Genomic DNA, 67,805 nt, shown 5'->3' with positions numbered 1-67,805 from the left:
AATAATGTTGAAACTGAAAAGACAGTCTCTAAAAAAAAAAAAAAAAAGAAAGAAAGAAAAGACAGTCTCTAGTCCTATGTCTTTTCCTCTACTCTCACAGTCATCAGTATGCTAATCATATGCTAATCCATGTTATCTTCCCCGGTACACCTGTGGGCAGCACCACACTGTATCTCCCCAGGTATTGAATAATGGAAACACAGAACATTAAAGCTAGAAAGGACATTAGACATGTGACCCAAGCTAATGAAAAATCCAAGGCAAAAGCAGAATTTGAACCTTGATCTCCCATCCTCCCCATCCAGAGTTGTCTTCTGTTGTGCCACTAAGCCCTACTTCAAGCATAGAGGTGCTCAATAAACATGTAAAAAGACTATGTACTTTCCATTCTGCCTTTATGCTTTTGTCGTTTAGCACTGTGGTGCATAGAATTGTCGCTAGAAGCATGGTTGTGGAATCAGACAAATTTAGATTGGAATAATGGGTCCGTCACTCACGAGCTGTGTGAGCGCCACCTTCAACACATAACCTCATCCCTGGCCGCACCACCACAAACATGCATGAAATCATCCTGATACAAACTGAATTTGACTCTTCTCACCACCTCCACTGTTATCTGCCTAGGCTCGGACACCATCATCTCTTCCCTGGGCCCCGGCCATAGGCTCTTGACACGTCACCCAACTTCTAGTCTTGTTCCTCTACAGTCTATTTTCCACACAGTAAGTCGGCTTTTAAAACTTTAAATCAGATCATGTCACTGTCCTGTTCAATTCCTCCAATGGCTTCCCATCACACTTAGAAAAAGAGCCCAGAGGGTCACCTGGGTGGTGCAGTTGGTTAAGCTTCCCACTCTTGGTTTTTAGGCTCAGGGTCCTGCTCTTGGGATTGTGAGCTCAAGCCCTGCATCAGTCTTCACACTTCGCACAGAGTCTGCTTAAGACTGTCTCTCTTCCTCTTCCTTTGGCCCTCTCCCCTGCACTCTCTCTCTAAAATAAATAAATCTTTAAAAAGGAAAGAAGGGAGGAACAGAGCCCAGAGTTTTCCTTCGCTCTTCTGCTCCAACTACACTAGCCTCCTTGCTTTGCTTTTCCTCCTTTGCACTTCCTGCTTCTGCAGCTGAGAATGCATTCCCACCACTGTCTTTCCTTTATCCTACTTTTCTTCCTAACACTTGAATGCATCAGACATTATGTTGTATACATATTTGTTTGTTTATGACACCCCTCAACTTGCAGGTTGTAAGCTCCACGTTTTATTGTTTTGTTCCCTGCTGTATTCCTAGTTCTTAAAACATCACATGCTCAATAAATACCCATTGAATGAATGAAATTACTTACCATCTCTGATTATGGATTTCCTAATATGAAAAACAGGGATATTTACCACAATGGTATTGTAGAAGTTAAATAAAAATGGGGGAAGCTTCCAGCTGGGGCTCAGTCAGTGGAGCAGGTAACTCTTGATCTCACAGTTGTGACATCAGCCCCCACACTGTGTGTAGAGAGTACTTGAAAATAAAATCTTTTTTTTTTTAGATTTTGTTTATTTATTTGACAGAGAGAGACACAGCGAGAGAGGGAACACAAGCAGGGGGAGTGGGAAAGGGATAAGCAGACTCCCCACTGAGCAGGGAGCCCAATGTGGGGCTCAATCCCAGGATCCTGGGATCATGACCTGAACCAAAGGCAGATGCTCAACGATGAGCCACCGAGGCACCCTGAAAATAAAATCTTTTAAAACAGAAAAGTTAAATGAAAAGGAAATAATGTATATAAATGGTGTAGTGTAATAAATTCTCACTAAGCATAGCTGTTATGATTGCTCATGTTTTTGTATTTTGCTACATACTATTATTATTTTTAAAGTAAAGGAAAATAGTCTTCTTATCCTATTTCCGAAGGTTATGCATTTTTAAAAATTATGAGACAGTCCTTACTTTTGAAAGTTAGTTTGCATTACACATTTTTTTAACTTGCATAAGCAAGTTTTTAAATTATTTATTGCATAAGCTGTATTTAAATTATTTATTGTCGGTATTAAGAATAGATTTTTGCCTGTATGTTCCTAATGTATTAAACAGTATCATACTGGTTTTATATTAAATCCTTTTTTAAATTAAAAAAATTTATTAATTTTTTTTAAGATTTTATTTATTTATTTGACAGATAGAGATCACAAGTAGGAAGAGAGGCAGGCAGAGGGGGCGGGCAGGGTTGGGGGGGCAGGCTCCCTGCTGAGCAGAGAGCCCAATGCGGGGCTCGATCCCAGGACTCTGGGACCATGGCTTGAGCCGAAGGCAGAGGATTTAACCCACTGAGCCACCCAGGTGTCCCTAAATTTTAAAAAATATTTTATGTATTTATTTATTTGTCAGAGAGAGAGGACAAGCTGGGGAAGCAGCAGGCAGAAGGAGAAGCAGACTCTCCTCTGAGCAGGGATTCCCATGCAGGACTTGATCCCAGGCCCCAAGGATCATGACCCAAGCCGAAGGCAGGTGCTTAACTGACTGAGCCACACAGGCATTCATCATATTAAACCTTTCTTTAAAAAAGATTTTATTTATTTATTTGACAGAGGGAGAGAGAGAGAGAGTGCACAGGCAGGGTGAGCAGTAGGCAGAGGGAGAAGGGGGAGAAGCAGGGAGCGGAGCCCAATGCAGGACTTGATCCCAGGACCCTGGGACTATGACCTGAGCCGAAGGCAGACACTAATCCGACTGAGCCGCTCATATTAACTCTTAATTGTAATGCCCTATTTATGATAGCTAAGGCTTTCATGATTACATAAAATGCTAACAGGAGGCAGAACAAAAGACATAATAGGGAACAAGCAAAGCTTATGAGCAGAGATGAAAAGTTATGTGGCAGAAGCATCCAAGGATGCAAAATTTAATTTTGATATTTATCTTCAGTAAATCTGGAATACAAATTGTGTAAAAATTCAAATAACGCAGAAATACATATGAAGTCGAAAGTAAAAGTCCACTATAAATCTGTTTTCTAAGCCCCCAAAAAATCATTATTAATAGCCTATCATATATTCTTATTGATTTTCTATGCACTTAACATACGTGTGTGTGTGTGTGTGTGTGTGTGTGTGTATATTTTTTTTTATCAGAAATGGTGTTGGGACATGGATGGAACTAGAGGGTATTATGTTAAGTGAAAAGTCAATCAGAGAAAGACAATTATCATATGATCTCACTGATAGGAATTTGAGAAGCAGGGCGGGGTCGTGGGGAGAAGGGAGGAGAAAAAAATGAAACAAGGTGGGATCCAGAGGGAGACAAACCATAAGAGACTCTTAATCTCAAGAAACAAACTGAGGGTGGCTGGGGGTGGGGAGGGATAGGGTGGCTGGGTTATGGACATTGGGGAGAGTATGTGCTATGGTGAGTCCTGTGTACTGCGCAAGACTGATGATTCACAGATCTGTATCCCTGAGGCAAATAATACATTATATGTTAATAAATAATTTAAAAATATGTTAATAAATATGTCAATATGTTATATATTAACATATATAATTATATATTTAATATATGTAATATATGTAATATATGTAATATATGTAATATATGTAATATATGTAATATATTAAATATATAATTAATATATAATAATATATAAAATATGTTAATAATTTAAAAATAATAAAGAAAAAAGAACGGTGTTAGACTATACATGCCCTTCTGCCACTTTTTTCAAATAACAGTATGTTTCCATGTCCGTGTGCCTCATTTCCTTGCAGTTCCTCAAACATGCCGCACTGAGCTTACCTCAAGGCCTTCCACACAACCCTAGAATATTATTTCCCACACTTTTCAAATCTAGTTCCTGGTTTCCCTTTAATTCATTGCATAAATGCTATTTATCTGGATAGATTTTTCCTGATGAATTAATAGAATTCTCCCCACCATTATTCTCTGTAACTACACAATCTCTTTGTCTCTTGCAGCTTGTACCACAGCTTGTAATCGTGTTTGTTCACCTGTTTCCTTGCCTATTTTTTCTCTCTAAACTGTGACTCTCACAAGAACAGGGCCTAAACCTGTTTTATTCCTTACTGGATATGCAGTGCCTAACACGGTGCCAGGCACATAGTAAGCTCTCAATAAATACATGTTGGAAGAGTAAATAAACATACAAGTAATGCATCAAAAAAAGTGTATTTGATCTTTCATCTCCTATACATGATGGATAGAGCATTGCCTCTTTTTTTTTTTTTTTTTTCCATTTCTTTATTTAGTCTTAGTTCAGGAGCAATACCACAGTTGTCCCTGATTTGTACCCGAGGTTTGTTTTAATTGGGTATGGTAAGATGACAGACCTAGGGACAACTGCTTTTGAAAGGAATTTATTATTACAGCTTCCACTGGGAGGGGGCATGTCACACTATGCAGGGCCACATGGGGAAGTTCCAGCCAGTTAGGAGGCAGAGAGAGTGAAAGAGAAAGCAAGGCCCAGAGCATGTATTGTGGTTTCTGCAGGAAGGAATGGAAAAGGCAGTACAAGAAAGTTTGAGCAAATTTGGTATTGGATGGTTAGAATAACTTTGGTAGGCTCTTGTCGATAATGGTAATCTCTATTTGTCCAATGCCTGGGCCTGGAGTAGTTTAGAGCAGGGGAAATAGTGGCTTGAATATGAGTGTAATAAAGGAGGTAGTTGGGGATACAGACTGGGGGGTTCATTTGCATATGAAAGGCACCGTCACAGGGGTGTTATCTTCTATCTCTAGGAATTAGCTAGCCCTGGGAGGGCTCCTCTGTCACTAAGGCCACCAAGATGGCAAAGCCTCACAAAACACACAAAATAAAAAGCCTGATTAATTCATTTCCAATCTAGGTGTTATGAAATTCATTCCCTGATCAAAGTCTTCAGATTAACTATAAACCATGATTACTATGTGGTATTTTAAATACACTTACATATTTATGCAAAGCATGGTATGATATATATTGATTTCAGAATAATTTCTGTTATGATGATTTAATACATATAGTTTATTCAAATAATTTGTGTAATATTGACATATTACTTTGAGTATGGTTGGGTTATTTATTTGAGATAGTTTTATGAAAATAAGTTAAAACTTTTAAAAGCGAATAAATTTCTCTTAGCCAATACTATACTATTTAATCTACAAATAAATGACCTCTACCTCAATATAGTATGTAAGAGCCCAGAAGCAGTCTATTCTTCACAAGAGGTATGGAACATTTTGTAGGAAATAAAATATTTGTGTGTCTGTCTGTCCGTCTGTAAGAGTCTTTGTCTAGTTCAATGCAGGAAGATAGGCAGATCCTAGCTGCTTAAGTCTAAACAGTGGTCTGGGTGCTCTTAGGCAATTCATGTAACCTCTCTGCACACCAGGTTCATCAACAGTAAAGCACAGATAACAGTAATCGTAATAGTAATCTCTACCAGATGGGCTTGTTGCAAGACATCATTAATGTACATGTGATTGTATTTGTAAAAGTGTTTAGTAACTGTAGTGTACCATGCACACGTGTTTAGAATTTACTCTTACCAAAATATGCCACAGGAATTTTTTCAGAGGTTTTTTTTGTTGTCGTTGTAATTGTAGAAATGTTCAAGGTCAAGATTATGGAACACTAAAAATTGATTCAGGAAAAGAATAATAATTCACTGTCTATTTATATAGTAAATTTCAGATTTGAAGGGTACTTTCCATCAATGAACTTCAAAGAGCTTTGCAATGTTTATTTATTTTCATAATATTTTTGAAGTCAGTCAGGCTAAAGTTGTCATCCTCTAGTCTCTGAAAGGGAAATAAACTCACAGCAAGTTACATAACCTGCTTGAGTCAAAAATTAGAGCCAAGTCTTTCAATTTTGCCATGGAGTGCTCAGGCTGGGGACTGTAGCTTCCCACAATAAACACCTTTTTTGCTGGAATCATCTAACATTTGGTTTCATCAAAATACTTAACTGAAATGAACAATTAAAATATAGAAAATCTGTCATCAAGGGGCACCTCGGTGACTTACTTGGTTAAGCCGCTGGACTTTTGGTTTTCAGGTCAGGTCATAATCTCCCTGTCATCGGGGAAATCGGGCTCACATCATCAGACCTGCTCAGCGGGGAGTCAGTTTCCCCTCTCCCTCTAACTCTGCCTCCCCCACCCCATGCTTGCACTGTTTCTCTGAAATAGATATTTTTTTAAAAAAAGAAAATCTGGGCGCCCGGGTGGCTCAGTTGGTTAGGCAACTGCCTTCGGCTCAGGTCATGATCCCAGAGTCCCGGGATCGAGTCCCGCATCGGGGTCCCAGCTCTTGGGGAGTCTGCTTCTCCCTCTGACCTTCTACCCTCTCGTGCTCTCTCTCACTCTCTCTCTCTCTCAAAAAAATAAAAAAAAATCTTTAAAAAAAAAGAATGCGTAACTTCTAAAAAAGAAGAAAGAAAATCTGACATCAAATAATTATTAACAATTCATCAGCAAACAGGCCACATCAAGTGCCTCTAATAGCCAGGCATTTGGTTTACACTTAATGAAGTTAAAAGCCTACATCCTCTCCTAAGTTTCCAGAGCGACCATTTTTTTTTTTTAAGGTTTTATTCATTTATTTGTCAGAGAGACTGAGAGAGCACAGGTAGGCAGAGTGGCAGGCAGAGGCAGAGGGACAAGCAGGCTCCCTGCAGAGCAAGGAGCCTGATGTGGGACTCAGATACCAGGACACTGGGATCATGACCTGAGCCAAAGGCAGCCACTTAACCGATTGAGCCACCCAGGCACCCCCAGAGCGACCATTCTTACCTACTCTGGGCCACCCCTCCCTTTGCTCTAATCTAAAGAACCAACATCTTCACATTCTTCTCTAAAACGTCTGCAGATTAAGATCTCAATCATAGGACCAAGTTCAAAGCTCCTTCTTTGGCTTACAGAGTCTCTATTTTCTGACTCAAAAATGCCTTGCTCTGCTTCCAACTCCCTTTATACCTAAGCTTCATTGAACTTCCTGCCATTCAGACACAAGTAAGGCCTTTACGCTGCTCTGCCTTTACACTCAACATTAATTCCATCTAAAATACCGATAAGAGGTTGAGGTGAGAAAGACATTATTGAGTACTTACCAAGTGCCCTGCATATAATATCCCATCTAATTTGCACAGCAAATCCATGAAATAGGTTCCTCCCTTTTGCTGACAAGGATATTCATTTTAGCAGCATTAAGTAACCTCGTTCAAGCTGACTCTGCTAGCGTATGGCCATATTAGCTTTGGAGCCAAAGTCCAGCTCCAAGATGCATGTCCTGGCCTTTTCTATATGGCTGACTCTTTCCAACCACTGTTGTCATCTGGCATTATCCTTCACATTCCGATCGTTTTCTTCCTTTGGCCTACACAGCCTCTCTCAGATGTAGTTAGCTGCATAGTACTCTGTTTATACTCCTCTCTGAGTACTTATATTTTTGAGATAAAATTTACATGATATAAAATCCATCTGTTTAAAGTTACAACTCATGGGGCCCCTGGCAGGCTCTGTTGGTAGAGCATGGGACTCTTGGATCTTGAGGTCATGAGTTCAAGCCCCATGGTGGGGGTAGAGTTTACTTGAAAAAATAAAATAATTAAAGTGTAAAACTTTAATGTATATTCATGTTGTATAACTATCACCACTATCTAATTTAAGAACATTTTCATCACTCTAAAAGAAACTCCATGATCATTAAACAATCATTCTTCATTACACCTTCTTTGCAACCTCTGGCAACCACTAATCTGCTTTTTGTTTCTTTGGATTTGCCTATTCTGGACATTTACTATAAGTGGAATCATACAGAGGTGCCTGTGGCAGACTCTTGATTTTGGCTCAGGTCATGATCTCAGGGTCTTGTGATTAAGCCCCACATCAGGTTCCCTGCTCATCCTGGAGTCTACTTGAAGATTCGCTCCCTCTGCCCCTCCCCCCACTCATACACCCCCCCGACCCCCGCTCTCTCAAATAAATGAATCCTTAAAAAATAAAATAAGATAAGGAGTGCCTGGGTGGCTCAGTGGATTAAGCCTCTGCCTTTGGCTCAGGTCATGATCTCAGGATCCTCAGATTGAGCCCCGCATCGGGCTCTCTGCTCGAAGTGAGCCTGCTTCCCCCTCTCTCTCTGCCTGCCTCTCTGCCTACTTGTGATCTCTATCTCTCTGTCAAATAAATAAATAAAATCTTTAAAAAATAAAATAAAATAAAATAAATTGAATCATACAGTGTGTGACTTTTTGTGTCTGGCTTCTTTTACTTAGCTTAATGTTTTCAACATTCACTCACATTGTAATATCTTTCAGGACCTCATTCCTTTTTACAGATAAACAGAAACCTATTTTATGGAAACACCACATTTTGTTTATCCATTCTTCAACCGATAGACATTTGGTTTAATTTCACTTTTTAGGCATCAGGAATAACACTTCCTTTTTTTTTTTTTTAACCTTCACATACTTTTTATGAATAACACGTCCATGTACTAGTTTTTGTGCAGACATACATCTTTAATTCTCGGTTATATATAACTGGGAGTGTGATTACTAGGTCATACTCTCTGTTTTACATTTTAAGGAACAATTAGACTGTTTCCAAAGCAGCTGCAGCCCTTAGATTCCCACCAGCCATGTATGAGGGTTCCAGCTTCGGCTCATCTTTGCCAACACTTGTTATTATCCACCGTTTGATTATAGTCAAACTAGAGGGTGTGAAGTAGAATCTCATTGTGATTTAGAGCTGCATTTCCCTGAGGACTAACAATTTTTTTCTCATGTTTTTATTGGTCATCATATGTTGTCTTCAGGGAAATATTTATTCAAATTCTTTACCCACAAAGAAATTGAGTTAGGTGTCTTCTTATGGTTTAGTTCTAAGAGTTACTTGTATATCTGAATACTTGTACCTTATCAGGTACATGATTTGCAAATATATTCTCACGTTCTGTGGAATGATTTTTCACTTTCTTGATGGTGTCTTTTGAAATACCAGTATTTTGGGGGGCACCTGAGTGGCTCAGTCAGTTAAGCCTCTGACTCTTGATTTCAGTTTAGGTCATGATCTCAGGGTTGTGAGATCGAGCTCCACATCAGGCTTTGTTCTGGGCATGAAGCCTGCTTAAGATTCTCTCTCCCCCCTCTCTAAGCCTGCTCCCCGCCACCAACCTCATCCCTTGTGTGCTCTAAAAAAAGAAAGAAAATCAGTGTTTTTAATTTTTTTAAAAGATTTTATTTATTTGACAGAGAGAGAGATCACAAGTAGGTAGAGAGGCAGGCAGAGAGAGAGAGAGTAGGAAGCAGGCTCCCCACTGAGCAGAGAGCCCAATGCGGGGCTCCATCCCAGAGGCCTGAGATCATGACCTGAGCCAAAGGCAGAGGCTCAACCCACTGAGCCACCCAGGCACCCCTGGGCTTTTAATTTTAATGAAGTTCAATTTATTTTTTTCTTTTGTTATTTCTGTTTCTGGTGTCAATCTAAGAAACCATTGCCTAAACTTAGGTCATAAAGATGTACTATGTTTTCTTCTAAGGGTTTTATAATTTTAGCTCTTACATTTAGATCTTTAATCCTTTTTTTTTTTTTTTTAGATTTTATTTATTTGAGAGAGAGAGAGAGAAAGCATGAGAGGGGAGGGGTCAGAGGGAGACATAGTCTCCCCATGGAGCAGGGAGCCCGATGTGGGACTCAATCCAGGGACTCCAAGATCATGACCTGAGCCGAAGGCAGTTGCTTAACCAACTGAGCCACCCAGGCGCCCCGATCTCTAATCCATTTTGAATTAATTTTTGTAAATGGTTTGGGTAGGGGTCCAACATCATTTTTTTTGTACATGGGTATCCAACTGTTCTGGCATCATTTGCTACAAACCCAAACAACCACAATTATTTCCAATATTTAATTATGCTTGGCTCTTACCACATTTTTTTAAAAAGATTTTACTTATTTGAGAGACAGAGAGAGAACACAAGTGGGAGGAGGAGGGATGGTGGAAGAGGGAGAAACAGACTCTCAGCTGAGCAGGGAGCCTGATGTGGGTCTCAATCCCAGGATCCCGAGATCATGGCCTGAACCACCCAGGAATCCCCCTTACCACAGGTTTTTAAATAAATGTTGACACATATCTACTACTGTGAACTTGGGGCAAGTTTTTTTGTATTCCTACTTCCATGTCCAGCATGGGACTATGATATAGTAAACCCTCAACAATGAATCAATGAATGAAAAAAGCTGGCTGGAGATTCCTAGTGTCAACCAACAAATACCAAGTGCCATAGACTTTGCTGGATGCTGGGGAAATTTTATACATAAAGAAAGTTCACAGTCCAGTGATTTTTTTCAAACCCAAAAGGGTCCAAGAGGTCCCAGAATCCTACGATTCTAGACTGGAATTGGTCTTGGAGATCATGGACTTCATTTTCCTGTAAGAAAAAGCAGACCTTGAAAGGCTGCTTAGCAACTTGTGGCCTATCTCATGTAAATTTGCCAAGGGACTCCAGTCTCTGGGAAATTACATTCTATTACAAGCTAACAAAGGATTTTTTCAGTAAGTCCTTGATAAAGCATTTTTTCAGTTAGTCCTTGATAAAGTCCCTTCCAGATGAAAGACAACTGCTTCTGTTTTATACCACACTTATCTTCTGAGATAACTGCTATCAGAGATTGAAAACAAAATTCCTCCACCCTCACTGTACATAATTACTCCTTTTTCTGAATTTCTATGGATCAGACTTGCTTTTCCACAAGATTAGCAATTTCTTCTGCACTGCCCTATTGCTTTCGATTGTTATATAATCTTGAATTGTTGCTAATCACGGGTTTATGTGTGACCCTCCTAAGTAGACTGCTCCAACTAGGTTTAGGAGCAAAAACTGGATTTTATGTGTTATTGTATGAAATGTAGAGCCTTGTATCCAGGGGACATATGGTACATGTTTCTTGATAATATTTGTGTTTTTAAATATATCATGTTTAAAATAAGAAGCTAGTTGGCCTAAGTGTCATTCCGTTTTCCCCCTTTCACAGATAATAACGCAGCTTAGATGCTCAGGATGACAGGGTCTAAGAGAAAAGCACCTTCTCTCATTTGGGATTTTCTAGTGCCTCTCTACTTGCTTTCCTGGAGGAATGGAGAGAGGGAGACTCAGTAATTAGTGCATAAATATATTTAAATATTTCTTAATATTACTCTTAAAACTTTAAAATTCTATTAAAAGGGTAAAAAAGACAGAATTCCCCCAAGAACTGAGTAAATTAAACTAACTCTCAATGGAACTCTGAGTGGTAGTTTCAAATTACTGAGTCATAAAGTAGAGAAAGACATCCTGTTTCTCTTGGTATCTCAAGCTTGCTTTCTACTTATGAGTTGGAGAGAAAAGATGGAATAATCTAGTCTCATACTGAATAGTGTCTTGCAGGACATAACCAAAATCTTTGGAATTGTTTGAATTAAAATTTTACTTTAATTTGTTTTTTTACGTTTTTTTTTTTTTTTAAGTAACGTTTATACCCAATGTGGGGCTCAAACTCACAACCCCGAGATCAGTGGTTGTATGCTCTACTGACTGAGCTAGCCACGCATCCCAATTTAAAACTTTATTTTATTTTCTAAGATTTTATTGGTTTGTTTGAGAGAAAGAGGGAGAGAGAGGGAGAGCACAAGAAGGGGGAGGGGCAGAGAGAGGAAAAGCAGACATCCTCCCCTCCCCCTCTCCCCCGTTGAGCAGGGGGCCCTATGCAGGACTCCATCCCAAGACCGAAGGATCATGACCTGAGCCAAAGGCAAACACTCGACTGATGGAGCCACCCAGGCGTCCCCCTGACTTAAAATTTTAAAATTAAGACTAAATAAAAGGGGACACCTGGGTGGCTCAATGTGTTAGCATCTGCCTTTGGCTCAGGTCATGATCCCAGGCTCTGCGGGGGGGCCTGTTTCCCCCTTCTGCCTCTGCCTCTCTCTCTGTCTCTCATGAATAAATAAATAAAATCTTTGAAAAAAAAAAAGACTAAATATAAAAGGTTGCTAAATGAGAAAGAATGAGTATGTCAGATGATACTCAGTATACTGTCATTTATCTACGGGAATACAGTGAGCCTATTAATTGATTGTGATGAGAACAAACTATGTGTGGGTTAAAGTGATTCTCTAATTACAACAAATCCAGACAGCATTTACATATGTGGTTAGATCATGGAAAACAAACAAATAAAAATACAAATCTAAGAATTTGGGGATGTTAATTTTTTTCTTCATCTGCCAGAAATCAGTTTCCCTGTTTCAAATTCATGGTATTTAAAAATTATGCTAATGAATGAAAAGCTTTGAAGCAATGATAAAAATCATTGTCATTTCACTTCTCTGGACTTCATTTGTAAAATGGGCCCCAGATTTTTTGCTCCTCAAACTCACCATTGGACCAGGAGCACAAGTATCCCATAAAAGCTGGTCTGAAATGCAGAATCTGGGTCCCATTCTATACCTTTTAAAATCAGAATCTGCACTGTAATAAAATCTCCACTTAATCTGTATGCATATTAAAGTTTCAGGAATGCCTGTATGGCCCAGTTGGTTAAGTGTCTGTCTTCGGCTCAGGTCATGATCCTAGGGTCCTAGGATCGAGTCCTGCATCAGGCTCCTTGCTCAGCAGGAAGCCTGCTTCTCCCTCCGCCTCCTGCTCCCCCGGTTTGTGCATGCTCTCTCCCTCTGACGAATAAATAGAAATCTTAAAAAAAAGAAAATGAATTAAAAACAATTTTCAGAAAACTGAATTAGATGATACAAAGTAAATTCTAGCTAGGAAACTCTATGAACCCATGATTCGGGTTGAAAGTTTCCAGATTAGGTAAAATCAGAGTCATTTCCTTAAAAGCTGTGTTTGACTTGAGTAAACGGATTGCTCAGCAGGCCGAACTAACTTTTCAGGTCACAGCTCTAACAAGCTTTAAGGCAAACAGCAAATAAAGACTCGCTCTGCTGGTTTGCTGTTGCAGCTTCCTTCCTCTTTCACTAAGATTAATCTTAAGTGGACATGAACCAACATAAAATTATTTAAATATCAAATTAAATAATTTCATATATGTTGAATACATAGAATTTTCTAAATGCCAAAAGAATTTACAAGGTAAGATTCCTACTCTCGAGGCACCTGATGAAGATAGCACCTTCGCCGTAAAGTCTCCCATGTCTGGAGCCCTTTGCTGATTTAATTATAGACTGATGCATAATTTGTTATTATCTGGAAGAAGAAGCCATACTGATTCAGTGAAAGATCCCCTGCTCAAGTTGCAGGATGATAAGCCCCAGTGTGCTGAGGAATTAACCCGCAGCTTTATCTCTGGAGTGCTGCTCCCATTGACATTGTATGTGTGATTAAGCAGCCAGAAATCATTACAGACTAGGAGCCCTGCTTTTTCCTCTGATTTCTCTGTGGCCCAAAATAGAATATAGTTTAATTCAAGGTCAGCAGAAATTCAATATGAAAGTTTTTGAGTCCAATAGGAAGTAGGTGGAGGTTGTAGGGAGAATGAGTAGAGGGGTTGACTCCAGAGGCTAGGAGAAAGAATTGGGTCGCTGAAAAGGCCAGTGCTGGGGTGAGTGAGTGCCTGCAGCCTCGAGAATTTATTAGATAAAATTTACATTTTCAGTTGACTGTGCCAGCGACAAGAACAGGTTTGCTTTTTCAAATTGGAGGGGAGCTAACATTTAATGGTTGATTGCAGTTAGTGACAGCAACCTGGGTATGCAAGCATCATTAGACAATGATACTTCTAAATGAAGTTTCTATGTGTTGATGGAGGCTCTTTCAACATGTTGTTTTACTAGTCAGCTTTGTGCCTTCCAATCAAGCCAGACACCAGGGGATTCTTCTGGTTCCCAAAGAAGACAAGGTAGTATTCATGAGCTGTTGCAATTATTCCTTACCACAGATTGGCACACAGCTTGCTATTTTGCATATTTCCCCCCTCTTTATTGGTATATGTCCTGACATTCTACCTGGATTATACCTTTTTTGAAAAGGAGACAGTAGTGCCTGACACCAATTAACCTTATAGGATTTAATTATGCTGCGATTTCCTAGACCTCTTTGAGTATTCAGCAACTTTCATTAAGTAAATGTTTTATAATTTTTTTGTATCACTGACTCCTCCACTTAATGGAGCTCTCCATTGGTGGCTCATAAAGCAAACCTCTTGTTTCTTGTGTTTTTGCATTAACATAGTGCTCCTTTACATTTTAAGAATTAAATAATTAATCCAGCCTCGGGACATCCTTATCAAATTAAACAAAGTCTTATCCTCATCCTACAGATAAGAAACATGAAGCAAAGTGGTACTGCTCAGTGTCAACAGACATTATTGAGAAGCCGACCTGGGCTAGGTGATGAACCAATTACAGTTCCAGCCTTACAAATGTGTCAGCAAGAAAATAAACTATGATACTGTACAAGACATGCTATATTTGACATATAAAACAGAATGCAGAGCACAAGTATAAAGAGGAAGAATTAAGGGAATGGGTACCTAACGGTCTAGTGGAGCAGAGGTGAGTGTGTAAATGGTTCCTAGAGAAAGACAATGGCAGATGGCCAGGACTGGTAGGGACTGAGTTTGGGAGGGCATTTCAGACTAAGCAGAGGGTACTATAGATACAAAGACAGGAATATGTTGTCATTGGCATAAATAAATGAGTTTCCTTTTCTGTGATTGTCAGGCAACATATGATATGATATGAATTATTTTAAGTTCAAAGCAAGGACATTTTGGGTGCCTGGGTGGCTCAGTTGGTCAAGCGTCTGCCTTTGGCTCAGGTCATGATCCCAGGGTCACGGGCTCAAGTACTGCATCCAGCTCCCTGCTCAGCAGGGAGTCTGCAGCTCCCTGTCCTTCTACAGCAGACCACCCCCCCACGTTGTGCTCTCTCTCTCTCAAATAAATAAATAAAATATTTTTTTTAAGTGAAGACATTTTATTTTACTATTTAAAGATTTTATTTTTAAGTAATACACCCAACTTGAACTCACAATCTCAAGATCAAGCATTGCATGCTCTACTGACTAAGCCAGCCAGGTGCCCCAAAGTGAGGACATTTTAAATACGTTAAGGCGAAAACTGCTATATGTCATTATCTGTAGTGTGGGAGTGAGATTGGGGAACAAGTTTGTGAAGCTGGAGTGAAGGGAGTACCCAGATAATGTGGAGATAAAGTAGGCCATGTCAATGTGGCAGTGAGAGGGCAAAGAAGAAGGGGTAAGAAAGTTATGGGGGTATTCTCCATTTAAATCAGCAAGGTTAATTAACACCTTAAAACTAAACTCTCTCACTAACCTCAGCTGTCAGGACTCCAGTCAGGAGTTTTCTTTGTGGCTTCTGTTCTTGAAGGTGAGGTACAACAGTGTGATAGTAAAACACAATCACACAAGACCCATGTCTACTATTCATGATCTCATTCGCCATTTTCCAAGCAGGATATTTTTCCTCCACATTGGGACAAGTATTTTGTGGTCACAAAATAGGAAAATGTTGGCCAAAATATTTTAAATCTCTTAAGCCTGTGGATTTGCACATTAATTAATTTTCCCTATTAAAGTTATTGCAATGAGTCAAAGGCAGGTTAATTCAGCCCAGTGCTCAATGTTTATCTCTGCAGGTCACAAAGTCACCCCCCCCCACCTGTCCTGCAAATGATCAGGACTTAGAGTTTAAACCCTTTTTTTCTCCTTTTAATGACATTATCCCATGCTCAGTGTATCCCGTGCTCACTGAAGAATGCTACGTTAAGGGCAGCAGGCTTACCCAAAGCTAAGTGTATTAGTAAGCACCATTAGCAAGCACGGACAGAAAGAAAATGGCTGTGGGAGATTTAGTCACAGTGTCTGCCATTGAGTTTACATTTCCTACCATTTGATTCTCAACTGAGGAAGAGGCATCAGAAATACCGTAGCAGTATTTGCCATCAACAAGAGGGCAAACAAGTTTTCGTATCTGATTCTGACTGCAAGACACACAGGTGAGGCTCAATAAGACTGAATATAAAGGTCAACTTCTTCTGATTATTCTTGTAAAAGCAGCTCAATCCATAGAAAGGAAGTGGCATTTTCCCAAAGATATGATTAATGTGATGCCAGGTTCCTTTTAAACCCTTTTACAGAGTCCTTTTTTCTTTAAAGAAATGGCTAGATAGTTTTCAGGATTTTCTTTTGTTATAACATAATATAACATAATTTCTTTGACCTGATCATCCTGTAAGCATAACTCTTTGTGCCTTATATCTATTATAATTTCATCACATTGACTTTAAAAACTAATGTCAGAGCACTTACAGAATGGAAACACAAGGAGCTCCCTATATATACTCTCCCCAGTGAAACAACCTCAACTCATGAAAATTATAAATAAAAATATAACCATTCATCAGACCCTGGAGCCATTTATAGCCCAGGGTATTGTCAGAAGCACTGGGGCAATCATTTGCCAATTAGTGGAGACTAACAGCTAGGAGTAGTATTAATAGAGGCAAACCAGCCCAAAACTGGATAGGGACATAAGGAAAAGAGTCAGAGAACCTGACTAAAACCACTGTCATCCCCCAGGGGAGGGAGAAGGAGTCTGGGTGTCAGCCTAGGGAGATGCGCCAAAGCTCTGGGGAGACATCAGAGCCTGCACACTCTGGGAGAAATAAACTCCCCTCAACTTGTCTGGCCAAGTCACTCAACAAATAAAGAAGCGAACAACAATGACAACAAACGTTGGAGCCAGTCTGGATCAGTCTCCATAGTAGCTACAATGGAAACCTACAGCTTGCAACAAAAAAACAGTGAGACATACAAACATGCAACTGAGCCCCATGCACGCAGAAACTGCCTTTGAGAGGATGCAGATGTTGGACTTAGCTGACAGGAAACAATGCTTATGAGTGCAGATTTGGAATTCTTCAACAAAATACTAGCAAACTGAATGGAGCAACACACAAAAAGGATGGTAGGTCACAACCTGTTGGGATTTGTCCTAGGAATGCAAGGTTTGCCTACATCCAAAAGTCAATTAATGTGACATACCATATCAGTAGAATAAAGGAAAAACGAGATTATCTTAGTAGATAGAGAAAAGGCACTAAACGAACACCAGCACTCTTTCAAAATAAAATAGTCTAACATCTGTCTGGCTCAGTAGGTGGAGTGTGGGACTCGATCTCCATGTCTTGAGTGTAAACCCCATGGTGGCCACAGAGCTCACTTTAAAACCAAAGAAAGAAGTAAAGTCAACAAACCAGGAGTAGAAGTTCCTCAACCTGACAAAGGGCATCTGCAAAAAAAAGGAAAAAGAAAATCTAGAGTAATCACATGTGATGTGTAAGACTGAAAACTAGCCATATAAGATTGAGAATAAGACAAAAATGTTCACATGCTCCTCTTTATTCAACATAGTACTAGAAGTTCTAGCTAAGGCATTCAAGCAAGAAAAAGAAATAGAAGGCAACCAAATTGGAAAGAGATAAATCAATTTGTATTCTAAAATGGCATAATCTGGTATACAGGAAATTCTAAGGGACTCACCAAAACACTATCAGAACTAATGAGTTCAGCAAGCTTGTAGGACATGGGATATATGCAAAATTAGTCTTCTATACACTGGCAATGAATAATCAAAAAATGAAATTAGGATGGGAATATAAATTGATGTAGCCACTATGGATAACAGAATGAAGGTTCCTAAAAAAATAAAAAATAGCAGTATGATAAGATGCAGCAATCTCAGTTCTGGTTATTTAGCCAAAGAAAACAAACACTACCTTGAAAAGATATTGCACCCCATGAAGCATTATTTACAATAACCAAGACATGGAAACACATATTTACTATAGATTCTTATTGATGACAAAGTAAGCAATAAGCCTCCTCTGAAAATAGTAATTACCTTCAGAGCATGAGCAGGCCAATGATGAAGGATTTTTCAAACTTCTAAGAATCCAAAATAAAAAGCTCTTCATGCCATACCTTTCTAAATTCTCATTTCCCATATAACATAAATTTCCTTTTGTCACAAGCATACTAAATTTTCTATTAATCCAATTAAAATTTCACACTCTCACTTCAGAAATAGTTTATATTTCATAGCTAATTGATTCATATTTAACATGTTGATACAGGTCCCCAATTCTCAATCCTCTGATACCAAGTCTTTCAACAGGAATTTTTATTTAGAGTTTATAATCCAGGGGCAGCAGGGTTGGTTGGTTACCAACCAACCATCCAACCAACCAACCAAGGAGCTCAGTTGGTTAGGGGCCTGCCTTCAGATTAGGTCATGAACTTAGGGTCCTAGGATTCAGCTCCCCTCTGGCTCCCTGCTCAGCAGAGAGCCTGCTTCTCCTTCCCCCTCTGCGGCTCCCCTGCTTTTGCTTCTCTCTCTGTCAAATAAATAAATAAAATCTTTTTAAAAAAGTGTTTATAATCCAAGTTTGTAGCAATTGAAGGACATCGTGCCAGACTAAGTGTCAGATGTAACTGATGAGTCAATCCTCCAACCCTATTGATCATAATAGAGAAAGTTATTTCCTTGATTATTCCAGCCTTTTTAGCATGTGTTGGTGCCAGGACTGAGGCAGGAGCTGGATTCCTACCTGTAATTACAGTATGTGACAGAGCCAAGATCAGTGGAAGGTCAGAGACTAGGCTACAAGGTCGGATCCGTTATACTGTAATCTTTAGCTAGGCAGTGATAGAAAAAAATAGAAAAAACAATGCTGATGGATGGATTGGGTAAATACGGTGCACCTGTGCCATGCGATGGCACTATACAAGGGCCTAGGTAGGGGGGCTGCAAAGGAAGAAATGTCGGTCTTTCATCATACCTTCCAGTTGAGTTTCCTCCTTTATTACGTTAATTATTACATTTGTTACATATGTTATTAAATTCTTCCCATAAAAGAGCTTGTGCTGAGCCGGTTACCAAAGTCTTGTTTCCCAAAAAGGCACTCTATAATTGAGATGATTTATGCAATTGGAAGGGAGAATTCATCAGGCGACAAACTGTAGATCGTGACGAAGCCCAATCATTTCCAGTGACCTCAGATGCCCAAGCTGGATTCGGGATTTCAAGCCGAACCCTCGCCGCGGCGTGCAAGCCGGAGACAGACTCAGTTCGAGAGAACGGGGAGGATGGTTTCCGACGTAAAGAACCTCCAGTCCCAGAATCCCATCGGGACTCCAAATCCCAGAAACCCGGCAGGGCTAATCTATCCCAGTCCCCAGTCGGCTGACCGCGGACGCAACCAAGTTGGGAAACCGGGGTGAGATGCTGCCGTCTTGTCCCCTAATGTTTTCCCTGCAGGAAGGGGGCTTTGTAGGGAGAACTTTGGCATTCTCTCAGTCACAGCTCCCAAGAAGTTCTCCCTTCCGGCCCGTGTGATGTGACAGGCTGCGTCTCCCATCCTCTCTCCCCCTTTTCCTAGCCCCCGTAAGAATGGTGCAGCCGGGCGGTGAGGCTCCTTGAGATGTATCGATGGTTGCGCCCGCCCTCCCCCGGAATGTGGGCCTTTGGAGCGAGCGAGGTGGGAGGGACCGGAGTGGGGAGGCGTGCTGGGCCCGGGCGGCGGGAGGAGCCGCGCGGTTCCGGCTGCCCCGGCGAGGCGACCCTTGGGTCCGCGCCGCGGGCGGAGTGGACAGGTAAGCAAGCGGCAGCCGCGCCTCTGGAAGAGGCTCGGGCAGCGGAGTCCCCCCACGGCGCCCGGCGCGCCCCCCGCACCCTCGGCCTCCCGCGTTGAGGCGGGGGAGTAAGGAGATGCCGACCCAGAGGGACAGCAGTACCATGTCTCACCCGATCGCAGGCGGCGGCAGCGGGGACCATTCCCACCAGGTCCGGGTGAAAGCCTACTATCGCGGGGGGGTGTCCAAGAGTGGGGGGGGGGGGGGGAAGGGAGGGGAAAGGCCCGCTCCACTTGGACTGGAGGCGGGGAGGGTGAGGGGCTGGAGATGTGGGCGAATGGGTCCGGGCGGGAGCCTCTAGGGACGCAGGATGGGTGACCAAGTGGTCGGGGGAGGACCATGGGGCGCTGCGTTGGGGCACCCCAAGGTGTGTTTCAGGGCGCCCGGGAGTCGCGCGGCTGATGGCTCCGGACTAGGGTCCGAGGGAGGAGTCTTGGAATGGAGCAGGTCCACCTGGTGGGTTCGAGAGAGACTCGCCTACTAAGAGATTTACAAGGGCTTTACGTCATGAAGTCTGAATGTGTTTGGGGTTGCGATTTGATTCCGAGTGATGCCTCAGTGAACTAAGTTTGCTCTAGGCTTGAAAGACAGGACCGCTTTAGTTTGCTGGTTCTTTGGATTACCAGAAGGCCTAAAGCCTCTGGTTCTCTAAGTCAGGTTTACCTTCCTCGCCTAGAACTGTTCACAAAGTGTATCCGGACTGTGGTCAGGCTGCCTGTGTATTAGACATAGGAGTTACTATTTAAGAGTAAAATTGATGGTTTTTAGGGATGTGCATTAGGTACTTATGTCTCCCCGAGATTAAGCTGTATATGTGTAAATTAAAACTGTGAATGCTTCTTTGTCAGTGTTGCTTCAAGGACCATTGATGGGGGGAGATACTGCAAGGAGAGAAGATGAACCAAGGCATAGTTTTAAAATCTGTGATCTTTACGCATATTATTACCTGTTACAACTCCTGTGCTTACACCAGTAATAACCCAGTCCTAGTATGGTTGTATTAAATCATAGTGTATAATCAGTGACCTGATGGACATATCCCCCTTCTCTTGAATTCAGTTGTGGTTTGAAATACGAGATAATTATATTTAGTAGCTTTAGAGAGGTGAAATGTTAGTGTGAACATGAAGATTTGAAGTTAAGGGTTAACAGAAAACCCAGTGGCTTTGGCCTGTCTGATTGTTTGTCCAAGCAGAAGTAAATTGCTTAAAAAAAACTCAAGCACTAGGAGGTTGAAACTGCAATGCATACTTTTACATTCCGGAGGGGATCAGTGAAGATAGCAAACTTTAAAAAAAAAAAAAAAAAAAAGCCTCTCTTGTTTTGATTTCAAAGGAAATGGAAGCCCTAAAATGTGTTATTGGTTTGATATAACGACTTACTAGTTCTCTTGCTGCCATGTAGCCTCTGACTTCTTGTTTATTAGGTTGACTGTATTCAGCTGTAGTTTACAAGAATTATTTTGGACAGTATCAGTGTTTTTGCTTAAATTGATCAAGGAGGTCTTCAGTTTAAAACAATACCTAGAAGTGTGTGTGCCTGTTTTTTAAAAGTTTGTAGTGGTCCCAAGAGCTGTTTTGACTTGAATATGGTCAGCTATGAACTTTGCAATGTGGGGGAAAAAAGTTTTTGCTTCCTTTATCTTACCTTTAACTTGATAGATGAGGTATTTCACTTTACTTTTTTTTTTTTTTTTTTTAGAATAGTGACTGGTCATATAGGCTTTTTTCTTAAGTAAGATTTTATTTGACAGTGAGAGAGCACAAGCAGGGGGACAGTAGAGGGAGAGGGAGAAGGAGGCTCCCCACTGAGCTGGGAGCAGGACTTGGGACTCAATTCTGGGATCCTGGGACCACGACCTGAGCTGAAGGCAGACACTTGACCTGAGCTGAAGGCAGACACAACCGGCTGAGCCACCCAGAGAGTCACCTCACTTTCCATTTTACAAAGTTGACAGTCCATGAGTTATTAGGCCTAGAGAATGAAATATATAGTAGGTGTTTGGTTTTTTTTTTTTTAGGGTGTCTCATTATAGACATTTTAAAAAACTGGATTAAATGAATATACTCACATGGTAGGAATATGAAAATTGTACAGAGGTATAAAATAAGTGACTTTAATCCCATTGTCCCAACTTCCAGAGGTATGCTGTTAACAGTTTATTTCTGTTCTTCTGGCAGTTGACTTTATTACTTTAAAAGTTATACTGCTGTTTCATGATTCAACTTTAGATAGTACCTTTTAATCCCATCCTCTCAAAGATTAGAAATTGGGTGAACACTGCCTTTTGTTTGCCCTTCTCCTGGTTGGTGCTTCTCAATTTTTGATTGTTAAACTATTATTTTCAGTTCTTTGGTTTACATTTATGACTTTAAACAATATAAATTCTTTTTTTTTTTTAAGATTTTATTTATTTGTTTGACAGAGATCACAAGTAGGCAGAGAGGCAGGCAGAGAGAGAGGAGGAAGCAGGCTCCCTGCCAAGCAGAGAGCCCGATGCGGGGCTCGATCCCAGAACCCTGGGATCATGACCTGAGCCGAAGGCAGAGGCTTTAACCCACTGAGCCACCCAGGTGCCCCTAAACAATATAAATTCTTGTCTTATTAAATTTAAATAGTTTCCAATGATTTTAACTATGAAGAGGAAGAAATTTAGCCCCCCCCCCCCATTTTTACTGGTTTGACAAATGGAAATAGGCCTAGTTAGTAAATTAAAATTACCATAAACTTCTCCTTTGGAAAGAAATCAAAGTCTGTTATATTTCAGGAATGTAGGTGTCATATTGTCTTGGCTTATTGCTACAATTATTTTTATAAAAGACAATAAAAAAGAACATATAACCCTTTAAGTGCCTGACTAAAATTTCTCCAAAACATTCAAGTTAACATTTTATTTTTTAAAATCTATGAATTTGGGCATCTGGCTTCGGCTCAGTCATGATCCCAGGGTCCTGGGATTCAGCCCAGCATCGCGCTCTCTGCCTAGCAGGAAGCCTGCTTCTCCCTCTCCCACTCCCCTGCTTGTGTTCTCTCTCTTGCTGTGTCTCTCTCTGTCAAATAAATAAATAAAATCTTTAAAAAAAAAATCTATGAATTTTTGTTAAAGAATGAAAGAATCAATCCCTTGCCCTTTATTGCTTTTTATTCATTGAAAGCTTTCTAACAGTGCCTTCATTTCAATCCTCATTTAAAGACAACATCAGCACTCTCTAAATTGTACCAATTTCTGTCCCCTGAAATTAGATCTGTTAAGATTATATGTTTATTAACAATAGTCTAAACTGGTGGTTTTGATATTACATAGTCAGCTGCTCATTACTACAGATGAAACTAAAATGAGTCACCAGTGAGGGTAGCTAATAAACAGGTAGGCTAACTAGAACACCTACCTGATTTTAAAATAGAAAATTCTTCTTTTGTATCAAGAAATGTAAGGATAATGTGCATTTGAAAAAAGTTGCTATTCTTTCAGATCTTATGAAAGGCTATTATTGGAAAGTTTTCTCCTATCCCCTTGTAACAGTATTTCTTTCCAATGAACATGAATCTTGGAATAGCCAGAATTTTTTAGTGAATCAATTGCCTTCTCCTTTCAAAGACGTGTATAGTGTTCTCTCATTCAGTTAAATTTGTTCTTAGTGCAAATGTGACATCCCTCTAGATGTAACAGATTTAATTAGATTTTTTCTAGTTTTTAAGCAGCAGATTAATAGCATTGAGAATCCGACTGGTTTGGGGTGCCTGGATTGCTCAGTTGGTCAGTTGTCTGACTCTTGATTTTGGCTCAGGTCGTGATTTTGGGGTGATGAGATTGAGCCCAGTGTGGGGCTCTTTGCTCAGTAGGGAGCCTGCTTGATATTCTCTCTTCCTGTCCCTCTGCCTCTCCCCCAGCACGCACTCAAGCTTTCTCTCTAAAATAAATAAATCAGTCTTCAAAAAAAAAAAAAAATCTGACTGTGTCACAGCCTATACACCCTTCTTTCCTTGACATGGGAGTTTGTCAGTGAGTAGCCTTCCTTCTTCAATCATTACCTAGTAGTGTTAGGAGGAAGAGAAACAGGTTTTGTTGGTTAGTGATAAATTGCTATTGTATGTGCTTATCCTTATATTAAAGTTACTTGATATTATGGGATAGAGTTTAACAAGGAAATGTCTGGACTACTCATTTCATTTTACATTATAAATGTATGGGAAATTTTGCAGAAAGATTGTAAAAATGCTTTTTAAACCCACTGCCATTGAACGGTTATAACATTCTAGAGTATTCTTTTTGTGCGCATCTACAAATAGGAGATTAACTCCTTGTGTATTTGGATTGTATAGCTGGTTCAGTGAAGAAGTATGCAAGATTTTTTTGTGAACAAGTCTTGGCAAGACTTGTTTTTAAAAGTATTGCAAAATAATTCTAGCAATATAAGGCATATCTCTAGAATGTTCTAAGGAAATACAAAGAGTATATTGAATTGGGAGTTGGGGGAATGTTAGTTATTAGTCGTGGAGCTTCTGGCATGGCACCTAACCACAGGACAACTCCTCATAGCTTTATCAGAGGAGAAATGACTTGGTGGCCTGGTGCCAAAAACCAAAATAGCTCTCTCAGAAATTTGAATCAGATAATACAGAGATAAATTGCTTGGTAGCAGTGAAGACTGGAGCTGCAGAGTTAAGGGAGAGGCTAGTGAGGCCAGCACCAACCAGGTACAAACGTCAGGTCTGAGAAAGCAGAGGAAGAGGCAGCTTTCTGTGAAAAAATTCTTCCTGGAGGTCCATGAGAGCTTTCTAGTACAACTCCCAACCCTCTTGTTAAGGTAACTTGAGTGTTTGGGTTTTTTTTAATGGTTGAAGTGAGCATAGTGAAAACCTGAATTTTTAAAATTCCAGTCTTGCTTAGGATTTCACGTATTACCTAAAGTGTGTTTAAACTCACTTTAATAAATATTGTTGAATACCTGCTGCCTACTCTAAGGTAGGCACATGGTGCTAGGGTGGACAGAGGGTGTAGAGGTGGCTAATCTAAGGCTCTGCCCTCAAGGGACTGAGGAACTTTTAGGAGGACAGACATAAAAGAGTTAATAAAGGAGTGTGTATGTGTTTATGTGTAAGGTCCTTGCAGGGATGGATATTGGGGATGGATCCTTCTAGAGGATGAAGTGTTTGAGGCTTTTAAAGGATAAATAGGTTTGCCTGGTTGATGAAGATGTGGGGTGAGGGTCATTCCAGGCATTGCACAACTGCGTGGTATGTTTGGGGAATTCAGATCAGTTTAGTTGTTAGTCCCATAGTCATTCCTTATTAGGACATAAAGTGTGAAGTGGGCACTGATAAGAAGTGAGGCTAAGAAGAGGTTCACAAGCACTACTCATGAAGATTCTCGAATATCATACTTTGGGCTTCGGACTTTTTTTCATTTGGTGAGGGTTTTAAGTAAGACAGATTCATGCTTAGATTTTCATCTTAGAAGGTTCACTCTTAGAACCAGTATGGGTGATGAATTAGCAGTGGATGAAGACTAATTTGGAGGCTTTGGAAGTAGTCCAGCTGAGAGAATCAGAGGGGGAGAAGAGGATATGGATTGAACAGTGATTTTAGGGGTAGAATCAATATGAATTATGCATTGATTGCCTGTGGGGAAAAGAGGGATTCTGACAACAATAGGTTTCTTATTTGAGAGAGACTAGGGAATAAAGGAGGAAAAGATTAGTGAGAGGAGGTAATTCATTATGTGGAACAAGTAACTGAATTTTGAGTTCTTCATCTTTGCAGGCATCCAGGTGGAAATGCCTAGAATTAACTGAAGTGTCATTTATTGTGTGCCTGCTGTATGTCCCAAGCCCTGTACCTGGCAGCTTACCTATGTAAGAATGTGGCTGAGAATGATGATAGAAACAAAAATGTGAACAGTTACCAAACGTAGATGACAAAGGCAAAGGACTAAAACTAAATTTTAACAATACAGACATACCTAAAGTGGAAAGTTCCCCTTCTACCCTCTCACCCCCACTTCCTAATGGTATCCATTGTTAATAGTTGGGATATTCTGCATCATATTAATGTCTTTAAGTATAGATATTGTGTGCACACAAACCCTTTTATTTTTCAAGTAAACAGATTTGTATTTCTACACATGTTTCTGCAACTTGATTTGTTTTCATTCATGATCATCTTTCCATGTGAAGGTAGGCAGGGATAACTAGAGACATATATAGAGAGCAAACTGCTTACTTTATAATCGATGTATAGTGTTTTATAGTATTGTTATACCATAATTTAATCTTTTTCCTGATTGATGAGCATAAAAAATTACCTTCATTAAATCAGTATTTCAAATTATGCTGAAGGAACATCCTTTTTATTTAATATATATTCTTGCAAACGTGGTCCAAAATTTGCCTATTTTAAAACTTGATAATTGTCTTCCAAACACCTACCAATTTACGTTCCAAACAACAGTGTACAAATGAAGTATTTTCCTTGTGTTCCCAACTGCACATTATTGGTCTTTAAAGTTTTTCCCAGTGGGGGGCGCCTGGGTGGCTCAATCAGTTCAGTGTCTGCCTTCAGCTCAGGTCCTGATCCCAGGGTCCTGGGATCAAGCCCTCCACTGGGCTCCCTGCTCAGCTGGGAGTCTGCTTCTCACTCTCCCTCTGCTCCTCCCCCTGCTCCTGCGTGTGCGCGCGCTCGCCCGCTCTCTCTCTCTCAAATAAATGAAATCTTAAGAAAATAAATAAAAATTTTCCCAATAGGCAACAAATGCTAACTTTTTTTATAGCTATCTTTTTATACATTACTGATCATTTGTAGTTCTGCAGCTTGTTTATTCATGTCTTTTGCCCAGTTTTTCTCTTGGATTCTGTCTTTTTTTTTTTTTTTTTTTTTTTAATTTATTTGAAGGGGCATTGACATTTTGTCTGTTAAAAAAGTTGCCAGCATTTCTCTAACCTGTTTGTCTGGAGTTTTTCACTTTAATTTAATCAAATCCATCTGTTTCTTTCTTTCTTTTTTTTTTTTTTCTTCCCCTTTTTGGCTTCTGGGTTCTCTTAGGTATGTGTATTTCCCATCTAAAAATATTTTTTGTATACTAATTACGCAGTTTTTCAAGCGATTATCTTTTCAATCAATCTGATATTTGGGGGTTTAGTTGTTTGTGATGTACTGATACGACTTAATTTTTTTAAAAAAGTGTATTCTAATATTGTTACTGAATAGGTTCTTTAACCACTGGGCTGAAGGACAACTTTATTCCACACTAAATTTCTCAGATGAACTTAAGTACTTTCTATTCTGTTTCATTGATTTTTTTTTAAAAAGATTTTGTTTATTTGAGAGAGAGAGAGAGAGAGTGAACATGAGCAGAGGGAGAGGCAGAGGAAGAGAGAGAGGGAGAATTAGATTCTCTGCTGAGTAGGGAATCAGATGCAGGACTCTATCCCACGTCCATGTGATCATGACCTCAGCCGAAGGCAGACATACACTCAACCAACTTGAGCCACCCAGGCGGCCCTTTTTCACTGATTTTGGGGAGAAATATATTTTTGCACATACCGCCATTGGTTTAATTATTGTAGTTAGTTTTGATATATGCTATGGAAAAGTCATTTCATTAATTTTCTATTTCCACATTTTCTTGGCTGTTCTTGTATATTTATTTTCTCTTCCAGAGTAGTTTTTGAAGGTTTTTCTAGGTTCCGGAAAAAAATCTTTTATTTTTTTTTTTTTAATTTTACTTTATTTATTTATTTATTTTTTAAAGATTTTACTTATTTATTCCAGAGAGAAAGAGTGAGCAGGGGGAAGAGCAGAGGAAGAGGGACAAGCAGACTTCCATTTGTGCCTGGGGCCTGATGCAGGACTCGATTGTAGGACCATGAGATCATGACCTGACCTGAAAGAGTCAGACGCTTAAGAGACTGAGCCACCCAGGTGTCCCCAGGAAAGAAAAAATCTTACTGGTATTTTGATTTGGAATTGCTTTGAATTTATAGGTTAATGTGAGAACTGATAGTTTTATAATATAGAGCTTTGCCTTTTAACTATGAGGTATAATACCTATTTATTGATTTTTTTTTTTCACTAAGGTTTCTATCCCTTAGATTTTACACATTTCCTGTTAAATTCTTAATTGTTTTATAATTTTGTTCTTTTTGTGAATGGAATATTTTGTTTTCAGGGGCTTATGATATATCATCTATTTTTGAATATTTAAGTTTAACTGGTCACCTTAATTCTAATAATTTCTTAGTTAACTTGGAATTTATAGCTAGATAATATAATCTGCAAATAACAATTTTGCCTCTTTAATATATATCTCACTTATTTTTCTTTACTATATATCTCACTTATTTTTCTTATCTTAACTATTTGGCTAGGTTTTCTAGACAGTGTTGAATTTTAGCGAGATCTTTTATCTTTTTTTTTTTTTTTTTTAAAGAGAGGGAAAGGGGGAGCGGGGAGGGGTAGAGGGAGAGAGAGGGAGAGAAAATCTCAAGCAAGGTCCATGCCCAGCTTAATGTAGGACTCCATCTCACCCCTCTGAGATCATGATCTGAGCCAAAATCAACAGTTGGACGCTTGACTAAGTCACCTGGGCACCCCAGCAGTGATCTCTTACCTTAATGAAGTATTATCAATAGTTAGAAAAATCTCACAAATTATCTCCAAAGATGCCCAGTCTCCTTTCCCCCTCTATGAGGAATGCTAAAAGGCATAGAAACTAATCTTTATAGTGTATCCAGTTGTTCCAAGAACTATGTTGAGTGTTTCCCCATCATTTTTAATTAATCTTCCCGGCAATATCCAGAGGCAGATACTATTATCTTCATTGTATGGATGGTAATGTTGAGGCTTAGTAAGCCACAGCACAAAGCTGAGTCTTAACCCTTCAGAGAATTTTTTTTTCCTTTTACTATATGGATGGGGCTTTTTAAAATCACTTTTTTGCTTTTTTGTCAAAGTCTTATTTCACAGTTCTTTTTGAGCCAGTTTTCTTTTTTAAGATTTTTAATTCACTTGAGAGAGAGTGAGAGAGCACAGAGAGAGTGAGCAAGCACAGGGAGGGGCAGAGGTAGAGGGAAAAAGAAATTCCAGCAGACTCCTCCCTGAGCTCAGAGCCTGGGGGCGGCGGGGGTCACCTCAATCTCATGACCCTGAGACCATGACCCTGAGCTGAAAGTAAGAGTTGGACACTAAACCAACTGCACCAGTCAGGGCCCTATTTATCATCATGATCATTTAAAAATGGCAGTTGCTTTATGACTTTTTATGAATAAATTAATTTGAGGAATGGTACTATGAGATTGTATGAATATTCTCTTTCCTCAGAACTTTTAACCCAGTGATTTTACCATCCATGGATAATTCTGCCTAAATCTATTATATCAGTGATTACAAATAAGACTTTTTTCTCTTTATACTACATTTAATTTTGGAGAAAAGCTTATTTTGAGATAGCAGAAGGACTGAACTGGTGGTTGCTTTTTTTTTTTTCAGGTTTATTTTTAAAAGCAATTAGTCCTACGGAAAAACTTTAGATTCTATATTTTAGAACATGGAACATAATGAATGCTTAAAGCAGTTCGTCTTCTGAAGCCCAGTAGCAAAATTAAGACTGCCTTTTTTTTCTTTTTTAAAAATTCAGCTAAAACTATATCTAAATTTGCCATTTTGGGAATTTTTGTGGTGAAGTAGACTATATTCTGTCGAAGACCAGTGGTAAGATAATTTATGCTAACACTGAAGTTAAAACCAGAAAAAAAAATCTTTCATGCATAATTTGTTTTATACCTTTAGAAAGTAATATCTTTATTTTGTAGCTCATTTTTAGCTTTAGGGCTATAATAAGGATCTGGTGTTTGCAGAGGGTATGAACATGGTGCTTTTTCAATTACTTAGAGAAGTGTTTATATAAAACTCCCTTAAATGTTTTAGTTCCTGGAACTTAAGGAGTGGCAGTTGATAAAGCATGACTCCTTCACTGAGTCTCTTTAGGATGTTTGTACTTATGTTTTTTAAGGATTATTTAAAAAATATTCTGATAAATATTTTTTAGCTCTTGCAAAATAAGATTCCTTAAAAATCCCTATTGTTTACAGACATGCTTACATATGTGTTAATTTTAAGTTCATGTGGACCTTAATAAGGAAGTCACATTTTGATCATATCTGATACTAGTTTTTTTCCCTTGCCTTCAAAAAATACAATGCCATACTTGTTCTTTGCCAGAGAAAGTCTACAGGAGCCTTTACTTATTTAATTCTAAAATACATTCTTTCAACTTTTACTCCCTTATACTAATGACCTTGAGGGTATTTTGAAAGAAAAATTGCTGGGGAGGTGGGGGGAATGGGCAAAGTGGGTGATGGGTATTAAGGAGGGTGCTTGTGATGAGCATGAGGTGTTGAAGTGATGAATCCCGAAGTTCTACTCCTGAAACCAATACTACACTATATGTTAACTAACTTGAATTTAAATAAAAGCTTGGAAGAAAAAAAATAATATTAAAAATAAATAAAATTGAACAACCCCCCCCCCCAAAGTTGTTTTAAGGTTAGCATATCTCTTAATAATGTTGTTAGAAGAAGGAACTATTTTCTATTTTTATTTTCTTTTTTAAAAATAAAATTTTAAAATATTTAAAACAATTTTATTAATAATAGTCATTTTAAAAATTTTAAAAATATTTTGTTTATATTTTTTACTAGAAAGCAAATTTTATAATAAAATCATACCTTTATATGGTAGAGAAATTAATGATTATCTATACCATTCAGAAGAGTCTAAGTACAAAGCACATCTTCTTTCCATCTCTGATCTCTCCCCATTCCCCAGTTCCACTACCCAGAGTTAACTACTTTTAAAATTTTGTTTTGTTTTGAGGTGCCTGGGTGAATCAGTCGGTTAGGCATATGACTCTTGATTTTAGCTCAGGTTACAATCTCAGGGTCCTGAGATAAGCCAGTGTTGGCCTCCATGCTGGGTATGGAACCTGCTGACGAATCTTTCCTCTCCTGTCCCTTTCCCACTCCCCATGCTCGCTCTCTCAAAAAAATAAATTAAAAAAAAAATCTTGAAAATTTTGTTTTGTTTTATTATATCCGTTGTTCAATATGAAAGATGAGGAATTTAGTACTTCTTTGTCACTGTCTCTCCTGGTTTTTAGTTCTTCTAATCGTTATGTTTGTAACTTAAATAATGTACCTTCTTCTGCTTTTCTTTTTAATTGTGGTTAAAAAAAAACCACTTAATTTACATCTTAACCATTTTTAAGTGTACAATTCAGTAGTGTTAACTATATTCACATTGTTGTGTAACCAATCTCTAGAACTTTTTCATTTTGTAAAACTGAAACTGTACCTATTGAATAATTCCCCATTTCCACGCACCCCCACCCCCTGGGAACCACTGTTCCAATTGAGTGGATTCACACAGTATTTGTCTTTTTATGACTGGCCTATTTCGCTTAACATAATGTCTTCAAGATTCATGCATATGTCAGAATGTCCTTATATTCAGTCATTCATTTGTTTGTTCATTCATTCATTCATTCAAGTAATCTCTGCACCCAATATGGGGCTCTAACTCGGGACCCTGAGATCAAGAGCCACATGCTCCGCTGACTGCTCCAGCCCGGTGTCCCAGAATTTCCTTGAAGACTAAATAATATTCCTTTGTGTTTATAGATCACATTTTGTTTATCCATTTCTCTTTTAATGGACACTTGGGTTGCTTCCATCTTTTGGCTATTGAAAGTAATGCCACTATGAACATGGGTGTACAAATACCTGTTGGAGTCCCTATGTCCTGTTCTCTTGGACCTGTACCCAGAAGTGGAATTACAGGATCAAGTGGAAATTCTGTTTTTAATTTTTTGAGGACCCTCCATACTGTTTCTTATAACTGCTGCACTGTTTTACATTCCCACCAACAGTGCACAGGGCTTCTGTTTCTCCACATCTTTGTCAACACTTGTTATTCTGTTTTGTTTTGTTTTGTTTTTTTGATAGTAGTTATCCTAATGAGTGTGAGGTGATATTTCATTATGGTTTTGATTTGTATCTCCCTAATGTTTAGCTATGCTGAACATCTTTTCATAAGCTTGTCGGCTGTTTGTATATCATTTTGGAGAAATGTCGGTTCAAGTCCTTTGCCCATCTTTTATTTGGGTTATTTGGTTTTTCTTTTTCTTTCTTTTTTTTTTTAAGATTTTATTTATTTATTAGAGAGAAAGAACGAATGGGGAGAGGGGCAGAGGGAGAGGAAGAAGCAAACTCCTTGCTCAGTAGGGAGCCCCTTGTGGGACTCAGTCCTAGGACCCTGGGGATCATGACATGAGCCAAAGGCAGACACTTAACTGACTGAGCCACCCAGGTGCCCCCATTTGGATTTTTCTTGTTCCCTGTTTTTATTTTTAAATTATTAATTTTAGATAGAGTATTGACTCTCTACTAAGAAACATTTTGAAAATAAAATTTCTCCACATCTTGATTTTTCTTAGAAATTTTTACATTCTAAAAGTTTGTAACATTGTTCTCTTCTTTAACTTACAAATTTCTGTTTAAAGCAATTGTTTTTTTTTTTTTTTTTAAGATTTTATTTATTTATTTGACAGAGAGAGATCACAAGTAGGCAGAGAGGCAGGCAGAGAGAGAGGAGGAAGCAGGCTCCCTGCTGAGCAGAGAGCCCGATGCGGGACTCAATCCCAGGACCCTGAGATCATGACCTGAGCCGAAGGCAGCGGCTTAACCCACTGAGCCACCCAGGCGCCCAGTTTAAAGCAATTGTTAAAAGCATTTATGAGTTGCCGAACTGGCTTAGTTGGTGGAGTGTGTGACCTTGATCTTGGGGTTGTGAGTTTAAGCCCCATGTTGGGTGTAGAGACTACTCAAAAATAAAGTCTGGTGCAACTGGCTGGTTCAGTTGGTTAAACATCTGACTTCAGCTCAGATCATGATCCTCCAGGTCCTGGAATCAAGCCCTGCATTGGACTCCCACACTCAGCAGGGAGTCTGATTGTCCCTTTCCCTTTGTTGCTCCCTACCCCCAACTGGTGCACGCACGTGTGCTCTCTCTCTCTCAAATAAATAAATAAAATCTTTTAAAAACAAAACAAAACAAATTTAAAATGAATGCTTATGTAGGTATTAAGTACTTAAAGAGCCAAGTAGTATGATCAGATGCTTAAAGAAGGAAAAGTAATCTTGCATAAATAAAACTTTTCTCTTTTAAAGGTTCCTCTTAACTTTGTTGTTTGGGGCTGGTACGTTTTCTTCACCACTTTTATTTCATCTGTTTTCAGTCATCTGGGATTTTTACTTTCTGGTCCACTGCTGGTGCCTTTTCTGACTTCTAAGACTTAGATAATTTGGCATTTCAGTTTTCTTCTCTCTCTTTCTTTTTTTAAAGATTTTATTTATTTATTTAACAGAGATCACAAGTAGGCAGAGAAGCAGGCAGAGTGAAGAGGAAGCAGGCTCCCTGCTGAGCAGAGAGCCCAATGCGGGGCTCTATCCCAGGACACTGGAATCATGACCCAAGCTGAAGGCAGAGGTTTTAACCCACTGAGCCACCCAGGCGCCCCGCCATTTCAGTTTTCTGAAGTTCCATGGTCCCTTCGAATGAAGAGATACAGATGTGTGTTCCCTCTGCCATATTAAACCAGAGGCATTTGTTGCTTTTGTGTGTTGCTTTTAAAAGGTTAGTTGGGGAGGGGATGGGTCAGAGCACAGTGTCCACCCCAGGTGTCATTAGATTTGGATTTGAATTCATATTCTATTTTTTTTTAAAGATTTTATTTATCTGACAGAGATCACAAGTAGGCAGAGAGGTAGGCAGAAAGAGAAGCAGACTCCCCGCCGAGCAGAGAGCCAGATGTGGAGCTCGATCCAGGACCCTGGGACCATGACCTGAGCTGAAAGCAGAGGCTTTAACCCACTGAGCCACCCAGGTGCCCCCATAGTCTATATTTTAACTGGGAGAGACTGGCAAATATTCCTTTGTGCTTTGCTTTTTAAATCTGTAAAATAGGTTTAGTCTGTCTAGTTTGACAGTTATTGTGAATGTCATATAAGATACAGTTTGTTTAGATACCTGGACCACATTCAGTATTCTATGAATGCTTATAGCAAAGGAAACATAAACCGGGATAGTACCCTGTCAAAAGTGTGTTTTCTGGAAGATGGTTTTCTCCTAGAGAGTATTTCTTCTACAGTCCGTTAAGAAACGTTTAAGTCCTTATGATGTTAATAGTTATGTGAATCTGTGAAACAGTATGAGAATTCTTATCTTCCAGTTGTGTACGATTTAGTTGAGGATGTGTCACCAGTGTATGAGTTAAATAACAGAAGATGGAACATAGGATACATGTTGGACAGGTTTAGAAATGTAGACCATTGGGCTTGTGTGGTTGAAAAAGGTTTAATGGAAGTTCATGTTGAAATACCAGTTAAAGAATTGATCCCCACCTCCCCATATAAACTGGGCCTTGAACTGAGGAAAGGTCAGAATTAAAACTTGGATCATCAAGGTCTTCTGTGTGAAGGTCATGAGTAAACCAGATGTCTGTCGTAGAGTATATGTGTTGGGGATGGGTTCAATTTGAGAATAGAACCAGATTATTAAAAAACTTAAATACCACACACAGAGAGCTGGAATTACAGATTTAAGAGACCCACTACATAGAGATAGTAGTTAAAACACTGAATGTGAATTAGGTTTAGAGAGAAAGAAAGAGTGACAGAGGATGAATGTGAGAGAGGGTGTAAAGAGTATCTTGTGATTGACGACCGAAAGAGACTAGAGTTCAGAAAAGCAGACAGAGAACCAGGGTGGCATAGTATTATGAAAGCCAAGGCAAGAGGGTTCTCAGAGGCAGGGGCAGAAAGTTCTGAGTTGCTTAGAATGATTCTCAAGAAAAGGCCAGTCAGTTTCCATGCTCAGCTCTCTGCTTACCTTTGACAGCCCCTAAAGACTATAGTTTTTTTTAACTTTTTTACAGATGACTTAAAATTCTAAACTCCTTATTTCCTTCTCTGTGCTCTGTGTTCAAGCTACCCATGTGTGTTCACAGTTCTTCCTTTCTTCCGTGAATATTTCTCAAGAATACATTCTGTGGGGCACCTGGGTGGCTCAGTAGGTTAAGCCTCTGCCTTCAGCTTGGGTCATGGTCTCAGGGTCCTGGGATTGAGCCCTGCATTGGACTCTCTGCTTGGCAAGGAGCCTGCTTCCCCCTTTCTCTGCCTTCCTCTCTGCCTACTTGTGATCTCTCTCTCTGTCAAATAAATAAATAAAATCTCAAAAAAAAAAAAAAAAGAAAAGAATCCATTCTGTGCTAAGCACTGGGTCTAGGCACTGTGTTGGCCACTAGGAATATAATGAACAAAACAAAATCCCTACTTTCATCAAACTTATATTCTAGCTGGGGTAGATGGTAGACTATAAACATTGGTTTACCCGTTGAAGTAGTAGAAGAGGTTGGTCGGAGAGGTAGCCAGCGCCTGGTAGACCCTACTAGGGACTGTTACTCTGCATGAGAGACAAAGACATTTGAAGAGTTTAAAACAGGAAAGATGTGAACTGTATTAACTCTGTAAAACTCTTAGAACAGTTTGACACCTAGAGATCTTTGTAAGTGTTTGTTAAATTAGAGTCTTTCAGGCTATCTGACTTAACATTTGAAAGGATACTGTGGCTGGCTACTGGGCCTAGACTAGATCATAGGGAGCCTTCTCGTGGCTCCTTGTAGGAAACCCCAGGCCTCCTGTTGCGATTTCAGGCTTCACAGTGAGTAGCTGCTAGGTAGATTTATTTGAATACTGTTGCTTATCTAACACTAAAACAAACATAAATACACTTTTATGTCTATTCCTATGTTTTCTGCATATCTACCTTAAAACATTAGTCATATTATAAAACCAATTGGGACAAATGGGAGTTCTTTGGGAAAAGGTGAAAATGAAGGTGTGAAGTCTAAAAATCATGCCATACAAAGAATGGATGACAGTCTCATGGATGGTTAATCTGTGGAAGTGGGGGCTGAGGAAGAGGACATGACAGAGCTTTGTCCAGTTATTGAAGAGCCATCTCTTAGACGAAGGATAGACTTCTTAGGGAGAGGAGATCTGGAGTCAGCGATTAGAACAGATTTCAATTATATATAAGGCAGAAACTAATCAATAACTGAGCTGTTCATCTGTGGAGTGCAGTGCCTCACAGAAGAGTGTGCTCCTGAAAACTAATATTAAAGCAAAGTGGGACGACCGTCAGAGCAGTTAAGGTGGGCTTCCTGAAGGAGGAGGGAGATTGAATTGAAGTTTCTCACAAATCCACTATTTTTATTTTTTATTTTAAAATGTTTAATTTAAATTCAATTTAGTTAACATTCTACTCTTTTTATTTTTGAAATTATTGATATGGGTTTTTCTTTTTTTCTTCTTTTTTTTTTTTTTACTTTACAGAGATCGTCTACCGGAAGCAATGCAATGATACACACTCACAAAATATCTGACGTCCTTCAGATTGCCAGGCATTCAGTAGTATGTAGAACATCATTAGTTTCAGTTATCTTCAAACTTAAAACTCTTTTTCTTTTTCAGAGATATCATGATAACACATTTTGAACCTTCAATCTCCTTCGAGGGCCTTTGCAGTGAGGTTCGAGATATGTGTTCCTTTGACAATGAACAGCTTTTCACCATGAAATGGATAGACGAGGAAGGTGAGTGATAAAGAGAGGGTGTATGCATTTGATCTAAGATACTATTTTATCATTTATTTTTAAAATATAGTAAAAGTCCTAATTTATTAGGACTGTTAGGTAAATTAGAAATTTGATGCCATTTTTATTTTGCTTCAGGTACTTAAAAGACTATCACTAAAGGGGACAGTCTTTGTTTTGTCCTTTTTAACTCCAAAAAAAATGAGAAATTAATGTGACTATCTTCCCCCATTAACATAAACATCAAATAGTATTATATTTTACTTTAATTTTGAATATGAATGTTGTTTTATACTTTAGAGATTACTGTCAATAATTTGGCAGTATTTTTTGCTGAATATTCCTTCAAAGAAAATGTTACAGAATAAAAGTGATTGTGACACTATGATTTCAAAGATGGTGGCATTGATACCTTAATGACTTGGACTCAGAAAACATTTATTGAATATCTATGTACTAAAAGTAGATATTTTCTGCTCTTAAAGTCAATGTCTCATTGGGAGATGGACATGTAAATAACAAATGTGGTGAGTTGAACATATTGCTTAGGGATCTTGGAATGCAAAAGAAGTAGCATGTCCATGTGCCCGAAATATTTGTGACATTTGGACTAAAATAGTAACAGAGTAAAAGTTTTTGAAGTGGTGGAGGTGAGGGGAAAACCATTTTTGACAAAGAATAAGATAGAAAAAGGACAGAGGTATGAAGAACATGGTGTGTGTGGAAGAGCGGTAATTCACTAAATTAATGTGTGGGGGAATGGTGTGGTTCAGGACTAGATCCTTGCTCCTGAGTGTGGTCTGCAGAACTTTTAGAAAAGGCTCATCACAGACTCCTGGATCCGAATCTATATTTTAACAGGAACTACAGGTAAGTAACATGAATATTAAACTTGTCGAAGCTTAGGGTTGACTCAATCCTGGAAGGCTTTGCAAACCACATTAGACTTTATTTTACATGATAGAATGTCACTGAAGTATAGCTTAAAGATACCCTAAATATACTAGCTTTGTATTATGGCCCTCTATTAATTGTAATGAGAATGAAATTCTTTTTAAGGAAAGTCGTTATAATATGTAGTTCAATATTTGGGGCCATTTCTAGGTTTCCTGATAGGAAGAGCCCTGGAAAGATATTATCCTAGATCCAAGTTGTACATAAACTCAAAATCTATTTTTACTTTTTAAACACATTTTTAAAAAAAGTTTTATGTATCTAATCTCTGTGCCCAATGTGGGGATAGAACTCATGACCCCAAGATCAAGAATCACATGTTCCTCCCAGCTGAGCCAGCGAGGCACCCCTTTAAAGACATTTTTAAAACTTTCTCTAAAGTAATCCATATTTGCTGTTTGGGAAAAAAAGTAGCACAGGTGTTTTGAAATTTTGAAAGAAGGCTTCTCTTTGCCCTTTCTCTTCTTTCCTTCCTCATCAGTTCCAGCCATAAGAGAGAAAAACCACGGTAACAGCTAGTATATATCCTTCAAGATATTTTCTCTGTATATACAAATATGTTTGTTTCTGTACATTATTTATAAGTGTACTTTTTTTTTTTAAAGATTTTATTTATTTATTTGACAGAAATCACAAGTAGGCAGAGAGGCAGGCAGGGAGAGAGGGGGAAGCAGGCTCCCTGCTGAGCAGAGAGCCCGATACGGGGCTCCATCCCAGGACCCTGAGATCATGACCTGAGCCGAAGGCAGAGGCTTTAACCCACTGAGCCACCCAGGCGCCCCTATAAGTGTACTTTTTTAATACAAAAAGAATTTAATCACATAAATCATTAAATGATATTTCCCTTTTATGTTGTGAATTGGACATTTTTCATTTCAGCGTGAATAAAATTACACCATTACTTTTTTTTTTTAAAGAATTTTATTTTTTTAAAGTAATCTCTGTGTTCAAACCCCAAAGTGGGGCTTGAACTCACAACCCCAAAATCAAGAGTCACATGCTCCACTGACTGAGCCAGCCAGGCACCCCTACAGCATTACTTTTTTAAGTGCTGTATAATATACCACATCATTGTAGATATTTCATGGTTTATTTAATCCCTTATTGGTGGATGTTTGGACTACTTCCAGGTTTGGTTTTTTTTTTTTTTTTTTTTTTTGCTACTATAAGCAATACATAATGAACATCTTTATATGAAATTTTGTGCAATTGTATGGGACTTTGTGTAGCAAATACATAGAATATGCACATCATAAATTTTGGTAGCTAGGGACAATTTTGCATTCAAAACAAGTTTAAACCAATTTATGGCACAGTTACATTGAATGAGAGCATGCCTTTGCTCTTACCCTTACTAACCTCAGATATTATGAGTCTTAACATTTTTTGAAGTCTAGTAAGGGAAATACTAGCTTGGTATTTTAAATTCTGTATTATTTAAGGACAAGTCTATCTCTATCTATTCATCCATTTTTGACCACAAGGCTAGTTTAAGTATTGTTAATTCTAAATGGTGTGGATATCTCACAGTATATCTTCAGCCTAAATATGAGACTATATAATTTAGCACAGTATATACAATATAGTTAGCATCAATAAATTGATTCTTATCATGAGCTAATGTTATTCTCATTGTTTTTGTTTTTTTTTTTAAGTAAACTCTATGCCTAATATGGGGCTTGAGCTCACAAGCCTGAGATCAGGAGTCTTATGCTCTACCAACTGAGCAAGCCGGGCACCCCAATGTTATTCTCATTTTAATCCTATCCTGATCATTTCATGCCATTTATTTCCCATTTGGGATTTTTTTTCAATTGGTGGTTTTCAAACTAGTGCACATAGGAATCATAGATAATGCATTTTATTAAATTGATTTAGAGATAACCCATTAAAAATTGTTATAGTATTTGGGGTGCGTGAGTGGCTCAGTTAAGCATCCAACTCTTAATTTCATCTCAGATCATGATCTTGGGGTTGTGAGATCAAGTCCCAGGTCAGGCATGGAGCCTGCTTAAGATTCTCTCTCCCTCTCCCCCTCCCCCTATCTCTCTCACCCTCTCTGAAATAAAGTAAAATAAAATGAAACAAAATTTTACAGTACTCTTATACTTTGTATTGTCTTTACCTGGGAAGCTCTGTTCCCACATTGTTATATGGCTATCTCTTTCCTGTCCTTCAGGTTACTCAAATGTCCTGTCCTCCAAGAAGCCTTTCACTTCCTGTTCACTTTGAATCTCATTTTATGGTAGAATGGAAGCTCCATGAGAACAGAGATCTTGTCTTTGCCTTGGAGCTCCAGTGCCTAGAGCAGTACTCAATAATAGTGTGCTCGAAAAACATTTATGAGTTGTAGAAAAGGCTAAAAGCAAGGCTGTCCTGTAGTTTTATGTACATTATTGAAGATTTAAGTGTTGGGAGTTGTGGTTTATTCTATTTTTTCTTAACATTATAGGATATTTTAATTAACAGATTCATGTAGTAAATTAAATTAATTCTCTGGTGAAACAGTCTTATCCTTTTATAATGCAATTCAAAGTTCTTTGTCTCTAAATAGCTATTAAATGTCCTAATTTTCTGGGGAGAACTGTAAAACTATAGCCTCATTCAAGTAAAAGGTGAAACTTTCTATTAAAGTCTGCTGTTTCCTATGTGATCCTTGTTACCCTGGTTAATTTTGATAACAGTCTCTTCTTAATTTTAAGCATATAGAGCCAGTAGTAATTATTTTTAAGTTTGTTACAATTATTTTTCAGTTTTAATTTTGTTACCTTTATTTTTAGCCAGGTAGGCCATCAGGGGTGCTTATCTAGAGAAAAAATTCTCTTCAGAATCAGTGGGACACAGGACTATGATTTCTCTGGTTTATGAGCAACACTGTCTAGAAGCTAAGCTTTTAACTGTGTTGTTTTTTCTGTTAGAACAAATAATGATCACAAGCTTACTTCATTTCTTAAAGTAGATCTATGACAGCCATCCTTTTTCCTTGTGTTCAAAACCAGTTTTACTGATTTGTTTTGATGTGTCTGTGGAAAAACTGGTTTGCTTAATCTAACTAAACATTTTAGAATGAATAGTAATTTTGTAACAATTATACCTCCCTTCTCATGTGAGGAGAGAATATGGGACAGAGAATGATAAATGACTTTTTAGTTCATCAAACTTTAATTGTGACTGTTTTTCCTTAAGGATATGCTTTTTTATATTCACAATCTAATATTAAGTATTTTCTAAATTTCTGATTCATTCAGAATCTGATTACCAGGTTTATATTTAACTGCTTCTAGTCTGTCACTTCTCTTTTATTAGAAACTAACCTTTGGGTATTTTATTTCTTAGTTAAGTTTTTATTAAGAGTGGTGCTTGCTTTTTAACAAAAATATTGATCTGTTTGAAGGAAAAAGTATCTTTGAGGATCCTCAGAACCTGAGATCTTTCCTATAAACAAATTAATGATGTCTTTTTTGGTGAATATACAACTAGAAGGGATTGGGTAACAGTTTTTTCCTTTCTTACAAATAGCCAAATATTGTACAGGCTATTATTTAACCCGCCTTTTCACTTAACATCGTGTGGATTATCTTTCCATATCAATGTATGTAGAATTATATAACGTGGTTTATATGATGTTTATATAACTTAACCAATCCCCCTTTGATGGATATTTGGATTATTTTGTAGTGTATAAAAAATATTAGTGCAGAGACTATCTTTGTACATAATTTTTTTTTGGGAAACCTGTACTATATTACTTATAGGGTGAATTCCTTGAAATGGAAAGTGTCCTTGAAAATAGGTGGTACCAAATTGACCTCCAAAAATATTCTGCCTTTTGTTTTACTTTTCACCAATAACACATGTAAGTTATTATTTTATTATTATTCATATTTAAAAGGCCACCTAGGCATACTTCAGTCAGTTAAGCATCTGCCTTTGGCTTGGGTTATGATCCCAGAGTCCAGGGGTGGAGCCCCATGTTGAGCTTCCAGCTCAGTGGGGAGTCTGCTTGTCCCTCTCCCTCTGCTGTTCCCCCTGCTTGTGCGCTCTTATGCCTGCTTTCTCTCTCTCTCTCTCCCAAATAAATAAAATCTTAAATAAATAAAAATGAAGGAGGTATAATTGACACAATATAGTGTACATATTAAAGTGTACATGCAATTTGATGAGTTTCGGCACGCAGGAAACCATCATCACAAGCAAGATAGAGAGCATATCCATTACCCCAAGTGTTTCAGTGTGCTTTGCAATTCCTCACGCCTACCCCTTTATGCCAAGTAACTAGTGATTTGTTTTCTCTCACTGTAGATTAGTTTACATTTTCTAGAGTTTTGTAGTCATGGAATCGCACAGTATGTACTCATTTTTGGGGGGCAGGCTAGTCTGGTTTCTTTCACTGGGAAAAATTATTGATTTGTGTGTTGTGTGTATCAATAGTTCATTTCTTTTTATTGCCGAGTGAGTGGTATTCCATTACATGGATGTACTGCAGTCTTTGAACTGTTCCTCTGTTGATGGCCATTGAGGCTGTTTGCACTTTGGGGCTATCACAAATAAAATCTCTATGGCAGTCACGTATTAGTCTTTGTATAGATACAGATTTCTTTTCTCATGGGCAAATAACTAGAAGTGGAATGGCTGGATCATCTGGTAGGTATATATCCTTTCTTATTTATTCTTTTTCTTTAAGATTTTATTTATTTATTTGACAGAGAGGGAGAGAAAGATCACAAGTAGGCAGAGCAGCAGGCAGAGGGAGAGGGAGAAGCAGGCTCCCCGCTGAGCAAGGAGCCCAATGCAGGGCTCCATCTCAGGATCCTGGGATCATGACCTGAGCCAAAGGCAGACACTTAACTGACTGAGCCACCCAGGTGCCCCAGTATATATCTTTCTTAAAAAATAAAATAGGAAAACAAGTATTTGAAAAGGAGATGAGGTGGGGTACTACAACCCAGGTGCATTCTTGGGCTGATGATTTTTAGAAAAGAATTTATATGGAAGTTGAGGATATGCAAATTGATACCTTTTAAAAACCCTCTAATCCCGGTCATCCCTGGAAAGTCTTCTGCACTCCCAAGGATAGAGTACCCCATGCTGAAGACAACTGACTGACTTAGAGCTAAGTCCTCAAGCCCTTCTTTCAGTTCTGGCCTCTGTCCCAACTCTGTGCTCCAGGCATTCTGTACGGTAAACTCTGGCTGCTGCCATTTATACAGCAGGCCGTGTAGATGCCTGAAAGGCAAGGGGATCAGAATGGGGCCCACCTGGAAAAAATCCCTTGCAGTGGTAGGGTGGAGATGAGTTGACAGGTGAGACAAGAGGGGCCATAAGATCCTGACTGGTCACCAGAGATCCCAGACTCCAACTTACGCTGTGGTCTGTGTGAAGGTCTCTTCGTTGGCATCCCCACCTCCAGTTGCATTTTAAGGGATAACTACTATCGTAGGAAAAGTTTATAATCCAGACTGTTTCTCTCTCACATCCCTCCATCTCCAGGGAACCACTAATCTGGTTTTCTGTCACTATTCTATATATATAAATAAAAAAATGCAGTGTTTTCATGTGCTTTTCAATTCATATAAATGATACTAGCACATATTTTGAAACTTCCCCTTTTTCTACTGGACATATGTTTTGAGGTCTGTTCATGTGCCTAGAGAACTAGTGTACTTCTTTTTTAAAATTCTTTTTTTATTGTAGTCAAATATACCTAACATAAAATTTTAACTTTTGTTAAGTGTACAATTCAGGGACATTAAGCATATTCATAATTTTATGCAACTATCCCCCCTTACCATATTCTAGAATCTTTTTATCATCCCAAACAAACTATACCTATTAAGTAATATTTCCCCTAATTGAATTTAAATTAAAAAAAAAAAAAACCTCCTCATTTTCTCCTCCTCCAGCTCCTCTTCCTCACATGCTTTTCTTAGACTTCCTGTCTCTATGAATTTGTCTTTTTGTCCCTATAAATTTCTCTGAAATAGATTTCTGGCTTCCTGCACTCTAGGTCACCTTTGTTTTTGAAAGATAATTTTGCTGGGCAAATAATTTTTTTAATTTAATTTTTTTGCATTCTGTACACTGTCTTCTAGCTTGCATTGTCTCTGATGCAAATCTGCAGTCAGTGACCTTTGTTCTACTCTATGTAATATATCTCTCTGGCTGCTTTTAAGATTTTTCTCTGTATAATTGGAAAAATTTTGACCATTATCTCTTCAAACATTTTTTTTTCTGTCACCAGACCCCTCCTTTAGGGACTCCAATTACAGATATGTTAGTTCTCCTGAGGTGTCATAAAGCTCACTAATGCTCTGTTCCTTTTTTTTTCCCCGTCTGTTTCTCTGCTTTTCATTTTTGTAGTTTCATTGCTGCCTAAGTTCACTACTCTTTTCTTCTGCCATTAATCCCATCTAGTATAGTTCAATTTGGGTCTTTATCTTCCATCTTTACTTGACATGACCAATACCTATAGCTTCGTGAGCATATTGGATATAATTATAATAACTTTTAATATCCATTCCTACAAATTCTTTCATCTTTCAGGGTCTGTTCCAATTGATTGATGTTTCTCCTGGCGTGGTTCGTATTTTTCTGCTACTTCATGTGCCTGGATCTATTTTACTGGATCCTGGATATTGTGACATTGGCAATGGCTATATTTGTATTTTTATGAATATTTCTGAGTTTTGTTTAGGGATGCATTTAAGTTACTTGGAAATAGTTGATCCTTTGTTGCTTATTTCCAGTCTCCTGAATCTTTTTTTTCCACTTGTTTTGTGTAGTTTTCTTGTGTTTCAGGTGGAGGGTTGAATCCAGTTCCTATTACCTCGTCATCTCCAGAAGTGGAAGTTGAGGATGGGCAGCTTGATAGGATAGCATATGCTTCTGTAACCACTGATTTCCACCTTCTAGAAAAGCAAGCCAGAAGCCAGGAGTCCACTGCTTTTGTGATTGGGCCTAATATTGAAAGGATGGCCATTTAAACACTCTAGCATTCTTGGAAACTTTTTGCAAATCTGTATTTTAAGCAATGCAGCCCTTCAGAGCAGGGAGTGCAGGAGCTTTCACAAGTAGTATGTAGTGTTCTGAACCCAGTTTCCAGAGGGGGGATGGCAGTAGGAAGGTTCGTTGGGAACGGGGAGTTTGTAAATCTACAGCAGACTCAGTTCTCCCGGAGAGGACTGTGGTGATACTACCTCAGGCAAATGTTAATGGTTGCCAACTTTGGTTGTAGGCTGCGTTGATTCTCTTAAGTGTGGGGCACTGAATTGAGTCATGTGCCGAAATACCTAATATAACTAGAGTTATATATGTGTTTCATTTTTTTATTTAAAGATTTTATTTATTTATTTGACAGAGAGAGAGATCACAAGTAGGCAGAGAGGGAAGCAGGCTCCCTGCTGAGCAGAGAGCCCGATGCGAGGCTCGATCCCAGGACCCTGAGATCATGACCTGAGCCGAAGGCAGAGGCTTAACCCACTGAGCCACCCAGGTGCCCCTATGTATGTGTTTTAAGTTCTGCATCTTGTCAGGTTATCTCATAAATAACTGAATCTTGCATATTTATCAAACACCTGAGGTCCAGGGCCCTATTTTCTTCTTTCTTTTCATAGGTGAAAGAAAATGTAGATGCATTGAAAGAAAGACTTGATCTGCTGGTTATAATACACACATTTTATTACCTTGAAATTCATTGACCATAGCAGATCTCACTCTGGCTGTATGTCTGTTTCAAGAGGTGAATTTGGACTTTAGTAAGAGAGGGGGGCTTTGAGAAATAGCTTTTCTTCCTATCTTTGTTTCACGATGACTCTTCATGGAATGTTTTACTTCTGAGTTACGTGTCCTGCTTTATCAGGCATGAAACAGTTGGCCCAAAAAGGTAATACTTGAACCACAGATAAAAACAAAATAGATTTGAGTATACGTAATGTCAGTAATTAACTCCTCTTTTCACACTTGTGATTATTCAAAAGTATCAGTCTCTAGGTAAATACTGAATACAGGTACTTCACCCAGTCTAGGTTTCAACCAACAGCAAGCAGGTACTAGTCTGGCAAAAAGACAGTGTCTAGCAGAAGGGAAAGATTGATTTTTTTAAATATGGTTGTAATGATACTTTTAACAATAGTTAATTCCATTCATGGCATTTAGTCAAAGCACAATAATAAAAGCCACATGTATAATGGACCAAGCATACTATGAGTCACTTTAAATATATGATCTTCAGTTTTCCCATTATCCTCACAATATAAGTAATAGGCCTCTGCAGAGAGAGAGAATAGATATGTGTGCACAGACATATATATATTATATATATATATATATGTTTTTAAACAATGAGAATATAGGTGTTACTATATATATATGTGTGTGTGTGTGTGTGTGTGTGTGTATCCCATGCTCATTAGCATTCACTACCTATTTCCCCTAAGTTCTTTACCTACTGCAGCCCTCATATATATATATATACACATATACGTACACATATGTATGTATATGTATATGTATGTATATATATATATATATATATATATATATATATATATATAGTAACACCTATGTTCTCATTGTTTAAAAACAACCTGAGCTAAGTTTAAATGTATTTGCCAGCGTGGATTCAGTTTCCTCACCTGGAAAATTGGAAATGAAGTGTTAATTAAATTTTAGACTCAATCTATTTCTAGAATTCTTTGAATATTTCATTATTTAGAATTAATTTAGTCAGTTGGCTTATTTAACTGGAAGAATAATTTACACATTGATATGTGAAATTTTCATTACTTTTTATGTTGCTTTTTTATTTTTGGCTTATACTTAAATCTACTGTAGAAACAAGTTTTTTTTTTTAACCTATATCAAAAATGGTATATAATTAAATTGACTTTCACTTTCATAAATGTGGCAAAATGGGAGAAATTTGGGTAACTGAGAAAGTGAATCTGTGAATGAATTACTTTATTTCTTTGAGGCAAACTGAGACTCTGCTTTTGGACTAGAATGTTACTTTGCTGTCAGACTCACATTTATAAAAATGCTGCATTATGTAAACATTTTTTCTAAAACAGCTTCATTGAGATATAATTTATTATTTAAAGGAGTTTTTAGTATATTCACAGAGTTACACAACCGTCACCACAATCAATTTTAAAACATTTCATCACCCAAAAAATAAATCCCATGCTCATTAGCATTCATTACCTATTTCCCCCTAAGTTCTTTACCCACTGCAGCCCGTAGACCTAGGTAACCACTAATCAACTTCATGTTTGTTTGTTTGTTTGTTTGTTTGTTTTTAAGATTTTATTTATTTATTTGAGAAAGAGAGAGAGCATGAGAGGGTGGGTAGAGGTCAGAGGGAGAAGGAGACTCCCCGCCAAGTGGGGAGCCTGATATGGGATTTGATCCCAGGACTCCCAAGATCATGACCTAAGCCAAAGGCAGTTGCTTAACCAACTGAGCCACCGGGGGGCCCCCAACTTTATGTTTCTATAGATTTGCCTAATCTAGACGTGTCATATCAGTACTTGTTCAATTAACAGACATTTGGGTTATTTCCATTTTTTTGGCTGTTATGAGTACTACCACTATGAACATTTAGTTACAACTTTTTGTGTGGCCATATGTTTTCATTTCTCTGGATATATACCTAGGAGAAGAATTGCTGGGTCATATGGTAACTATGTTTAACCTTTTGAGGAACTACCAGACTGTTTGTCAAAGTGGCAGCACCATTTTACATTCCCATCAGCAGTATGTATGGATTGATCCTCACCAGTACTTGTTATTATCAGTGTATTGAGTGTTGATCCAAAAATGGTGTATCTATGTAACCTGGTTGAATCATTTTGACTCACTATTTTTTATCTAGCATCTTTAAGATATTAATAACACCAAGTTAAAGACTGGATGTATGAGAGAACCAGTCTTTCTTTTATGTAAATTATACTCAGTCAGAAAATAAATCAGAAGAAAAGATTCCATTCATAGTAACAACATGATTTTTTTTAAATCTAGGGGTAAACTTTAAAGGAATGTGAAGAACCCATGTAAAGAAAACTGAAACAAAAACAACTGGATTCTATAAGCAAAACTTTAAATGAATGGGGTTAGGAAGAGGTATCGTGTAAAATGAGAAGTCCCTGCAGATAAATCTATAAAGACTGCCCCCCCCCAAATTCTAATAGGATTTTTAAAAAACTGACAGTTTCATTTGGAAAAATAAACAGGAAAATTCTCAAAAAGGAAATGTAAAGAGGGAAGAATTACTCTAATTTTTATGTTGAAAAACACCATAATCACAGATATAAGAGTAATAATAACAGCTGACAGAAAATACTTGTAACATTTCCAGAGTTGGTATCTCTAATATAAAATAATTAGGTAAAAAAAAATAGATGAAAAATCTACTTAAAGAAATGTAGATAGCTAATTCATAAATGACCAAAAAACTACAAAATTACTAATAGTTAAAAAACCCAAAGATTTGAAAATAAGACATTTTCACTACCAGATTAGAAGATAATTAAAATTTAATAATTATAGGGAGTTAGGAAAGATATACTTGTATATATGATAACCTTTTGGAATTCCTGTCATTCTAAATTTTGGAATAATTGTCAAAATTTTAAATGGGGGCACTTTATTTTTTAAAGATTTATTTTAGAGAAAGAAAGAGCACGAGCAGGGAGAGGGGCAGGGAGGATGCAGAAGGATAGGGAGAGAATCTTAAGTAGACTCCACGCTGAATGCGAAGTCCATCACATGGCTTGATCTTATGACCCCGAGGTCATGACTTGAGCTGAAACCGAGAGTAGGACAGCCAACCAACTGAGCCACCCATGTGCCCCAAATGGGCACACTTTAGTCAATCCTACTTGTAGGAAATCATCATGAGAAGTTATTCAAATACACAAATACTTAAAGAATATTTGCTGTCTTATTCACTAATAAAAAAGACTGACAGGGGCACCTGGGTGGCTCAGTGGGTTAAAGCCTCTGCCTTCGGCTCAGGTCGTGATCCCAGGGTCCTGGGATCGAGGCCCGCATCGGGCTCTCTGCTTGGCAGGGAGCCTGCTTTGCTTCCTCTCTCTCTGCCTGCCTCTCTGCCTACTTGTAACCTCTGTCTACCAAATAAATAAATAAAATCTTTAAAAAAAATAAAAATAAAAAAAGACTGACATACTGATACATGCTACAACATGGAGGAACCTTGAAAACATGCTCAGGGAGAAAAGAGGGACATGAAGACCACATATTGTATGATTCCATCTATATGAAATGTCCAGAAAAGCCAAATCTATAGATGCTGAAAATAGATTAGTGGTTGCCTAGGTCTGGCAATAGGAGGAAAGGTTGGGGGAAACGGAGAGTGACCACTATGGGCAAGGGGCTTTTTTGAGGAGGAAATGATAAAAATGTTCTAAAATGGATTCTATTGGTAGTTGACAGCTCTGCGAACATACTGATAGCCATTGTACACTTCAAATGGGTAAATTGAATGCTTTGTGAATTATATCTCAATAAAACCATTATTAAAAATTAGGTTATCCTGGGCTTTTCATAAAATGTGAAATATTACATCCTTAGGTAGGGCTGTTCAGAAGAGGTGGTATTTGTCCTGGGTCTTGTAAAGATTCACAGAATTTCAAGATTCTACTTGAAAGATGGTTGTAAGGTATTGGTTCCATAACAACTCACCTCAGAGTGTAGTAGCTTAAAAAAAAAAGCCCCGCCACTTTATTTTATAATCTCTAACACTTCTGTGAGTTGACTCGCTCTGCTGGTCTCACGAAAGGTCTCTCATGCAGTGGCAATCAGAGGGCAGCTGGGTCTGGAGTCATGTGGAGGCTCACTGGGATGCTGGCGTAGTTGGTTCTCTTTCCCTTTTTGTGTAGTCTCATCACAAGGAGGCAGTATCTCATTGATTTTCACTTTCTCAATGATTAATGATGTTAAACATCTTTTCATGTGCTCATTGGCTATTTATACATCTTCTTTGGAGAAATGTTCATTGTTTTTTTTTTCCCCTTGCCTGTGGTTTTGGTGTCAAATCCAAGAAATCATTGCCAAATCCAGCATCATGAAGCTTGCTCCCTATGTTTTCTTCCAAGGGTTTTTAGATTTAACTCTTGCATTTAAGTCTTTGTTCCATTTTGAGTTAATTTTTATTTATGGTATGAGATAAAAGTTCAACTTTATTCTTTTGCCTATGGTTACATTTGGATATTTTATATAAAATGAATTTTTGTTAGTTTTATAGGTTTATAATGGTATTGTGATCATATTAAGGAATTTTAATCTTAAGTTAAAGAGATTTATGCAGAATGATACCGTAGAAGTGAGTGGATATGTAAGGGGAAGCCAGATTTGGTAATATGTTTGAAAATTTCCAAAATGAGGGGCGCTTAAGTGGCTCAGTTGTTTAAGTGTCTGACTCCTGATATCAGCTCAGATCTTGATCTCAAGGTTATGAGTACAAGTCCTGCATTGGCCTCCAGGCTGGGAGTGGAGCCGACTTTAAAAGAGAAAGAAAGAGAGAGAGAGAGAGAGAGGAAGAAAGAAAGGAAGAAATGAAAGGAAAGGAATTGAAAAGAAAAAGAAAATTTTCAAAAATGAAAAGTTAAAAAGGAGAGTTAGTAAACCAGGAGAATGGCGTTTAGAAACCTAGAGGCATATCGGTGGAGGGATGGGGTAACTCGGTGACAGGCATTAAGGAAGGCATATGATATAATGAACACTGGGTGTTATATGCAGCGGATGAATTACTGAACTCTATATCTGAAACTAATGATATACTATATGTTAACTAATTGAATTTAAATAAAATAAGTTAAAAAAAAAAAAAGAAACCTAGATGCCGAGTTTCTGTAAATAGTCAGTGGGCAACTTTGGTAGATGCCATAGAGAGGTCCATTAGAGTAAAGACAGAAAAGGGGATTTAGCAGCTCTCTTCATGACTGTGGATATAGCACTTTTAGTAGACCGTATGGACTAAAACCTGTTAGCAGAATTTTTGAGAGGATAGGAACAGTGGAGAAAACAAGGTGGAGTCACTCTTGATATTAAGAAAAGCTATTTCTAATAAACCTAAAGGATTATAAACCTCTGATTAAAATTACAAAAGAAAAGTATGAAGTCAAAAGCCAAAGGCTTTCGTTCTTCCCCTTCTTCTCACCCACCCCCTCCAGTTTCAGTCTTCAGTTTGCTCTTGAGACGTGTGGCTACTGAATGAAGAGAATGGAACCTGAGTGTGAGGGAGATTGCTGAGAGGGAGACTCAAACATGCCTTTGCCTGAGAAGAGCTAGTGGAAGGAAAGGAAAATTGAAAGCGGAACTGAAGGGGACTAACGGGATAAGGCCCAGAGAAGATAAAAGGAAGAGATTCCTTAAGGGAGTCTCCAAGTTGGAGAAAGGTACAGGGCACTCATTTCTTTGAGACTGGAGGACAGGAGATGGCTTCGGTTTTCTCTCTTGAGTAATAGACATAGTTCTCTGCTGAGAGTGATTGAGGTTTGGATAAGGTTGGTGGCATCTTGTGTGTGGTCACATTTGGTGTAACCACAGGAATGTGCAAAAGCATTGCCGTGAGGAGGACCCAGCTCAGGCTCCAGCTATGATCAAAATGACTTTTTCGTTGAGGAATGCCATCATCTGGGGAGATGTGCCATCTCACTGTTGGCCAGGGATGACTCAGTTCTTTGGCTGGTTGATTAGGGAGGTGTTTCTCCCTTAACCTTTCTGTGGGTAAGTTTCCTAAAACTATGTATTCACGTTTGAAAGAGCTCAAGCAGGGCTCTCCGAGGTCTGGAGTACTCTAGTAGCTGTGCTTCTTCTTTGTGAGCCTCTTGGGTGAGGAAAGACTCACAGGTGAAGGAAAAATTTGACAGAATGATGACATTATGGCAGTGAAACCACTTTCACTTCCTCCTTTAAAGAGGAATGTAACAGAAAGCTTGTCCCTGGCCATTAGTCATCTCGTAGTAACAGTCCAACTGTGGTCAGGGTAGATTCCTTTTGCTATATTCTGAATATCTATGTTATTGAGAATTAAATGTTTTTTGTATGTATCAAATTGGGTATTGATGAGCCTCATGTAATATTTTATAGAAATAAAAATGGAATTATGTTACCCACTTTAGAAAACAGAATTGTCTAAATATCTAAAATTTGTCCTTGCCAAATACTTCTCTGTGTGTGTGTGTGCGCGCGCGCGCGTGTGTGTGTGTGTGTATAAAATTGTTTTTCTCAAGATTTTATATAATGGCAATTGTTTTTGCTCAAGATTTTATGTAATGAAAATTGCTTATTAAACATGACATTTTAGAGAGTTTAAAAGGTGAGCTTTGCTTTACTTTTTATGTTTTTTAGGAGACCCGTGTACAGTATCATCTCAGTTGGAGTTAGAAGAAGCCTTTAGGCTTTATGAGCTAAACAAGGATTCTGAACTCCTGATTCATGGTAAAGAAGTAGTCATTTCTTACTCTTCTAGAGCTCCATTTTTTTTTTTAAACCCTATATTCTTGACATTTTAAAATGTAATCCTGATGTCATTTTCTTAATCTCTACCCTCATTGCTATGTGACTGCTCATATCCAGTAGTTTCTCAAATGCTAGAGAAGATAAAATCAATCATCTTATACTCTTGGAAAATTTGATATTTGGGTATGCCTTCGTGGATATTAAACTGATCTTCTCTCAAGTGTTTCACGTCAAAGTTTAAGAGAGAATTTAAAATTGAGTGCCTAGTAGGATTCTCCTGAGTCATTCCCTTGCAGTTTTGTAGTGTATGCAAATAATGATCTCCAAAGAGAAGGTATCTGAAATGTCCTTTCTTTTATTTGAGGGTTAACAGTGAAACTATTTACATAGTCATAGAGATTACTGTGTTAAACATCTGCAGGCCCACAAGCTGGCTAGTGGTAGAGAAGAAGAGAAGAAACTCAGCCATCACGAAATGGTGCGTTGTAGACCAGGGTATAGAATCTAGGTATTCCGCTTCCAAGTCTCTGTTCTTTTCATTCTACTATGCTACCCCTCAAATTTTTTATGTCCTGTAAAACCCACTTAATATATCGCATTTCACTGCGATTCATCGGCAATATTTCATGTAATATTTTTAGGAGGCCAAACCTAGAGAACTCTTTAAAACTTGAACAAATATAAATCGCCCGTAAGTATAGTGAGTCAACACCTTGTTATTATTCCCTTGTACTTTTCTTTACAGTGTGTCTTTTAAAAATCAGTAGCTTGATATTTTCTACCTTCAGAGTTTGAGATAGTGACTCCTCTAAGGGATCCGTAATCTAATTGTTTGAGGTCCTAGCAGAACTTCAAAGTCATCCATTTTTGGAGTCATTTCTTTCTAGAATAAAACTGCAATGAGTATTGAAAGAAGTGATTGATCAGTAGTATTAAACAGTTTGTTTTAAGTTTTTGTTATTTTTATACCATAGCACAACTGAAGTTAGCTTATATTTCAACTTTAAAGAATATATAAGGGCCCATGCTTCTCATACTTCGTGTGTTTTTTTAAGCCATGTCCTTTTGCACATCACAGACTACAAATAGTTGACTAGTTCATAAATATACTGTCTTTATTTTCTATCTCTTTATGAAAATGGCCTGAATTAACATGTTTATAAATTTGTAGTTTCTAAGATAAAAAGTATATTTTTTGGATTTGGGTAATCTTAGTGCTGTAAATTTTTTCCTAAATTCAGTATACATCTTTTAAGAACTGTAATGGTTTGTGTTCATATTTGTATACATTTTTCTTTTCTTTTCTTTTTTTAAGATTTTATTTATTTATTTGTCAGAGAGAGAGAGAGCACAGACAGGCAGAGTGGCAGGCAGAGGCAGAGGAAGAAGCAGGCTCCCTGCTGAGAAAGGAGCCAGACTTGGGACTCAGCCCAGGACACTGGGATCATGACCTAAGCCGAAGGCAGCCGCTTAACAGGCTGAACCACCCAGGCGTTCCTGTATACATTTTTCTAATTCAGTTTTAGTTCTTCATTTTAGCAAACTTGACAGTACAACAAAGATTTAAGGAAATAGTTCAAGGTTTTTCCAAGGGCAAAAAAATCAATTAGTAACATAATAGGAACTAGTGTGAATAATTTGAGCTTCTAATGCATTTGATTTTGGCTGTTAACTTTGATGAAAACTTTTTTCATATAGACTTAATAAACCAATCCCTTGAAAAAACATTACTGACCACATGCTAAATATCTTGTGTCAAGAGAGGGTCAGGTTGAAATTTGGGTCAATTTTTTTGATTTAGAATTTAAAATTCTATGTAATTTGTATGTTTTCAATTTTCTATATTAATTTTAGTTTCTTTTCTTTTAGTCTTCCCTTGTGTACCAGAACGTCCTGGAATGCCATGTCCAGGAGAAGACAGTGAGTGTGTATTTACTTCATATCTTTGAATGTAGAGTTATTTATGGCATAAAGGCACATGTGAAAGGAAATCAGAAGTAGAACTTGTAGTCCATTTCATTTCTTTTCCATTCTTCAGTCTAATTTAGGCTATCTTAGCAACTGCCTAAATTCTCTACTTTTGCCAGATGAAAATCGGGCAGTTTTTAGTTACAAGTTACTGACATGAGTATCTGTTGTACATTTGAGAGGAAAATTAAGTGAATTTTAAGTCATGTTTCTTCCTAGTTTTTAATTTTGGAAATTTTCAAACCTATGGAGAGGTTGAAACAACATTGAAAACAAAGACACAAAGATATCCTTTGCCTTCATTGACCAATTATTAACATTTTCTATGTTTGTTTATTTCTGCATCTGTATGTGTTCACACATAGATATACATGTATATACATAAGAAACATGCTTATTTTTATTTTTTTAGTGTAACATTTGAAAGTAACATGATGCTTCCTTTCTAAGTACTTGAGCATGCATAGTTAGAAATTGTTAGGGATTTTCTTTCAAATGTCTAGGCTGATAGTTACCATTAGTAAAAAGAACTGAAAGAGCAAACAACTATCTGGTCTGATGGAACTTAAATTTGTAAATTTATTTATGATCATAAGTTACTGCTTTTGATATTTTGTATAGCTTATTAGTTGTGGATATTACTCATTTTCATTTGTGGTTTCTGCACATATGCATGACTTTACAAGAATTGTGATGAGTGTTTTCCTTTGAATTAAATGAAATAGTTTTAAACTTTAAGTTCTGTGACTTTTTTTTTAAGATTTTATTTATTTATTTGAGAGAGAAAGAGAGAGAGTGAGCACACAAGCAGCGGGGAGGGGCAGTGAAAGAAGGAGAAGCAGACTCCTGACTGAGCAGGGAGCCTGACATGGGGCTCCATCCCAGGACCCCGGGATCATGACCTGAGCTGAAGGCAGACGCTTAACTGACTGAGCCACCCAGGCGCCCCAGTTCTGTGACTCTTCCTGCAACTTGATGAAGAAAAATAAAAGAGATATGAATATTTATATAGAGAGTTGAATGTACTATTTAGGAAGATGTGGAAATTTAAGGAAGTAGGTAGAACCCTGAAGCAGTAGTGAAAAATGTAGGTCTGGATTCAGAGAAGAATATTTTGCCAGAGTTCCAATGATGGATGGATCAAAGACTGAGCCACCCAGGTGCCCTTAGGTTAAGATATAATTAACAGAAACTTTCTGCTTTGGTTACTCCTAACAGAATAAATAAATAAAAATAAAAGTATCTGTATTTAAGGTTCTGTATTATGCTATCTTAAGATTTCTAATTTAGAGCATTTCACTAGTTTTTTCTATCTTAATTTTAAATGGTAAACCCAGTGCTACATCGGCTTTAAAATATGAGTTTAGAAACCTAATGGAATCTTTCTACAATATTAACTATCACTGTGGAATATTAATAGTAATGACTGATAGGCAATATATATAATAGTGATTGACTTAACCGAAATTACACAGGTCAACTAGATTTGGTCTTATGGAAGCTCTTAGTTTGTTTAGAAAATGTATTAATATAAAAACCTTTGGATTAAAGATTAATGGGGAGGGACACCTAGGTGACTCAGTTGGTTAAGCCTCTGACTCTTGATTTCCAGCTCAGGTCATGATGCCAGGGTTATGAGATCAGCCCCACTTTGGCTCAGTGCTGGGTATGAAGCCTGCTTAAGATTCTCTCTCTTCCTCTTCCTCTGCCCCTCTCCCCCTCTTAAGAAAAAAAAAAAAAATTAGTGGGGAAGATAATATTTTGTGGTTGCAGAGTGTCCCCTTTAGAGCATCTATGAAAAGTAAAATGTATCTTTACAGTGAAGAGAACAAGCAGTCACTGCCTTTAACAGAGTGATTGAACTGGGAGTCAACAATGGGACATTTGTATATCTCTTTTTTTTTTTTATTTTACTTATATATTTGACAGAGAGAGGGAGAGAGATCACAAGTAGGCAGAGAGGCAGGCAGAGAGAGGGAAGCAGGCTCTCTGCTCGGCAGAGAATGCGAGGCTCTCTCTTAGAGAGGCACAAGAGAATGAGAGGCTCTCTCTCAGAGAGCCTGCTGAGCAGAGAGCCCGATGCAGGACTCCATCTCAGGACCTGAGCCGAAGGCAGAGGCTTAACCCACTGAGCCCCCCAGGCACCCTGCATTTGTGTATCTCTTACTGTGATAGCACAAGCAATATATATCACCTATGTATTATTTTTGCCAAAAGTATTTGATACTGATTCTAATAAAGAAGCAGACAAATGCAGAATGTAGGACATAATATAAGACAACTGCCTGGACTCTTTTTTTTTTTTTTTTTTTTTTTATCAACATCACAAAGAAAAAACAGCAAATATGGCAGCATGACTGTTTCAGCCTACATTCAAGAGACAAAAAAGGTATAGGAACCAAAGGCAATGTTTGAATCTTGCTTGGATCCTGGAGAGAAAGAGAAAGCTATGAAAGATACTTTGAGGGCAAATAGGGCAATTTGCATACGAACTATTAGGTGTTATTGAGTTAATGTTGATTTTCTAAGATGGTAATGGTGTTAGGGTTAAATAGCATTAGGGGAAACACCTTTAATTTAAGGCAGTAAGTGGATACTTAGGTATTTAAGGGTGAGGTGCTATGTCCACAACTTACTTTTAAAGGATGCAGACAAAAAGAGAGGAAAGCAAATGCGGCATAATGTTAGGTATTGGTAAGTCTGCATGAAGGATTAACTGTTCATTGTTATAGTCTTTCAACTTTTCTGTGGGCTTAAAATTGTTCAAAATTAAAAGTGGGGGAAAACTTTTTTTAAAAGATTTTATTTATTTATTTGACAGAGATCACAAGTAGGCAGAGAAGCAGGCAGAGAGAGAGGAAGAAGCAGGCTCCCCACTGAGCAGAGAGCCCGATGCGGGGCTGGATCCCAGGACCCTGGGATCATGACCTGAGCCGAAGGCAGAGGCTTTAAGCTACTGAGCCACTAGGCGCCCCGGAAAATCTTTTTTTAAAAGATTTTATTTATTTTATTCTTACAAGAGAGAGCACAAGAGAGTGAGAGGGGTAGGGGTGGCATGGAGGGGCAGAGGGAGAAGCAGACACAGGGTTTGATCCCAAGACCCTGAGATCATGACCTGAGGTGAAGGCAGTCGCTTAACTGACTGAGCCACCCAAATGTGCAAAAATTGGGGGGAAAATTAAAAGACAGAAAAGCCTTAATAGTAATTTTTAATACACTTTTGCTCCATAGGCTTTGTTTTCATTAATCCCTTGGTGAATCTATTTTATTTCTTCACTTTCAGGTTTTTAATCAGAATATTTTTTTCTTAAAAAAAAAAAAAAAGAAGGGGCGCCTGGGTGGCTCAGTGGGTTAAAGTCTCTGCCTTCGGCTCGGGTCATGATCTTCAGAGTCCTGGGATCGAGCCCCGCATCGGGCTCTCTGCTCAAGCAGGGAGCCTGCTTCCTCCTCTCTCTCTCTCTGCCTGCCTTTCTGCCTACTTGTGATCTCTGTCTGTCAAATAAATAAATAAAAATCTTTAAAAAAAAAAAAAGAATATTTGTTTCTTAAAGTGAATATCATGAAAGAAGGTCACAGACTTAATTATAAAAAGACTTTTATTCACACTTGCTCTTTTTCCTTTTTTTAACGTTTTCTCTCTCTTTAGAATCTATCTATCGCAGAGGTGCACGCCGCTGGAGAAAGCTTTATTGTGCAAATGGCCACACTTTCCAAGCCAAGCGTTTCAACAGGGTAAACCTTAGTTTGTAGAATGTTAATAACTTGAGATACCTGTTTTTTTTCCTCCCTACTGTGAAAGAAAGGTAGTCTTCTTTTCCCTTTTAAAGGAGTCAGTAGGGTGACACATTCCCATTTTGCCTGGGGCAGTATCCGTGTTATCTTGAGGTAATTTTTAATAGCATCTCCTTTCACTCTTAAAAATACCTCTGATTGAATTATATAGTTACCTTAGCTAAAAGAAAGTTGGCTTTTTTACTATAATTCTAGACAACCAGAAATAAGCAAAGTTTATTTTTGCAAACCTTTTAATGTGATTTTAACTTTCACTGTTTCAGAAATAATAATTGCAAACCACTTATCTAGCTTTTACTAAGTACCAGGTGCTTTTCCAAATGCTTGACATCTGTTGACCCATTTAATCTTTACAACAGCCTTGTGAGTTAGGTACTATATATTTCTATTTTATAGATGAAAAAGCTGAGGTGTGGGGCGGTTCAGTAACTTGCCCAAGATGACACAGCTAGTAAGTGGCAGAACCAAGGTTTGAAAGAAGTCTGTTTCCAGAAGTCCTTGTTTTTAACTACTCTTGATAACTACAAAAATATGGACTCCATTTCCATTGTAAAACCAGTGCCATGTTCTGAATTAATTCATGTAACTAAAAGCTGTGACCTGAGTTTCCCCAAATCCTTTTCCCAGCAGCACTGATACTAACAGAGCTTTGAAATGAACAAGTCACTTTAGGAATTGCTCTTTGAGAGAGCAGGGCTTTGATTTGACCTCTGAATAGTCTGGAAGGTTGATGTTTGCTTGGGAGTCCTTCTGTAGCTTTTTCTGCCAAATGCTTTTCAAGTTTAATTCACTTTTACTGTTTTCAGTACTCTGAGTTTATGCGAAGACTAAAAGTTCTTTTTTTTTTTTTAAGATTTTATTTATTTATTTGACAGACAGAGATCACAAGTAGGCAGAGAGGCAGGAGGAAGCAGGTTCCCCGCTGAGCAGAGAGCCCGATGCAGGGCTCCATCCCAGGACCCTGAGATCGTGACTTGAGCCGAAGGCAGAGGCTTTAACCCACTGAGCCACCCAGGCGCCCCAAGACTAAAAATTCTTGAACTTAAAACAGAAAACAACATGGTCGCGAATTTCACTCTTGCAAGTAACTCTTCTCTGTTTATTTTTCTGTGACCATTATAGCTTCAGAAAAGTTATGTTTGATGAAGGGAATTGAGTTAGAGAAGAAAGCCATTCATTTTCACCTTTTTTTTTCTTTTTTGGAGAGAGAGCGAGTGAGTGAGTGGGGATAGGAAGGGGCACAGGGAGTTGGAGAGAGAGAATCCCAGGCAGGTTCCACACCCAGTGCAGAGCCCAGAGAGGGGTCCATCTCAACCCCCTGAAATCATGCCCTGAGCCCAGATCAAGAGACAGACGCTTAACTGACTAAGCTACCCAGCTGCCCCTTATTTTCACTATTTTGGCAAATGATTATGACTTTTTATTTGCTAATAAATTGCTGTTGAATTACTCTTTCCAGCGTGCCCACTGTGCCATCTGTACTGACCGAATATGGGGACTTGGACGTCAGGGGTATAAGTGCATCAACTGCAAACTCCTTGTTCATAAGAAGTGCCACAAACTTGTCACCATCGAATGTGGGCGGCATTCTATGCCACCGGTAAGATACAACTGTCTTTTTTTAATAGAACATTTTCAGTAACACTGCTAGGATGGAGGGCTATAATACACGGGTGGTAAGGAATCACAGTTGAGCACTGTTGTTACAGAACCTAACTTTACAGTCCAGTTGACATATTGTGAGTTTTGGAATTGTTATTAGAAATTTGTTTATGTTATGTAGCTAACTTCTTGATTTAATCTGCTACAGAATCATCAGGTTAAATTAGGTAGAGGTAGGAAGAACTATTTAAGAGCCTTTTTTTCTTCCTTAAGATAAACTCATTAGTTTGTTGCTCCCTTTGTTTTAGCATCTACACTAAACAGAGATCAGGCAAGAAGAATCAGAGACTTCATGTTTGCTATTTAAAGTGTGTGATTACTGGGGAGATTTTGAATTTAAAATTTTTATTTTCACTTTCTATTTTAAACATGCAGTTACAACGTGTTCATTATAGAAAAAAGGGGGAATATAGATAAATAAAGAAAAATTACATAAAAATCCCCGTGAAATCTACTGTCTAAAGGTAATTGTCTTCTGGTGTATATCCTTCCAGAACTTTTTCTGTACAAATTTACATGCATACTTAAAATTTTTCCATATAGGAAATTTCGATAAGAAAAAATGTTAAATATTTTTAAGAGTCACTATAACAGCATAATGAACTTCCATATACCAGTCACCCAACTTCAGTAGGTACCAGCTATGACCAGTCTTAGTTCAGCTACACCCCCACCTGTGTAACCTGCTTTCATCCTGTGTTATTTTAAAACAAATCTAAAAGATAAAAACTCTTTAAAAACAAAAAAGCAAATTCCTTATATCAAATATTCATCTAGGCAATGTTCAACATTCCACTTGCCTCATAAATGTGAAAATTTTTAGTTTTCATTCTGAATCAGTATCTAAATGAAGTCCATATTTGCACTTGACTGATATGTGTCCTAGATATTTTCTCAACACTACTGATTCTAACATTTCTCTCTCTCCCTTTTTCCCCCCCTTAAAATTTAAATGTAGAAGATATTATGTTGTCATTTAAAGTGTTGCAGTATTTTTCTCTTTGCTTCTCTATGGTTATGTTTAAAATGTTCCCCTGTCCTTTTTATTTTCTGTGTATTATAGTTGGATCTAGAAGTTTAATTAGATTCTGGCTTTTCTTTTTCTTTTTTAAAATTTTATTTATTTGTCAGAGAGAGAGCATAAGCGGGGTTGGGAGGGGTAGAGGGTGGAGCAGGCAAAGAGGTGGAGGGAGAAGCAGGATCCCTGCTGAGCAAGGGAGCCTGATGCAGGGTTCTGTCCGAGGACCCCGGGATTGTGACCTGAGCTGAAGGCAGACACTTAACCAACTGAACCACCCAGGCAGCCCCCTGGCTTTTCATTTTTGGTTTTTGAGACTGCTTCATAGAAGGTGGAGTGTTTATCAGAATGTGCTTAATGTTTGAGTCTCATTCTTTTACATACTTTTTAACAAAAGTGAGATCATACATATACTGTTCTCTAACTCCTTTTTTTCACTTAACTATATTTTGGTCACCTTTCCATATCTATCTATATCCTCTTCAATTTTAGCATAATATTTGGTTACATATCTATGTCATAATTTACTTAACTTGTTCCTCATGATTTTACATTTGATTTGTTTTCTACATTTTCCTGTAAAGAAAATAATAGGAAGTTTCTGGTAAATAAATCTTATTATTTCCTTAAGAATCCAGAAGTAAATTATTGGCTTAAAGGATATGCATTTTTAAAAAGATCTGAATGCAGGGGCTCCTGGGTGGCTCAGTCGGTTAAGCAACTGACTCTTGATTTCAGCTAAGGTCATGATCTCAGGGTTGTGAGATGGAGCCCTGCGCTGAGCTCCACATTGGTGGCTCTTTGGTATTAGAAGTATTTAGCTAGTTCATTTAAGCTCAGGAGTGGGTTTATCATTAGGGAGGTGAAAATCGCATCTTAAGGAAAAAAAAACTAGGCCAAAAATTGTGAACATAATTTATTTACGCTACTGTGACATTCTTGAGTATTCTTAGGTGATGGAATGACCTGTGTAAATTTATAAATGTGGAAGGAAAGAGGGATAGAATTAGTGATTATTGATAATCACTAAATGCATTGCAAAATCCAGGAGCCTATCCAGACAGCCTTAAAATTATAACTGTGTAAGGGATGCCTGGCTGGTGCAGTCAGTAGAACTTGTGACTCTTTTTTTTTTTAAAGATTTTGTTTATTTATTTGAGAGAGAGAGCATGAACAGGCAGAAGCAGCAGAGGGAGAGCGAGAAGCAGGCTCCTCACTGAGCAAGAAACCTGATGTGGGGCTCCATCCCAGGACTCTGGGATCATGACCTGAGCCAAAGGGAGATGCTTAACCCACGGAGCCACCCAGGCGTCCCGAGAATGTGTGACTCTTGATCTCAGAGTTGTGATTTTGAGCCCCATGTTGGGTGTAGACATTACTTAAAAATAAAATCTTTTAAAAAAATTAAAACTGTCTTAACTAATGCTCCTTCTCAACTTTATCCTTTTTTGTTGGTATTTGTTAAACCTGGGTCCAAGATTAATGAATTAGAACATTTTGGTTTGAATTAACATTTTTCCTGAGGTTATGGGCAGTGAGTTTTTTAAGTCAGTTTCTAGAATGTGTTGCTTTTCCTTATTTGGATCACTGGCACCTTTGAGAATCTTCAGAAAAATGGGAAACCCACAAAATTTTAGATTTATAGACTCATCTTCAGACTCAACTAAGGAACTTAGGGACTAGAGGCTCCCTTTGCCAAAGATGTAAAGTGAATGTGTGGAGCTCATAGGAAGAATAGTATAGAAGAAACACAAATCAAAGTAGATAGAAGTTCAATCTGATTTCTAATTGATGGTCTGAAGTTAGTTTTCTGTTTCTTCTGTTATCTGTGAAATGTGACTAGTATTATCTCATTCACAGGAATATTGCATGGTTTCATATAATTAAACATAGTAATGCAGTTTTCATTTATTAAGTTCTGTTCTTTCAAGTTTAAATTTTAATATGCTGTATCTCGTCGAAATAATGTTTCTGAATTTATGGGATTTAGAAAGAACCTGCTAAGTTACTGTGTCTTTGGAAATGTTTGTAGGAACCAATGATGCCCATGGACCAGTCATCCATGCATTCAGACCATGCACAGACAGGTAAGAATGACACTGGCAGGAACTGTCATTCATCAGCAAATATCATTTAAAGACTTATTTAGGTGACTCTTTAACTTAAGTTTGAAACCATTTATGTTCTTCCCAAATAAAAGTTAGCCCCATTTTGCAGTGGTACTCTACGTCATAATATTTAACATATACCTTTGGCATTTTAAGAAGACAACTATGTAAACTACAATAAAGGACACTTTTCTCTGATTCAGATAAACTTCTTCTGAGACTTTTTTTTAAACTGAGCAACCTAGCTTTTTCAATAATGAAAACGCATACTGTTTTTGTGGGTCATAGTGATTCTTCAGGTGATCTGTTTTTATTAAAAGTTTTATTATCAGAAGTAAAAATTATGTAAAAGATACAGTATAGAAAATTCAAAAAAGATCATGTGATCTTCCAGAACCTTAAATATATATCTGTGAAATTTAGAGAGCAATTAATTGGGCAGAGCGTACTGATCTTAGATGAATCAAGAAAGGGAAGGTGAGGGAGTTTTTCTGGAAGGACAAAATGTACTTTCTTGTTCATACAAGAAGCTGGTTATATGAATCATGGGCTTTTTTGCTTTTTTTTTTTTTTTTTTTCTTTTTTTGTGCCCTGAAGTAGCTTTAAGGAATAGAAACCTAGAGTTCAATCTTTGTCAGTTCTTTACTTGACCTATGTGGTATGGTAGTTAGGAATATTTTAAGTATGAAGGAAGTGAAGAGTAAAAACCAAGCGCCCCCTAACTCTGTGCTTTAGTCATACTGAAATAATTGAATAAGGTTTATGGAGTCACCCTTATAGAAGAAACTGATTAATTTGTGAAGAAGAGAAAATTTTTTTTTTTAAGATTTTATTTATTTATTTGACAGACAGAGATCACAAGTAGGCAGAGAAGCAGGCAGAGAGAGAGGAAGGGAAGCAGGCTCCCTGCTGAGCAGAGAGCCTGACTCGGGGCTTGATCCCAGGACCCTGAGATCATGACCTGAGCCAAAGGCAGAGGCCTTAACCCACTGAGCCACCCAGGTGCCCCGAAGAGAATTATTTTTAAAATGCCAAAAATATTTGTTAAAATCAGTACTTGGTTGCAGTTGGTTCTAGCTCTCCACTCCCATTAAAGATGAGGATTTAAGTCATAAATACATACAGTTTATTACTAGTAGGACAGATACTCAATTTTAAATAATGCAAACTTATTCCGAAATAAAAACTTAAATCAAATCATGAAAACATTTTAAGTCAAACTCAGTTAATGGGTGCTGTGTTTTCTCCTTTTTCTTTTTTTTCCCCATGTTTGGGATTGGGTTTTCAGTAATTCCATATAATCCTTCAAGTCATGAGAGTTTGGACCAAGTTGGTGAAGAAAAGGAGGTAAGATAATTAGTTTTATTGTACATTACATCATCCATCAGCTTTTTAATAAGACTAGACAGTTAAAAAATATGACAATTAACTTGCTTAGATTTTTAAATCATAATGGTAAAAATGCAGAAATTATGTTTAATGATGCTAGAGTTTTATTCTGATTTAATCTAATTATTCATTTCTTTTAAATTAAAAATCACGAGATAAGTTCTTTTTTTAACAGGAGAAAATAAAATTCAATAGCATACAGGAATAACATTTCTTTTTAAAATAGCAGAACCTATAAAGTATAGTTAAGAATGAGGTTTAGAATACTTGGTAGTATTGATAAGACACGTTATAAATCCTACCATTTTATGGGCTAATTGTTTATTTAAAGTATAAATGATTGAGCATCTTGACTGCCACTATTTTTTCTATTAAACATTTTATCAGCTTTTAAAGCAATAGGTTTTTAATTAAAATGATAATTTTTTTGAAAAAAAGCTTACAGTGAAAAAGATTTATCATGCCTCACACCTTCCACTCCCACTTTGACTTCTGAGAGGCAACTCTTTTTAATCATTTCTAGTTGTGCCTATAACACTTATAACTCAGTTTTCCCACTTTATATATTTTAGGCCATAAAGGTTTAGTTCACAGTACCTCCCCCCTTTCCCTTCTCTTTCCAGTGTTTGATAGGTGCATTATGTTTTACTCTCCATTACCTTTAAAAAAGCCCCAACTTGAGTGCTGTGAAGTGTGTAAACCTGGAGATTCACAGACCTGTACCCCTGGGGAAAAAATAAATATATGTTTATAAAAAATAAATTAAAAAAAAAAAGCCCCAACTTTTTACTGTGGAAAATGTAATTACAAGTAAACAGGGTAGTATAACAAAGCCCCTGTACCCATTACCCTGATAAAACAGTTATGAGTGTATGTCGGGTGTTGTTCTGTCTACCTACTTCCTTTGCTCCTGCATTATCTTGAAGTACATCTGTTGATTACATATTTAATCTCATATCTTAGTTTTTTGTTCTATGTAAGTCAATAACCTTGACTCTCCTTTAGCCATTCCTTCTCTTTCTTCCAGTTTTCCTCTTTTCTGTGCATATTTATTTTTACATTGCTAAGGTTGTTAACGTTTACGATCTGTTCTGCAACCACAACTACATCTTCCATATTTTGTTCACAGGTTGAATGAATCATTCAAAGGAGGAAATTCCTAATAATAAGGAATGAATTCTCTATTCTAACACCATGAATTGCTAGTATTTCTTTCTTTTCAATCCTTGACACTTTTACAGCTTTTTGTTCTTTTTGGAGTTTCTGTTTATTGTTATTTATTGGTTTGTTTATTTACCAAAGACTCATTTGCTTGTGTCCTCAAGAGTTTTAATATTTTTTAAAGATTTTTTCTTATAAGTAACAGTCTATTGCACATCTTTTTTTTTTTAAGAGGTTTTTTGAGTTTTTTGTTTTGTTTTGTTTTTTAAGATTTTATTTATTTATTTTACTGACAAAGACACAGAGAAAGAGAGAACACAAGTCGGGGAGCAGCAGAGGCAGAGGGAGAAGCAGACTTCCTGATGAGCAGAGAGCCCGATACGGGCTTGATCCCAGGACCCCAGGATCATGACCTGAGCCAAAGGCAGACGCTTAATGACTGAGCCTCTCAGGCGCCCCTTTTTAAGACTTTTATCATACAGTGAAGTATGCAAATCATGACTATATAGATAAATGAGTGTTCATGCACTTTGTAATGACCACCCTGACCAGGAAATAGGATCTACTAATATCCCAGAAGCTCATGTACTTTCTTCTAGTCACTAACACCCCCTCCGCACTATAAGTGGCCGCACTATAAGTGACCGTTGTATTAATACCAGAGATTAGTTTTGCTTTTTCCCCAAACATTATACAAATGGATTCATACAGTATGTATTTTTCTATGTCTGGCTTCTTTCGCTCAGTATTGTGTTTGTGAGATTCCATTATGTTTCACGTAGTAGTATTTCATTTATGTTCACTGTTATTTCAATTTATCTATTCTCCTATTGATTCCCCCCAATTGGGATTGGTACGATATACTGTTATGAACACTCCTATAAGTGTAGTTTGGCACACATATATAAAGATTTCTGTTAGGTATATAATTGAGTGGAATTCCTGAGTCACATGTAACCGAACTTTAGTAGATAATTCCAAACAGTTTTGTAAAGTGCTTGTATCGTTTTATACTTTCACCAATAATATGTGTTTGATTGCTTCACAAATCTTTGTCAGCACGTTGTATGGTCTCTCTTTTTAATTTTAGTGAATCTGTTGAATGTGTAGTGGTAGCTCATTATAGTTTTTTAATGTGCATTTCCTTGCACAACTTTTAATATCTTTATTGGCTATTTGGGTATCATCTTTAGTTAGGTGTCTGTTTTTTTTTTTTAAATGAGTGGTCTTTGTTATGTTGATTTGTAGGCGTTCTTTGTAATTTCTTGACATTATTAACCTTTTATCGGTTATATATTGAAAATATATTCTCCCACTCTATGACTAGTATTTTCATTCTGTTAATGGCATCTTTTGATGAATAGATGTTCTTGATTTTTAAGGTAGTGAAATACATTCACCTTTTCCTTTTTGGTACTGCTTTTGGGTCTTTTTATTTTTTTTATTTTTTTAATTTGACAGAGAGAGAAAGAGAGAGAGAGAATTACAAGTAGGCAGAGAGGCAGGTGGGGGTTGGGGGGCAGGCAGGAGCCCAGCAGAGAGCCCGTTGCTTGATCCCAGGACTCAGATCATGACCTGAGCTGAAGACAGAGGCTTAACCCACTGAGCCACCCAGGCGTTTTGGATGGCCTTTTGAAATCTGTTTTTCCCAACGCTATTGAAGATATTGAAAAAGCTATACCTTCCCCCATTACTCTGCAAAGCTATCTCTTCATCAGTTATATGCTTATGACATGATCTAATTTTGGATTCTCTCTTATTTTTCGTTGTTTTGTTATTATCATTGGGTATTGTGCTCCATGATCACTATAGCTTTATAATAAGTCTATCTAGTAAAATTCGTCTGCTTTGCTGTCTGGGGATTATCTTGGCTACTCTTCCTGGCTTTTTGCATTTCCATGTAAATTTTAGAATCAGCTTGCTGGTTTCCACAAAAAATCAAGCAAATAAACCAAACCGATCAGTACATTTCAGAAAAAGTGACATCTTTACAATTTGAAATCTTCAAACTATGAGCATGATATATTCCTTCACTTATTTAGGTGTTTAAAGTCTGTCAATGTTTTATAGTTTTCAGAGTCCTTGAACTATAGGTATTGGATGTAAATGGTATTATTTTAAAATAAAATTTTCTATTTAATACTGTATTTCTATTTACTACTATAACATTAACTTTATTTATTTTTAATTTAAAGCAAAAAAGATTATTTATTTATTTATTTGACAGACAGAGAGCCCAAATAGGCAGAGAGGCAGGCAGAGAGAGAGAGGAGGAAGGAGGCTCCCCGCTGAGCAGAGAGCCCCATGTGGGGCTTGGTCCCAGGGCCCTGAGATCATGACCTGAGCTGAAGGCAGAGGCTTAATCCACTGAGCCACCCTGGCACCCCAGTGTGGGAAGCATTTTAATTCTAGTTTATGTCTGAATAGATCTGGGACAATTTAGATATCTCTCTTTTGTCTTGTGTTTGTGTTATTCTTGGGAATTTGTTGAGCCTAAATTCTCAGATTTATTGATGTGAAGTTGTCCATTTCTGAGAATATGAAATGACATCCTTTTTTATTCCTGATAAAATTTGTTGTGCATTCCCTTTTTCTTCATCATTCTTGCCAGGGGGTATCAGTTTATTAGTCTTTTCAGAGAATTAACGTTTGGCTCTTCTCTATTGGATGCTTATTTACTATTCTAGTTTCTCCCCTATCTCCTTATGCTTTTTTGTCATTCACTTTAAAATAATATATATTTTTTTTGTTTGTTTAAGATTATTTATTTATTTATTTGACAGACAGAGATCACAAGTAGGCAGAGATGCAAGCAGAGAGGGGGGGGAAGGAAGCAGGCTCCCTGCTGAGTAAGAGCCCAGTGCGGG

At 37.8% G+C, this 67,805-nt stretch overlaps 1 protein-coding gene across 1 annotated transcript; it reads left to right on the top strand.

The window, feature by feature from the left end:
• Positions 1–19,471: 19,471 nt before the first annotated feature.
• On the top strand, positions 19,472–63,744 carry LOC116863055 (protein kinase C iota type-like). The gene is made up of 9 exons (XM_032850554.1): positions 19,472–19,658; positions 19,820–19,876; positions 36,286–36,405; positions 51,730–51,819; positions 53,710–53,760; positions 57,455–57,540; positions 59,060–59,200; positions 62,313–62,367; positions 63,677–63,744. Exons 1-9 carry the CDS (start codon positions 19,487–19,489, stop codon positions 63,742–63,744), a joined length of 840 nt encoding a protein of 279 aa, XP_032706445.1. The 5' UTR covers positions 19,472–19,486.
• The last annotated feature ends 4,061 nt before the right edge of the window (positions 63,745–67,805 follow it).

This window comes from Lontra canadensis, unplaced genomic scaffold, assembly GCF_010015895.1.
Source record: "Lontra canadensis isolate GAN:19392208 unplaced genomic scaffold, GSC_riverotter_1.0 scaffold494, whole genome shotgun sequence".
Taxonomy (NCBI): Eukaryota; Metazoa; Chordata; class Mammalia; order Carnivora; family Mustelidae; genus Lontra; species Lontra canadensis.
This window is presented reverse-complemented; position numbering and strand designations above follow the sequence as displayed.

Coding starts and splice junctions, on each gene's coding strand:
- LOC116863055 (XM_032850554.1), top strand. CDS start 19,487: ATGTATCGATGGTTGCGCCCGCCCTCCCCCGGAATGTGGGCCTTTGGA. Junction 53,761..57,454: donor GCCATGTCCAGGAGAAGACA/GTGAGTGTGTAT, acceptor CTCTCTCTTTAG/AATCTATCTATCGCAGAGGT. Junction 57,541..59,059: donor AAGCCAAGCGTTTCAACAGG/GTAAACCTTAGT, acceptor TACTCTTTCCAG/CGTGCCCACTGTGCCATCTG.